Genomic DNA, 72089 nt, shown 5'->3' with positions numbered 1-72089 from the left:
TGTTATTTATGTACCTTGATTGACGTGGTGAGTGTAAGCCAACTATGTTATCTCCCCTTTATTATTATATTACATGGGATGTGTAAAGATTACCTTACTTGCGACATATGCCTTCAATGCGATTATGTCTCTAAGTCGTGCCTCGACACGTGGGAGCTATAGTCGCATCGAGGGTGTTACACTTGTCATCCTCAAACCCTTCCCTGGACCTTTCCATTTTCATCCTAGCCCAAATCAAAATATTCTTTTGCTTGGGAATATTCCTTTTTCAATTAAAGGAATAACCATGTCTGCCCCTAGGTTCTCAAGCAACCTATATTTCCATCACTCCTAAAATTCCCAAATAATTCTCATAAATTTTTTGGGTCATATCTTTGTCAAATATGGAAAAATATTTCATTGGCCATGTTTCCCGTCATGCTCAATTAATTCCTTTCCTATTCTGTCCTGAATGGCAATTTGTAAAGCAAGTGCCATTTATATTTGCCCAATTGACCCCAAACTTTTTGGACACCTTTTCTGTTGGGGAAAGTAGTAATTTCAAAAAAAAAATCCTCCGCACACGCAGGATCATGGTGATGCATAGCAACGAGAGGGGAGACTGTGTCCACATACCCTCGTACACCGAAAGCGGAAGCGTTAGCACAACGCTGTTGATGTAGTCGTACGTCTTCACGATCCGACCGATCAAAGTACCAAACGGATGGCACCTCCGAGTTCAGCACACGTTCAGCTTGATGACGTCCCACGAACTCCGATCCAGCAAAGCTTCGATGGAGAGTTCCATCTGCACGACGGCGTCATGACGGTGATGATGATGCTACCGACGCAGGGCTTCGCCTAACCACTGCTACGATATGACTGAGGTGGATTATGGTGGAGGGGGCACCGCACATGGCTAAAAGATCAATGATCAATTGTTGTATCTCCAAGGGGTGCCCCCTTCCCCGTATATAAAGGAGTGGAGGAGGGGGAGGGCCAGCCCTCTCTATGGCGCGCCCTAGGGGAGTCCTAATCCCACCGGGAGTAGGACTCCCCCTTTCCAAGTAGAACTAGGAGCCCTTCCAAGTAGTAGGAGTAGGAGAGAGGGAAGGGAAAAGAGAAGAGAAGGAAGGAGGAGGCGCCACCCCTCCCCCTAGTCCAATTCGGACTAAGCATTGGGGGGCGCGTAGCCTCTCCTCTCTCTTTCCCCTAAAGCCCAATAAGGCCCATATACTACCCGGCGAATTGTCGTAACTCTCCGGTACTCCGAAAAATACCTGAATCACTCGGAACCTTTACGATGTCCGAATATAGTCATCCAATATATTTATCTTTACGTCTCGACCATTTCGAGACTCCTCGTCATGTCCCCGATCTCATCTGGGACTCCGAACTACCTTCAGTACATCAAAACACATAAACTCATAATACAAATCGTCACCGAATGTTAAGCGTGCGGGCCCTATGGGTTCGAGAACTATGTAGACATGACCAAGACACGTCTCCGGTGAATAACCCATAGCGGAACCTAGATGCTCATATTGGCTCCTACATATTCTACGAAGATCTTTATCGGTCAAACCGCATAACAACATACGTTGTTCCCTTTGTCATCGATATGTTACTTGCCCGAGATTCGATCGTCGGTATCTCAATACCTAGTTAATCTCGTTACCGGAAACTCTCTTTACTCATTCTGTAATACATCATCCCGCAACTAACTCATTAGTTACAATGTTTGCAAGGCTTATAGTGATGTGTATTACCGAGTGGTCCCAGAGATACCTCTCTAACGATCAGAGTGACAAATCCTAACCTTGAAATACGCCAACTCAACAAGTACCTTCAGAGACACCTGTAGAGAACCTTTATAATCACCCAGTTACATTGTGACGTTTGGTATTACACAAAGTGTTCCTCCGGTATTCGGGAGTTGCATAATCTCATAGTCATAGGAACATGTATAAGTCATGAAGAAAGCAATAGCAACATACTAAACGATCAAGTGCTAAGCTAACTGAATGGGTCAAGTAAATCACATCATTCTCCTAATGATGTGATCCCGTTAATCAAATGACAACTCATGTCTATGGTTAGGAAACTTAACCATCTTTGATTAACATGCTAGTCAAGTAGAGGCATACTAGTGACACTATGTTTGTCTATGTATTCACACATGTATTATGTTTCCGGTTAATACAATTCTAGCATCAATAATAAACATTTATCATGAAATAAGGAAATAAATAATAACTTTATTATTGCCTCTATGGCATATTTCCTTAAGTCTCCCACTTGCACTAGAGTCAATAATCTAGTTCACATCGCCATGTGATTAACACCAATAGTTCACATCACCATGTGATTAGCACCCATAGTTCACATCGTCATGTGACCAACACCCAAAGGGTTTACTAGAGTCAATAATCTTGTTCACATCGCTATGTGATTAACACCCAAATAGTACTAAGGTGTTATCATGTTTTGCTTGTGAGAGAAGTTTAGTCTACGGGTCTGCCACATTCAGATCCGTATGTATTTTGTAAATTTCTATGTCAACAATGCTCTGCACGGAGCTACTCTAGCTAATTGCTCCCACTTTCAAAATGTATCCAGATTGAGACTTAGAGTCATCTGGATCAGTGTCAAAATTTGCATCGACATAACCCTTTACGATGAACCTTTTGTCACCTCCATAATCGAGAAACATATCCTTATTCCACTAAGGATAATTTTGACCGATGTCCAGTGATCTACTCCTAGATCACTATTGTACTCCCTTGCTAAACTTAGTGTAGGGTATACAATATATCTGGTACACAGCATGGCATACTTTATAGAAACTATGGCTGAGGCATAGGGAACGACTTTCATTCTCTTTCTATCTTCTGCCGTGGTCGGGCTTTGAGTCTTACTCAATTTCACACCTTGTAACACAGGTAAGAACTCTTTCCTTGACTATTCCATTTTGAACTACTTCAAAATCATGTCAAGGTATGTACTCATTGAAAAAACTTATCAAGCGTCTGGATCTATCTCTATAGATCTTGATGGTTAATATGTAAGTAGCTTCACCGAGGTCTTTATTTGAAAAACTCCTTTCAAATACTCCTTTATGCTTTCTAGAAATTCTACATTATTTCCGATCAACAATATGTCATTCACATATATTTATCAGAAATGTTGTAGTCCTCCCACTCACTTTCTTGTAAATACAGGATTCACCACAAGTCTGTATAAAACTATATGCTTTGATCAACTCATCAAAGCGTATATTCCAACTCTGAGATGCTTGCACCAATCCATAGATGGATCGCTGGAGCTTGAACATTTTGTTAGGACCTTTAGGATCGACAAAACCTTCTGGTTGCATCATATACAACTCTTCTTTAAGAAATCCATTAAAGAATGTACTTTTGACATCCATTTGCCAGATTTCATAAAATGTGGCAATTTTCTAACATGATTCGGACAGACTTAAGCATCGCTACGAGTGAGAAAATCTCATCGTAGTCAACACCTTGAACTTTGTCAAAACCTTTTTCGACAAGTCTAGCATTGTAGATAGTAACACTACTATCAGTGTTCGTCTTCCTCTTGAAGATCCATTTATTTTCTATAGCTTGCCGATCATCGGGCAAGTCAACCAAAGTCCACACTTTGTTCTCATACATGGATCCCATCTCAGATTTCATGGCCTCAAGCCATTTCGCGGAATCTGGGCTCATCATCGCTTCCTCATAGTTCATAGGTTCGTCATGGTCAATTAACATGACCTCCAGAACAGGATTATCGTACCACTCTGGTGCGGATCTCACTCTGATTGACCTACGAGGTTCGGTAGTAACTTGATCTGAAGTTACATGATCATCATCATTAGCTTCCTCACTAATTGGTGTAGGAGTCATAGAAACAGATTTCTGTGATGAACTACTTTCCAATAAGGGAGCGGGTACAGTTACCTCATCAAGTTCTACTTCCCTTCCACTCCCTTCTTTCGAGAGAAACTCCTCTAGAAATGATCCATTCTCAGCAAAAAATATTTTGCCTTCGAATCTGTGATAGAAGGTGTACCCAACAATTACTTTTGGGTATCCTATGAAGACGCACTTCTTCGACTCGGGTTTGAGCTTATCAAGATGAAACTTTTTCACATAAGCATCGCAACCCCAAATTTTAAGAAACGACAACTTAGATTTCTTGCTAAACCACAGCTCATACGGTGTCGTCTCAATGGATTTAGATGGTGCCCTTTTTAAATTGAATGCAGCTGTCTCTAATGCATAACCCCAAAATGATAATGGTAAATCGGTAAGAGACATCATAGATTGCACTATATCAAATAAAGTACGGTTGTGACATTCGGACACACCATTACGCTGTGGTGTTCCAGGTGGCATGAGTTTGTGAAACTATTCCACATTGTTTTAATTGAAGACCAAACTCGTAACTCAAATATTCGCCTCTGCGATCAGATCGTAGAAACTTTATTTTCTTGTTACGATGATTTTCCACTTCACTCTGAAATTCTTTGAACTTTTCAAATGTTTCAGACTTATGTTTCTTCAAGTAGATATACCCATATCTGCTCAAATCATCTGTGAAGGTAAGAAAATAACGATACCCTCCGCGAGCCTCAACACTCATCGGACCTCATACATCAGTATGTATTATATCCAATAAGTCAGCTGCTCGCTCTATTGTTTTGGAGAACGGAGCCTTAGTCATCTTTGCCCATGAAGCATGGTTCGCAAGCATCAACTGATTCATAATCAAGTGATTCCAAAAGCCCATCAGCATGGATTTTCTTCATGCTCTTTACACCAATATGACCTAAACGGCAGTGCCACAAATAAGTTGCACTAACATTATTAACTTTGCATCTTTTGGCTTCAATATTATGAATATGTGTATCCGTATGATCGAGATTTAACAAACCACTTTCATTGGGTGTATAACCATAGAAGGTTTTATTCATGTAAACAGAATAACAATTATTCTCTAACTTCAATGAATAACCATATTGCAATAAACATGATCAAATCATATTCATGCTCAACGCAAACACCAAATAACACTTATTTAGATTCAACACTAATCCCAAAAGTATAGGGAGTGTGCGATGATGATCATATCATTCTTGGTACTACTTCCAACACACATCGTTACTTCACCCTTAACTAGTCTCTATTCATTCTGCAACTCCCGTTTCAAGTTGCTACTCTTAGCAACTGAACTAGTATCAAATACCGAGGGGTTTCTATAAACACTAGTAAAGTACACATCAATAACATGTATATCCAATATACCTTTGTTCACTTTGCCATCCTTCTTATCCGCCAAATACTTGGGGTTGTTCCGCTTCCAGTGACTAGTCCCTTTGCAGTAAAAGCACTTAGTCTCAGGCTTAGGTCTAGACTTGGGCTTCTTCACTTGAGCAGCAACTTGCTTGTCGTTCTTCTTGAAGTTACCCTTCTTCCCTTTGCCCTTTTCTTTAAACTAGTGGTCTTGTTAACCATCAACACTTGATGCTTTTCTTGATTTCTACCTTCGTCGATTTCAGCATCACGAAGAGCTTGGGAATCTTTTCCATTATCCCTTGCATATTATAGTTCATCATGAAGTTCTAGCAACTTGGTGATAGTGACTAGAGAACTCTGTCAATCACTATCTTATCTGGAAGATTAACTCCCACTTGATTCAAGTGATTGTAGTACTCAGACAATCTGAGCACATGCTTACTGGTTGAGCTATTCTCCTCCATCTTGTAGGCAAAGTAATGTCAGAGGTCTCATACCTCTCGACACAGGCATGAGTATGAAATACCAATTTCAACTCTTGGAACATCTTATATGCTCCATGGCGTTCAAAACATTTTTGAAGTCCTGGTTCTAAGCCGTAAAGCATGGTGCACTAAAATATCAAGTATTTATCATACGGAGCTTTTGTCAAAACGTTCAAAATGTCTGCATCTGCTCCTGCAATAGTTCTGTCACCTAACGGTGCATGAAGTACATAATACTTCTATGCAGCAATGAGGATAATCGTCAGATCACGGAGCTAGTCCACATCTTTTCTACTAACATCTTTCAACTTATTTTTCTCTAGGAACATATCAAAAAATAAAATAGGGGAGCTAAACGCGAGCTATTGATCTAAAACATAGATATGCTAATACTACCAGGACTAAGCTCATGATAAATTAAAGTTCAGTTAATCATATTACTTAAGAACTCCCACTTAGATAGACATCCCTCTAATCATCTAAGTGATCACGTGATCCAAATTAACTAAACCATGTCCGATCATCACGCGAGATGGAGTAGTTTTCAATGGTGAACATCACTATGTTGATCATATCTACTATATGATTCACGCTCGACCTTTCGGTCTCAGTGTTCCGAGGCCATATTTGCATATGCTAGGCTCGTCAAGTTTAACCCGAGTATTCTGCGTGTGTAAAACTGTCTTACACCCGTTGTAGATGAACGTTGAGCTTATCACACCCGATCATCATGTGGTGTCTCGGCACGACGAACTTTGGCAATGGTGCATACTCAGGGAGAACACTTTTACCTTGAAATTTAGTAAGGGATCATCTTACAAAGCTACCATTGAACTAAGCAAAATAAGATGTATAAAAAATAAACATCACATGCAATCATAATATGTGATATGATATGGCCATCATCATCTTGTGCTTTTGATCTCCATCTCCAAAGTACTGTCATGATGTCCATTGTTACCGGCATGACACTATGATCTCCATCATGTTGATCTTTTATCAATGTGTCGTCACATGGTCGTCTCACCAGCTATTGTGTTTGCAACTATCGCTATCGCATAGTGATAAAAGTAAAGCAATTACATAGCACTTGCATCTTATGCAAATAAAGAGACAACCATGAGGCTCCCGCCAGTAGCTGATAACTTTAAAAAACCATGATCATCTCATACAAAAATTTATATTTCATCACGTCTTGACCATATCACATCACAACATGCCCTGCAAAAACAAGTTAGACGTCCTCTACTTTGTTGTTGCAAGTTTTACGTGGCTGCTACGGGCTGAGCAAGAACCATTATTACCTACGCATCAAAACCACAACGATAGTTTGTCAAGTTAGTGTTGTTTTAAGCTTCACAAGGACCGGGCGTAGCCACACTCGGTTCAACTAAAGTTGGAGAAACTGACACCTGCCAGCCACCTGTGTGCAAAGCATGTTGGTAGAACCAGTCTCGCGTAAGCGTACACGTAATGTCGGTCCGGGCCGCTTCATCCAACAATACCGCCGAACCAAAGTATGACATGCTGGTAAGCAGTATGACTTCTATCGCCCACAACTCACTTGTGTTCTACTCGTGCATATAACATCTACGCATAAACCTGGCTCGGATGCCATTGTTGGGGAACGTAGTAATTTCAAAAAAAATTCCTATGCACACGCAGGATCATGGTGATGCATAGCAACGAGAGGGGAGAGTGTGTCCACGTACCCTCGTAGACTGAAAGCGGAAGCATTAGCACAATACGGTTGATGTAGTCTTACGTATTCATGATCCGACCGATCCAAGTACAGAACGCATGGCACCTCCGAGTTCAGCACACGTTCAGCTCGATGACGTCCCATGAACTCCGATCCAGCAGAGCTTCGAGGGAGAGTTTCGTCTTCCTGATGGCGTGATGACGGTGATGATGATGCTACCGGCGTAGGGCTTCACCTAAGCACTGCTACGATATGACCGAGGTGGATTATGGTGGAGGAGGGCACCGCACACGGCTAAAAGATCAATGATCAATTATTGTGTCTCCAAGGGGTGCCCCCTTCCCCGTATATAAAGGAGTGGAGGAGGGGGAGGGCCGGCCCTCTCTATGGCGCGCCCTAGGGGAGTCCTACTCCCACCGGGAGTAGGATTCCCCCTTTCCTAGTAGAACTAGGAGCCCTTCCAAGTAGTACGAGTAGGAGAGAAGGAAAGGGAAAATAGAAGAGAAGGAAGGGCGGGGATGCCGCCCCTCCCCCTAGTACAATTCGGACTAAGCATTGGGGGGGGGCGCAGCCTCTCCTCTCTCTTTCCCCTAAAGCCCAATAAGGCCCATATACTCCTCGGCGAATTCATGTAACTCTCCGGTACTCCGAAAAATACCCAAATCACTCGGAACCTTTCCGATGTTCGAATATAGTCGTCCAATATATCGATCTTTACGTATCGACCATTTTTTGAGACTTCTCGTCATGTCCCAAATCTCATCCGAGACTATGAACTACCTTCGGTACATCAAAACACATAAACTCATAATACAAATCGTCACAGAACGTTAAGCGTGCAGACCCTACGAGTTCGAGAACTATGTAGACATGACTGAGACACGTCTCCGGTCAATAACCAATAGCAGAACCTGGATGCTCATAGTGGCTCCTACATATTCTATGATAATCTTTATCGGTCAAACCGCATAACAACATAGGTTGTTCCCTTTGTCATCGGTATGTTACTTGCCTGAGATTCGATCGTCGGTATCTCAATACCTAGTTCAACCTCATTACCAGCAAGTCTCTTTACTCGTTCCGTAATACATCATCCCACAACTAACTCATTAGTTACAATGCTTGCAAGGCTTATAGTGATGTGTATTACCGAGTGGGCCTAGAGATACCTCTCCGACGATTGGAATGACAAATCCTAATCTCGAAATACGCCAACTCAACAAGTACCTTCAGAGACACCTGTAGAGCACCTTTATAATCACCCAGTTACATTGTGACGTTTCGTAGCACACAAAGTGTTCCTCCGGTAAACGGGAGTTGCATAATCTCATATTCATGGGAACATGTATAAGTCATGAAGAAAGCAATAGCAACATACTAAACGATCATGTGCTAAGCTAACAGAATGGGTCAAGTCAATCACATCATTCTCCTAATGATGTGATCCCGTTAATCAAATGACAACTCATGTCTATGGTTAGCAAACTTAACCATCTTTATTAACGAGCTAGTCAAGTAGAGGCATACTAGTGACACTATGTTTGTCTATGTATTCACACATGTATTATGTTTCCGGTTAATACAATTCTAGCATGAATAATAAACATTTATCATGAAATAAGGAAATAAAAAATAACTTTATTATTGCCTCTAGGGCATATTTCCTTCATTTTCATGTCCAAATAATTGCCCTATGACAAAATTCAACTTAATTTGCCTAGTAAATATTCCTGAGCAATTTTTCAAATTTCCTGTCTTAGGGAATTGGTTGTGAAGGAAGTACTAGCTAGGTGAATCCAATTGAGTTTAATTTTTGCATGATCTTTCATTTTATGAAATAAAAGTCCTCCTCAAGCTTTGAGCTCATGCAATGCATCCATGTGAGCTAAGCATCAATTCTTTGGTTCTATCCAAATTTTCAGTTAATGAAGCAAGTATATTTTATCTTGCTCCATTATGTCTGAAAATTTTCCTAGGACTTCTCCTACCTATATAACCTATCCATACAAAATTTGGGCTCATTTCATCTAGCCATTTTCCCTCAGGAATTTTCTTAAGTTCCTGTTCAGAGAAGATAGCTATGAGGGAAGTACCATTTTGGCTTGGGCAAATGGCATGAAATTTTTATGGCACTCTCTTATGCCCAAATCATTCTGCCATGTCCATTTTCAGCCCAATCCATTACTCCTAGTGAGTGCTACTTCTTGTTTTGTATTTCTATCCAGTCTGGTGGTTTCTACAGCAACCACTAGCTAAACTCCTCTTCTTGATCTGAAACCTTGCTATCTTAGTCACCTTAGTGATTGATCAAGGCCAGTCAAATCTCATCCTTGATCACCACGCATGTGAACCACAGCAAGTTCCAAACACCTTGTTGTTCCTTTGTATTCTTGCTATCTGTGATCACACTAGGGATCACTATGCTTGTTTCTCTCCCTCTTGGCTTTTCTCCTTGCTGTGCCGCTTGCGCCAGCTCACGCGGTAACCGCCGCCCTGGCACGCCATGGACGCGAGTTGACCATCGTTTGCTTCGGGCCCCTCCTCCTCTCGTCGTCTTCGCACGTGTGAGCGTGTCTAACAGCTAGCACGTGTCGTCGCCGTCCTCCTAGAAGCATTTTCACCTCCGTCAGCTTCCTCGGTGACCCGTCCCCATCAAGAGACAGAGCGCGCCCATGACCGCATCGTCTTCCACCTCCGTGTCTTCTTCCTCCCCTTGTCCCCGAGCTCTGCTTCGTCTTCGTGACCTCTGTGCCTCGTCCGCGTCCTCCCTCATCGCCTTACCACCCCTCCCGTGACCCTTGGTCGTGTGTGCCCGTCGCCGGAGCACGGACACGTAGACGCGTGCATGCCACCTCACCCCCTCACCGCTCGGCTATATATAGCCACCCAAGCCCCTCCTCTCCTCATCACCAGCCTCCCCACCCTCCTCTCGTCCTGCCTGGCTACTTGCCCAAGCACGAGAGCCCCTCCCTGACCTCCATCGCCACTGGCCTCCTCCTCTTAAATTCGGTCGAAGCCGAGTCCCTCCCTCCATTCTACCACCACCAGAGGAGTCCCCAATACCCACCGAGCCTTTCCCACCCCTCAACTAGTTGCTGGAGTAACTTTGGCCGCCGTCCCCATGATCGGTCGCCGCCTCCCCTATCTTCTGTTGCCACGTGACGCCGCCGTCTCAGCTCTTCCTCGGTGCCCGTGCAAGATCTGCATGGAAGCAGTGACCTGTCCTGAGCCCGCCGGTGCTCTCGTCTCGGTCGGAGATGGCCGGAGTCGCCGGGGCCATCCGGCAGCGCCTCTGCCTCGCCCCTGTTCGTCCAGGCGCGGGAGGATGAAGACGAGGAGAGGAGGACAGAGAGGGCAGTGTGTGTCCCATCTGTCAGCCACACAGGAGCCGGCCCCGCCACTACTGACTAGGATAAGTGGAGACGTATTTCTGTAAACACCCTTTCCCTTCGAGTAAGCGTACTTCTGTGCTTCTTCACTGCACTTTACGCTTTATCTTCTATGAATACATATTCCTAAAAATATGCTTTCTGTGTTTCTAGACGCCGGCCGAAACCCCTAAGTTATGAACGTTCACCCGTTAGCACAGAAAAAGAATACTTTTTATCTATTTTCTGCCTAACGAACAAACGGCCGTAACTTTTTGCTCGTAACTCCGATTGAGGTGAATCCAATGCCCACGTCTTCATCTCTTCAAGCATGTTCCGTTCCCATCATTTTCACTATGTTTTGACATTCTGAAAGTGACCTTGATGCCCTTGCCCTAATCAGCCCGCTCCGAGAGGGAATATTTTCCGGTGATTCTTTTCGCGATCTTTCTGCACCTCTTCCCGGAGCCTTGTTCACCCTCAAGCAAGCCACAACCACCATTTGCATGATAGCCATGCAGTAGCATTGGTTCTCAACTTAAATCTTTAATAACTGTCTGTTTTGCTACTGTTGCTGTTATTTCGGTTATGCTTATGGATCAGTGGTTACCGTCATGCTATGTTTCTTGCATTCTGTTCTTCATGCTAGTATTACTTTAATATTGTCCATGCTTGGTAGTAGTACATGTTGGTGATGGTATTCGGTGCATGACTATTTGTCTGTTCCGAGTATCGTTGTTATTCATGTTCTTTTGCACCCAGTTGGTTAAATTCTTGCATGGTAGTTTTATCATTATGTTCTTGCATGATGTTTAGTGTTGATGCTAGTGGTCCTGTTATGCTTTGAGTAGTGTTATACTTGTGATATTCATGCTCTTCATTATACCATGCTCAGTTGAATATGATTCATTGTTGATATGGTTGGTAGTTATGTTGCACCCCCATGCTTATGTTGATATCATGCTCATGCATTGTAATTGCATCATGTTATTTTATCATGACTAAGCATATTGCATTCAAGTTTAACAAGATTAAATTGAACTTGAAAAACTGTTGGCTGAGTCATGGTGCCACCATATCGAGCTGGCTAGTGCAACCACGCTTACCTTTGTGGGAAGGTCCTAGCTGGGTCTATTGTCATGCCTCTCGTCGGTGCCTCCAACGAGCACTACAAAAAATACACTTCCGTGATGATACGTGTTTGTCACAGTAGGTCGTGTTTTCTGTCATGCATGTACATCCATGAAAAATTTATGACAGAATCAAGATAGTCATACATGTTCTGTCGTAGAAGTGTTCCATGACATTGGCAAAATTATCATCACGGAAGTGTCCACTTCCATGACGATAAATCGCGCATCACAGAAGTGCTTTCGTCAAGGGTGACCGACACGTGGCATCCACTGTAACGGAACGTCGTTAAGCTATCGGGTCGGTTTTTGGATCCGATAACCCGTTAACAGCCCCGACCAATGGGGATTTTCCATGTGTAAAATCATCATTGGCTGGAGGAAACACGTGTCGGCTCACCGTTGGCACAGATGTCATCCGCTCATTGGACCGAAGGCGCCTATGCTACGGCGGCACGTGGCACGGCCCAACAGAGGCCCATTCCTGTGAAAAGGCCAGCCCGTTTGACTTGGTCAAAAGATGGCGGGCCGGCCCACGGAAAGCCTGTTAACGGCCTGTTCGCATATAGCCCATTTACAGCCTCCTAACCCAGGGCCCGTTATGCCCTATCCGAATTAGGCCCAGTAGCGTCATCTGGTCCGTCCAATATGATTCAGCCCGTTTTAACTTTCGGCCCATGTGTGGCCCGTGACTTCTTTCGGCCCATATGATGACCTTTGTAACTCTTGGCCCATTAACGGCCCGTGGTGAAACTGGCCCGTAATGAACAGTGTATCACTTTATACCCATTAACGGCCCGTTATTCCATTGGGCCATTTCCAGCCCAAGTTATCTTCCAGCCTTCTCAGGGCCCATTGATTCTTGGGCTCATTCGCAGCGTTCGATTACATACGATCCGTTACTGTCATTTTCTGCTTGTCGGCCAAATTCAGCCCGTGATTACAGTCGGCCCGTTTGCGGACCGTTAATACGTTGGGCCACTTTCATGTCAAAAAAACCCGTTGGGCTGTTTTCATAGAGTTATCAAATACGGCCTATTAACGGCCCGTTATGGTCCACGAATAGTACGGCCCATGATTGGCGAAATGATGATACGCCCCGTAGAAGGCCCATGGATCCTACGACCCGTATGAGGCCCATGGATAGTACTACCCGTAGAAGGCCCATGGATCGTACGACCCGTAGAAGGCCCATGGACCCTAAGGCCCGTATAGAAGGCCGATGGATCCTACGGCCGGACGAAGGCCCATGGATCATACGGCCTGCAGGAGGCCCATGGTTACAACAGTCCGTGTGTTGCCATGATTATTTTGGCCTACACTACAAAAAAATACACTTCCATGATGATGCGTGTTTGCCACAGTAGGTCGCATTTTCTGTCATGAATGTACATCCATGACAAACTTATGACAAAATCAAGATAGTCATACCTGTGCTGTCGTAGAAGTGTTCCATGACATTGCCAAAATTATCATCACGGAAGTGTCCACTTCCATGACGATAAATCGCGCATCACAGAAGTGCTTTCGTCAAGGGTGACCGACACGTGGCGTCCACCATAACGGAACGCCGTTAAGCTATCGGGTCGGATTTTGGATCTGATAACCCGTTAACAGCCACGACCAATGCCGATTTTCCACGTGTAAAATTCTCATTGGCTGACAGATCCACGCGTCAGCTCCGTGTTGGCACAGGTGTCACTCATCCAACGGTCGAGATGGGCCTATGATATGTTGACACGTGGACCGGCCCAAAAGTGGCCCACAAAGATTAAATGGGCCGGCCCAACCGAAGGCCCATAAGATTTAGCGGACCATAATGGGCCGGCCCAGCTAAAGGCCCATAAAATTTAGCGGACCATAATGGGTCGGCCCAGCTAAAGGCCCACACGGTTTTGCAGACCATAATTGGCCGGCCCAGCTAAAGGCCCACAAGATTTTGTGGACCACAATGGGCCGGCCCAGCTAAAGGCCCACAAGATTATGCCAACCATAATGGGTCGGCCCAGCTAAAGGCCCAACATTCTCTGTTAAATCGGCCCATCAACGGCCTGTCCTAAACTTGTCATCAACGCGGCCCATGGTCACTTCTGGCCCGTTAACAGTCCGCTAAGTAATTGGGCCGAATTAAGGCCCGGTGTATTTCCGGCCTGTTAAAGGTCCGGCTTCATTTGGGCCCATTTACAGGCCATCAAAACATTCGGCCCATAAACGACCATGAAGGATTTGGGTCATATTCGGCCATGTCTGACATTCGGCCTGTTAGAGGCCCACTATAGCTTTGGGCCACTTTCGGCCTGTTGTCATTTTCGGCCTGTTAACGCCGGACGTAAACCATGGGCCATATGTGGCCCAATGTCATATCAGGCCCATTAACGACCCATATAAAAATGACAATAATCTAGCCCGACCGAAGTTCCGGCCTGTTAAAGGCCCATGTATTAGGCCGTCGCATTTATGACCCGTCTGAATTTTGGCCTGTTAAAGTCCAGTGGGTTATTTGGCACAATCAGGGCCCACTCTCACTTTCAGTCTATTAAAGGCCCATGTATTTTATGGGCTCGAGATATTTACACCTGTAAACGGCCTATTTTTACTGAGGGCCCAAATTATGTTTAGGCCTGTTAAAGGCCCACTATGGGCACGGGCCTACCAGAAAAATATGAAAGATTATGCTGATTTAGGCCCAGATATTTTTAGTGGGCTACATTCCAATTTCGGCCCATAATCGTTTTTAGCCCAATTGGAATGGGCCCGACGAATGTTGGCATGTTGGGCTCCTACGAAGGTTTTAGCTGAATACATTACTAAGATAAACCTACACTATACAAAAATAGCGTCGTAATTACTGCAGCCTGAGGCAGCATCATAAATGTTGTATCACAACAAAATAAATTCCAACCATACAACAAAAGGCCTGTTGGCATAAAGTTTACAGTTCTTCCAGATAAAAGCACCATCAGATGTATAGAAGCACAGATCATTTGACCCGAGTGCTAATGTTTCAGGATGTAGAATCTGATGGAGCAGCACGATCTCCACCTTTTTTCCGCCATTGCTCTTGAACAACGAAGTGAATGTCTGATAGTCTGGTTTCAAAACCATTCATATCTTGACGACATTTCTCAACCACTATTCTTGTTTCCGAAACAACGTCCATTAGGGATTGGACTTGTGTCTGGAACACAGATATATCACTTTGTCTAGCAGGAAGATTTTGTTCAATAGGCGATTTGGACGAGGTTACCTTGACAACCAACCCAGAATTATGAAGGAAGGTGCTTTTTGCACAATTAGTGGAGAGATACTGACGCACTGCAGCAAGAGGTGACATTGTGCCTCTAGTAGACTCGTCACCTTCAGGTGGTTGTGGCTGTTCAATCATTTGTTCCATAGCTTCCTGAAAGTTTGAACTTGTAGATTAGTGTACCAGATAAGTTACTAATGAGATAAAAACAAACAAAGTAGGTTAAACGTTTATACATAACTTATTTTGGTGAACTACTGTAATACATTAGCATGTATTGTAGTGCCAACTACATAATAAAATCACTTTTGGAACATATGTCCATGTAGCATGCCTACTGTATTGTCTATTTCCTCATATTCGTTGACATCTAAGGATAAAGAGACATGGTTTAAAGTAGTATGAACATAGTATGACATCATTCATATCATGGGAAAACAGATATAAAACAAATAGGCTATTTTATCATTTTGTGCGCACGTGAACATAACAACTAGATTACAGATCAAGACCAAAAGAATGTCCTTCATCTCTTTTAAACCATGTAAGGTGAAATGATACGTTAAGACAACTTTGAATAAAAGTGAACAGAGTAACTGACATTAGCTGCAAACCAAGTAGTTAAATGAACACATCACAGTACCAATCAGTTCAAGGTAGGAGGAGTAAGGACTTACCACAGCGGCTTGAACTGGTGTGCTCATGCCCTTCATTTTGCTGGTGTGGCAATCCTTGAAGATTTGCACTACATTCGGTTCAGGTTCTTTTTGGTCCGCACGGGATTTCCTCTGTATTTGGAACAAGTCAATATAGATATGATAATATGGCATAAAAAAAGAAGGAAGTAGCAGCTATTTACAAGAGCCTCGCAGTGTGCAATCTAGCTACGAGATCCTGTGGTCTGTTGGAATTTCACTTTAGAATGGTTGGTTTATTTGTTCTTCAAACAGTTAGCCTAGAAGAAGATACACTTGTAAGGCACATACATAAATACAAGTTCAATATCTGGTCTGATCAAATACATATAGCCTACCTGATACTTTGGATCAGACCAGTGTTTAACAAGGGCTGTCCAATCTTCATCTGTAATATATTCCACTGGAGATGTTTGGGCGATTTCATTGTTAGCCTTGCCTTCAAAGTGAGATTTTCTAAGGTGGTACCGATACTATCGCAAAGCAGACTAAAAAACATGAGTGCATGCTCGTCTAGTTGCATCATCTTTAGGATCCAACTTGAGCCTCATCTGTTGAAAAAAGAATGTGAGTCTTATTAGGAGGAAGCTAGAAAGTATGGGACAGAGCAAGACAATATTACTAATTGCGATGAATAACATTACTTATGGATAAATGGTCAAGGAAGGTGTTAAACTGGGTATTGTCTTTCTCATTCCTGTACTAGATCCACGTTGGGAGGATACGTGCATGACACCTAACAGCAACGGCTGTCTCTAATACTAACTTGGCTGACTCTATAGAATCACGTGGCCTTTTTAAACCTGCCTCAAAATGGATCTCCATTCTTCCTCCTTTAGATTTTGTTAATCTGTCAAGCATTATCCCTTATGTTTGTTTCCGCTTGCGCCGTGGTGCTAGTTCAACAACGAATATGGAAAGTGCCAGTGTACATCAAACTGTGAGAGTACATATAAAGGAGCATGAAACTGCAAGTTGACTCGGTCAGGTACCATCTTGGTGTTGATGCTCATGAGGTTCATCTGATCTTGCCAAGTCCTGTTGTGTCAGCAGTGCTTCGGAAGTAGCGTTAGGTGTGAAGGCAGCTTGGGAACAGGCCAGTTCCGGAGCAAACGAATGAGTAACTAGTTGAGATGCTGGCACAGTTGAAGCGGATGCTGCAGCTGGTGGAGCAGGTGATACTGTGTTTGTAGATTTAGCCGGTGGACTTGGACCTTCTACTGCACTATAAGTACCAGCAGAATCTCGACGGTAGAACCTTTTCCGTTTCACCCGACGAGTAACAACACTCCCTACTATATTATTTTCCTTGCTCTTTTTTGACTTTGCCATGTCAAGTTGTACCCACAACACAAAAGAATAAAATCACTCTTCAGAACTCATTGATGCATGATACAGACAAGCAATACTTTGATGTAAGACAACCGTATGAGGATGGAATATGTAAGAAAAACAGGACGGCATGACATATTCACAGCTACGATGTGCAAACTAAGCAGAAGGATTTTCAAGAAAATAGAAGTAATGCAAGCTAGACACCATATGAAAGATGCAACCAATATTACTCTGCCAAGTTAAATGTGTCTTGTCATAAGTGGAAATTTGAAAAATTAGAAGCAGTACAACGTAGAAATCAATGCAAGATGCAACCACTATCAAACTGCCATGTTAAAAGCGTCCAATCATGAGTGACTGATGTGGGATACACAACAGCAGTACTTTGATGTAAGAACATGGTATGATAGATAGATGCAGTGTATTCTAGACACAGAAAGCCATGTCATATGCACATGTATAACGTATAAACTCAGCAGGTGCAATTTAATCAAAATAGAAGAAATACAGGCTAGACAACATATGCAACATGAAACCAATTATCACACTGTCAACTTAGAGCAATCACCTGCGATGGTGGAGTACAGGAGATGAACTCATCATGTAGACTTGGGACTTCAACTTCATTAGCAGTAGCAGTGGCAAATCTAGAGAGTCTCTATTTGCGTCGGTGCGGAGGACCACCAACATCCCCTAACTTACTCTTTTCCTTCCTATTTTCTGATATTGCCTTATGAAGTCAAAACCACAAGAAGATGAATAAAATTAGCTCTACATAACTGGTTGATGCATGATACAGACGAACACTACTTTTATGTAAGGCAAGCGCAGGATAGGAGGATGGAATATATACAAAAAATACATCATTTCATATTCACACGTACGATAGGAGGATGGAATATGTATGAAAAAATAGTAAGCGGAAGGCATTTCAACAAAATTAGAAGAAATGAAAGCTAGGCACCATATGAACATGCAACCAATATCACTCTATCAGGTAAAAAGTGTCTCATCGTAAGTGCCATTTCAAGAAACTAGAAGCAGTACAAGCTAGAAGACAATGCAAGATGCAACCTACATGACAGTCCCAAGTTAAATGTGTCTTATGGGTAAGTGATCGTTGTAGGTATAAGTTGTAAGCTACGCAGATGCAATTCAACATAATCAGAAGCAATACAAACTAGACATCATACGGAAAACGTAACCACGTATAACAGTTCCAAGTAAGAGCAAGCACCTGTGATGGTGGAGTAGGGGAGATGTGCTCATCATGTACACGTATGTTCTAGAAATAGGAACACGTGTCATATTCACAGGCATTATGTGTAAATTAAGCAGATGCGATTCAAGTTAGAAGCAATATAAGCTAGACATCATACGCAACATGCAACCACATATAATACTGTCAAGTTAGAGCAAGAACGTGTGATGGTGGAGTAGGGGATATGTGCTCATCATCTACACAGCTACGTTGACTGTCCAGCCTTGTGTTGTCTTGCGAATCTTGTTGGGAGGATGGCGGAGTAGAATCTGTAGAGACCCCCCATTTGAGTTGCTCCGAAGGACCACCATCATCCACTACCGGACTAATTTCCTTCAGCTGTAATGATTTTGCGTTGTGAAGTCAAACCGATAAGAAAAAGCAATAAAATTCGCTCTTCAGAACTCATTCATGCATGATACTGACGAACACTACTTGGATGAAAGGCAAACACATGATGCGAGGATGGAATATGTATGAAAAACAGGATGGTGTGACATATTCACACCTATGATGTGGTAACTAAGCAGAAGGCATTTCAGCAAATTCGAAGCACTACAAGCTAGACACCATATGAAAGATGCAACCAATATCACTCTGCCAAGTTCAAACTATATGGCGTTTCAACAAATTAGAAGCAGTACATGCTAGAAATCATATGCAAGACACAACCAATATCAAAGTCGCGACTTAAAGGTGCCTTCTCATAAGATATAGTATGTACCAAAAACACGAAGGCGTGTCATATTCACATGTATCATGTGTAAGCTAAGCAGATGCAGTTTACACTAATTAGGAGCAATACGAGCTAGACACCATATGCAACATGCAACCAGATATCACACTGCCAAGTTAGAGCAAGCACCTTGGATGGTGGAGTAGGGGAGCGGAGACTTGGACCTTGTAATGCACTATCAGTACAAGGAGAATCGGTACAGATGCTCTGTTTACGTTGCTGCAGAGGACCACCATCATCGCCTTCCTTACTCTTTTCCTTCCTCTTTCTTGATTTTGCCTTGTCAAGTCAAACCCACAAGAAAAAGGAATAAAATTTGCTCTTCAGAACTCATTGATGCATGATACTGACGAACACTACTTTCATGTAAGACGAACACTACATATCACACTGCCAAGTAAGAGCAAGCACCTACGATGGTGGTGTGGGGGAATTGCAGTGATCAACTAGAGAGCTACATTGACTATCTTCATTTAGCCTTGCTATTTCTTGACAATCATGTGGGGAGGATGACACTGCACTCTTTAAACGAGTATGGCGTCTCACAGAAACCCACCCGGGTGACTGTCTCATCATAAGTGATTGACGAGAGATACAAAAGAGCATTAGTTTGATGTACGAACATGGTTAATAGACATATGTAGTATGTATCAAAAACAGGAAGGCATGTCATTATCAAAGGTATAATGTGTAAAGTAAGCAGATGCAATTTAACCAAATTGGAAGCAATACAAGCTAGACACCATATGCAACATGCAACCACATTTGACAGCGTGAAGTTAAAGCAAGCACCTGGGATGGTTGTGTGTGGCAATTGAGATCATCAACTGCAGAGCTAAGTTTACTATCTCCAACTGCTGACACTGCACGCGTTAGAGCGCTGGAACGCTTAGTGCTTATCTTCGAATTACACTGGAGCGACTTCTGTCTTTTCTTTTCTGCATTCATCAACACTGCGTCAGAGTCTAAAATACCCATGCATAAAAAAACAATAGTGTGAGTATGGGTGAAGTGTGTGCACAATTAGTACAGTGCAAAGGTAGCAGATAGCAGGTCAGTGAGAAATAAATGACGGGAGACATATGATATCTCTACAACATGCATGGCACACTAAATTACTACAGGATTCTATGAAAATAACAGTTGACTGAAAGCAAATAGGTCAGTCCATTTTTTCTGCACCGTCCAATGTACAAAGAACGGGCAGATCGCCTTCATCTACCTCAAGCGACTCAGTGTTGACGATCTTCCTCGAAATGCCAGCGACCACCGGCCCAGTATTCCTCCCCTGCCGGCGCCCTCCCGTCGACCTCACCGCATCGCTGTGCTTGGCACTGCCCCCCGGCCATCCATTCAAGCCCCGTCGACCTCCAGATCAGGCGCAAGCAGCTCCTGCACCGCACACCCCTATGATAGACACCGATGCGCCGCTTCCCCGGGGAACAGGCAGACTAGGTGCTCCGCGCGCCTAAGCGGGTGCTGCTTCTTTTAATTGCGGTTCGACTGACCCTGAATTCAAATCCAGGTGGGCTACTGACCTCTAGCAAAGGTTAAATAGTAAAAGGGAGGAAACCTTGTGCAGTAAGAAGCGCTCAACTTGTTTCTTTCATGGGATGAATACGGTGTGAGCAGAGATGTAAGATTTGCACGAATAAGGGAAGAGGAGTACCTCTTTCTGCTGGCAGTTTTGTGTCCTCCTTCTGTTTTTCTGATGATCTTCTTGTTGTTCGCCGGAAACCAGAAGTTGTGGAGGACGATGCAACCTTGGACGAACCCATGGCCAGGTTGTTGAGTGTGGTGCGGCGGCCGTCTGTCGGCGGCGGGGAAGCAGATCCGAGGCGGCGAACGACGGCGTAGCGGGAACAGCTCAGGTGCGGTGGATGGTTCCGACAATGGAGCCGCAGCGGTGAGGCGCAGGACGGCGTGGTCGGAGTGGTTCTGGTACAGCACTCGTCGGCGTCAGCGTCATGGAGGCAGCTCTGCCTCGGCTTCAGCTGCTAAGTCGTTGAGGGCATTGCGGTTGCGTTGGACGATGACGTTGGGGTACCGGCTCTGGCATGATGGAAGAGGGCGGCGGTGGATTGGCCGCTATGGGGTGGAGGACGGAGGAGGTTGGGGTTTCGCGGCTGGTGGAGAGGGCGTTTTCACGCCCACGGAGTATGAATGGGGAAACAGAGGGAGGCGGAGAACTAAGGGGGAACAATGTTTCGGTTTGAGACGCGCTTGTTTGAAATTTGGGGAAAGTTACAAACTTTCCCCCCATCTAAAATTTTGGACATATTGCGGGTTGGGGGTAGGACAATCATGTTAGGTGTCCCAAATGTGGGCGGGATAGATTTCGGCCGAGCGCATCGGTAGGCGCCCACGGCGTATGAATGCTTCTCTGGCGTCTTGGTTAAGTTACAAACCTACCCCGATTTAGACCTTTGGACATCGGGCCAATAGGCTACACGGTCCAGAGTCAGGACAGTAATTTCCTACCACCATAACATTAGTCTCGCGCGGTTTCGGGTGACCAGAGGCCTATTTGGCGCTTCGTTCAATATTTGGGAGCAGAAGCATTAGGCCTCCTTTGGTTTGTAGGATTTTTGTAGGAATTCTATAGGATAGGTTTTGCAAAGGAAAAATTCCTTTGAAGCCCTTTGGTTCGTAGGAATGGATTCCTATTCCTATGTAGGATAGGAATCAATCCTTCACGTTTTGGAGGAAAAAAACATTAGCCTAGACTCAATGGAAAAAATCCTATCCTATGCACCAAATGACATCTCTTTCTCTATAGGAATTGATATGCATGTCATCTCACTTCCTATGATTTTCCTATTCAAATAAAATTCCTATCCTATGAACCAAAGAAGGCCTTAACGTTTTCAGTTCTCTTGAATTGAACTTTCAGGATTTGTCAAACTTCACAAATCTTTACTCTTGAAAATCCTAAAGCTACGATTATTTTGGAATGGAGGGGGTACATTTGAATATACATTTCACATGAGTATATATTAAAAAATATACAACTTACCTCAGTTCATGCATGGTTCCAGATATAATCTCCTTGGTTGCAAAAAAAAGTTAGATATGCGTATGAATATATATAGCATGTTCAAACTCACAACAAAGATTGATGCCCCTTTTTACATCTGATTTACAAATGCCATTATCTCTGGTTCAAATAGATGAATGCACTTCCTATGAATTCGAATCTTCGAAACCCCCTTTATGTTGAATTTGACATGTATTCTATTTCATAGCTAGCAATTTGGAATGTATCCATGCAAGTAACAAATGTATAAAGTGCTTCACACCAACAACATGGAGTGCACTAATTAATGTTTATATATGAATTGCAAAAGCATCCATTGCCTGTATTTCAAACCGCTCTCACTCTATGGATCGATAATATGAAATAAACACATGCACATGCTAGAATTCAATTGCAGTTGAAGAAAGAGCCTACTCCTGGTACTATATATTAGTGATAGGTGTGTGTACAAAGTACACGTGAATACCAGGCATTGTGCGTGTGTGTATACTATCGATGAACTAGCCCCCAAGCTTGTATAACATACTAAGGGCCTAGGGTTACAAATCATATATAGTCGGCTTATCACCAGTGGGGATAGAGTCCTCCGCGACTCTGGTAGCTTTGTGTTGTACGCCGAGTCCTCCACATGGGTCTTCGTATAACACGTCTCGGTCCAACCTATATGTGGCGCAGGATGGAACCGACCAATGAGTCTTCATGTTGACCCACCACAACTAGAAATAATGTGCCCACCACACCACACAGACAATCGACCACTAAGAAAATAAGCATATACAATAGTACAATGGTATCTAGCTCACGATACATCTCCATATTTTGTTGATGACACTGATGGACTTTGCATTTGATGTGTGCTCCGTATTTTGTTGACGACACTTATGGTCTTTGTATTTGAAGCGAAAGCATGATATGGTCACTGGACTTCAGAATAAGCTCATCACAGTCACCACGTACATTTTGTCGTGCTAACCAACATGTGGTTGGATGGTTAGAGCACAGTGGTTTCTCGAGCCCACCAAGGTTAAAGTCCCGGTGCTCGCATTTATCTTGTGTTAATTTAAGTATTTTCCGGCGACGTACGTTTAGTGGGAGGAGATGTTCCACTCGACTACGAGGCACCTATGGTGACTTCGTAAAATCTCAAGATCATATATGCTGGCTCACTCGCTCGAAGGTGCTCATAGGGGTAGGGTTCGTGTGTGTGCGCTTATAGCGATGAGTGCTTGCGCGTATATATGAGCCCTTGCGTTTGTACCGTGTTAAACAAATACATATCATGATTATACGGTCACTGGCTCACACGTACAACTCCGTATTTTGTTGATGACACAATCAATTGACCAGTCAAACGTTCTGCGGGGGGGGGGGGGGGGGCTAGAGGCATGGCCGGTTAGATTCGAGGGCGCCACTTGCGGCATGCCCGGCTGAACACGCCTCTGTGCCGCATTCAAACGCCTCCATGAAACCCGCCCGTGTGGAAGCCGAGAAACCCACTCTAGACACACATCCGTTCATGACCGGGCCACTCCCCTATCTCCTCCACCATTTTTTCCACTCTTACAATGGCCTACGAAGAGTAGTTATTCCACATCCAAGCCGGCTGGGTAGCCCACCGGATACGAGCTATGCAGCTAGCTGATCCACCTCCCTCCCCTTGCCCAATGGAGCCAGTTGCCGCCCCAAGCCGGTGCGTGATTCAGCAACTCGGCGCTCCAGGCCAGCTTGACGAGGAGCGGCGCACGAGCGTTGTTGCTGCCGTCCACGCTGCTGCCTCGTACTGCGTCTCCCTTTTCTGTGGCCGAGACTCCCATGCCGGCAGCTGTGCCATGCAAGCAGCGACAGAAGCCGGGTGCGCAGAGAGCGATGAGTCGGTGGCCTGCCTCCGCGTCCGCCGCCATCATCGAGGAGAAGTAGAACACGGGAGGCCGCCGCCGCTTGGGTCCCATGAAGGCCACCGCGGACGCTACGCCGGCGTACACAGCAGGTGTCTTGCCGGATCCTTTTTTTTCGAGGACCTTCGTCGACCCCGCATGGGCTCCACGGAAGAGGGGAATGTTAGGATGAACTTGAGCCGGTGCCGGCCATGGCGAAGTAGTGGCCGGTGATGAACTCGAACCGGTGCCGGCCACCATCATCTTCGGCACCAGCCAATGATATCAGTTGGGCAGTGGGGAAGCGAGCCGTCCGTGCTGAAGCATATACCTCCGGGGCTCCCGGTAGTCCGGTGATCGTGCTGCCGGACATGAGGAACACAAATCGATCGGCGGGCGACCATTTAGGCCAGGTATTATATACCTGTGCTGTCCAGAACTAGCACCGCATAGTTCATTTGAATGGAATGAAATCCATCATGTTTGTATGAAAATCCGGTATTTTATATGATTTCCGTCGTTGTTTATATGAAATATATCAGTTTGTCTACGTGTTTGCGTGAATTTCATCCGGTTGGTTGAGTTGCTGTCATAATGTGTGTGGCTACGGTTGGATGGCGTAATTTGCGGGTCACTGGTCGGTCTGTGGGCGGCTCGGGCGGCGTTGTGGGACAAAAAAACACAGCTCGTGCGAGCTCATCTCCAACGTGTGCGTTGGAGGATGCATGACAGCATGAGCACCCGAGCCATTCCTCGTTCATCGGTGGCAAAGGCACCGGTGGACAAAAGGGCCGCCAATATTTTGGCTACCCCGGGCAAGATCCAAACAACCCCTCCCAATAGATTCAAATCCCTCGTTCGCCGTGGAATTTTGCCATGTGTTGTTTTCATGGACTAGCAAGATGCCCGTGCATTGCACGGAACATCAAGATGCATTTTTTTACAAACTCTCGCATGCATGCAACGGATAATTATTGTCCTCATTTGCTAGTACCACGAGGCAAACACCATTAATATTGCATCGATTAGTGTTAGTGGCCTTGTATATCTGCAAATTGTAATTTTGAGAGTGGCCCTTGTATATAAAAATGGAGGGAGAAAGATGAGAGATAAGGTGAGGAGGAGTGGGGCGTGGTGGTGACTGGTGGTTGGACTGGGCGGAGGCATGGGGATGGACGGCGCATTATGTCTAGGTTTGTATCTCTGTCACACACACACCCACGTAGGTGGGGGACGTGCACGAAGAGAAGAGGTGCACGCACGGCACACGTACTCCCGTCTCTTTCCCAACCACACCCGCGTGGGTACACGGTGGAGCTCATTTCTGTACGAAAAAGGCAGCCCACGTGGTAATTTGGCACGTGTACTGGTTGTCCACTTGGTGGAGGGAGGATCGTCTACCATGGGTGAACAAACAAATTACGACTTGACACGTTATGTTAAATTAAAAAAATAGGAAAACCATGTGTGGCCTACCTTAGAGGCAAGGCTCTATACACTGGAGTACTTTTGATGTGTCCCGTCAACTCGCAGAACGAGGAGAAGCTTGCTTAGTATGCCGTCTCCCCCGCCCATGGGCGCGGTGGCTCGCAGTATGAGGTGAAGCTTGCTTACTATGCCTTACGCCCGCTCCCTCGCCCACGCGCGAGGTGGCTCGCAGCACGAGGAGAAAATTTTACTACTCCCTCCGTTTACTCCTCGTTCCTACTACGTACTTTGGTTAGTACTCCCTCCATTTACTTATACAAGGCCACTATAAAAAATACATTTTGCATCTATAAAAGGCCACAAATAGTAATCGAGACAAAAGTTACTACTCCCTCCTTTCCAGTTTATGGCTCAATTTCAAAATCTCCCCAACCAAGGTGTTGGTGTACAAAAAGAGGGGTACACTTTTTGTACCCCTATAACTGTGCACGGGCAGTCTGAGCCACGGGCACCACCACACTGAGCAAGGCAAGGGAGGTGAGCCAAGGTAAAGCCGAAGCCCAGGAGAAGCAGAACGACGCCAAGACCAAGACCACAAAGAGCGAAGGGGATGAAGCGGACCCCCCCGGCAAGATCCTTGCCGGGAGGCGGTTTTAGCAAACCCAGCAAGAACCTTTCCATGGCATCTCGACCCACACCTACGGAGTGAGTCACCCTTGAGTCCCCTGCCCCCATGGGACAAGGATTCAGGAGACATCCCTATGGTGGCATGCAGATCTTTGTGAAGATATTCAAGATCAGATACACCCTTTAGAAGATAATGATCCTTGGTGGGATCCCAACCAAGGAGGACCACAAGGCCCCCGGCAAGAGCCTTGCCGGGGATGACAGCAGGCGCCACGGCAAGACCCTTGCCGGGGCCCCGGCAAGGTCCTTGCCAAGAACACCCGTAGGGCCACCATCAGGCCAACGCTAATCAAACCTCCACCGCTGTTCGCATGCAGCTGCTGACCCAACCAGTTGGGCAGGCACCTGCGTGGCGGCATGCAGATCTTCGTGGAGACCCACCACTGCGCCACCTCAGCTGCCTGCCTGCCTACATGGCACCGCGGGCGCCGCTGGCCAGGGCGCGTGTCGACACGAGAGGGAGCGGTGACAGACGAGACAGGGCTCTCCCCCATCCCCGATAAAGCAAGGACACCTGGGCAAGACGCATTAAATGTGCCTTGTCATGTAATGCAAAGGATAACCTCACATCACTGTACCCTTTCCACCTCCTGTGTGCCACTATGGAAACCCCTTTCCTATAAAAGGAGGCCCGAGGCGACTAGGAGAAGGATTCGGCTTTTTGGAGCTCCTCACGCCCATAGCTAGCTCAAGAACACAGATATACAATCCACCAAAGCAGGAGTAGGGTTTTACGCATCCTCGCGGCCCGAACCTGGATAAACTAATCGTGTGCTATCTGTTTGATCCGCTCTTCTCACGACCCCGCGCCTCGCAACCGTAGTAGGGATTCTTGTGATCCCATAGGTGTCGTTCCCACCGATATCTTTGGCGCGCCAGGTAGGGGGCGCAGTTGTGAGAATCGGCTTTAGCAGTTAGTTCGACACTTCTTCATCGTCATGGTGCCCAAGAAGAAGACGACGGTGGTGGTTGGCCCGTCGGAAGCCAGACATCCCGTCCCGACGTGGGCGAGCAGCAGACCGGTCGCAGAAAGGACCCGGGGCACTGTTCACGAACACCAACACCATCCCAGCAGCCGGAGTTTGGGAGGCGGCGATGTTCGTGCGCCTGGTAACAGGCCACACGCCGCCAAATCCAGAGACGGAGCCAGGCCCTCCGCGGGTGGCGCGGGGCCTTCCAAGATCACTGCCACCCCGCCCGAAGGCGATGCGAGGGCCTCCAAGACTCCCACGCTGGTGCTGACGGCGCGCTCCTCTCAAGCGGCGCGTGACGAACGGCGTAATCACGCAGAAGACCCCGGGCGTCGCCACGGGAAGAGCCCCGAGCGCCACTCCCGGGAGGTAGAAGTCCTGCCCGCTCGCCGAGGCACTAGTAAAGATGGCATGCGACCGCGGGGTCATGATAGAGCTCCTTCTGACATGGTCAGAAGTCGAAGCGCGTCGCGATCCGTGCTGGTTTCGCTGCCACCAACGCCAGCAGAAGCCCTGGCGTGCGTGTAGTTGCTCCTCGATTTTCCTCCCACTACAGGGAAACTCGACGAATGGAGAGCCACTATCCGAAGCCTTGTTGCGATGGCCAACAAAGACGAACCGAGTCCGGTGGAGCCCCCGAGCCGACGCTCCGACGGAGTCCCATGCACCAGTGGCAGGAAAGCCGGCGGGGCCGCGACCACGGTGCACTCACCTCCTCCTCGCCCAGTACCGCGGATGCCAGCCCGTCGCGACATTACGGGCGACGAAATCTCCATAGCATCATCTGACCCGCGGACCCATTGTGACCAGCGCCAAGTCCTTCGGGAACGAGAACATGAAGACGCTCGAACCACTATCGAGCGCCGGCGCGGAGTGCGCCACCAGTCAGACAGGCGAGCAGGGCCTGCTGTGAACCACCCGGCACCGGAGAGCCTTGGAGGCCTACCTTACGAGGTAGGCTGTCCGGATTTTACCCGTGAGCTGCGGCAGTTCTAGCGGCCCACTCACCGCACCTTCAAACCTGACGTGGGCGAAAAGTACAGCGGCAAGACCCACCCGTCCGAGTTCCTCAGCATCTACACCATTGCGATGCAAGCTGCCGGAGCCCGCGACGATAAGGTGCTTGCGAATTACTTTCCATTGGCTCTTAAATCCAACGCCATGTCATGGTTGATGCACTTGCCGGTAGACTCTATTTCCTCCTGGTCGGATTTGTGCCATGAGTTTGTGGGCGCCTTTACTGCAGGCCACCAAGCCCATGGCCAAGCGAGCGACCTGCACGTCATTCCCCAGAAGGGAGGCGAGAGTCTCCGCAAGTGTATACAGAGGTTCAGCCGGATACAGTACAATATCCCTGATGTTCACCCTGCCGCCATCATCAGCGCGTTCCATCAGAACGTGCGTAACCGCAAGATGCGTGAAGAGCTGGCGATGAACAAGGTGAAAGATGTAGCAGAACTCTATGTTCTTGCTGACAGATGTGCCCGGGCTGAAGAGGAAGGAAGTACCCCGGCGAAGACGCCAGCGTGGAAACCGACTCCTCAAATGAAGATACCACCGCCCCGGCGAAGAAGGGCCGGCGCCGCAACAGGAAGCGCAAAGGTAAAGCCGTGCTTGCCGTCGAGGGATCTGATGACACCGGCTCCACCAAGAAAACCAAGGCAGATGACCCCGACAAGGAAATTGCCGGATGTGTCGCCTGCCGGGCCTTGGCGGTTGCCGAGGAGCCAGGAAACTCCGACAAGCGATACTGCAAGATCCATCGCACCAAAGGCCATGCTCTCCAAGACTGCCGACAGGTTGAGCTCCTCGCTGAGAAGCAGAGGGCTGAATATGAGAGGCGGGACAAGGAGAAGGGCCAAGACGGTGCTAAGGGGTCCGGCAAGAAGCGTGACGGCCAGGTGGGCCGTCGCGGCAAGGATAAACAACAGGAGAGGCCTGCCCGGGGCCGTGACAAAAAGCCAGAAGATGATGATCACGAAGAGGACGACGAATCCGGTGACCAAGAGTTTCAGAAAGCTACAGAGGCCATGTGCGTCGCTGGCGGTGCCTCGCTGCATACTTCTCACCGCCAGCTTAAACAGTGGGCGCGAGAGATTACAGCGGCAGAGCTGTCGTTTGATGCCCAAAGGCCGCTGAAGTGGTCCAGCACACCTATCATTTTTGACACTGAGGATCACCCTGATCGCACTACTGCGGTCGGGTGCTTGCCATTGTTGGTTTCACCAACAATACGCAACCTCAAGGTGACAAAGATGCTAGTCGATGACGGGGCCGGTCTGAACTTGATCTCGCCTGCTGTGATCGAGAAACTGCAGATTCCTGATGGAGACCTCGAACAGACAGGCACGTTTCAGGGGGTCAACCCGGGAAGAAGCCAACCTAAGGGAAGTGTCACGCTGCCTGTGACTTTTGGAAGCGATCTAAACTACAGGACGGAGAGGATCGTGTTTGATGTTGCCAAGATCCCCATACCCTACAACGGGATCCTTGGCCGCCCAGCGCTGGCCAAGTTCATGGCGGAGTCACACTACGCCTACAACACCCTGAAGATGCCAGGACCTGTGACGATCATCACCATCCCCTCCAATAAGAAAGATGCGCTGATTACCGCTGACCAACTATACCAGCAAGCAGTTACAACAGCTTCCACCACTAGGGCACTTGCTCCTGCCGCTGGGACCCCGGGAGGGAAGAAGAAGAAGAAGAAGACGGGTGAGACCACAGACACCCACTCCGGCAAGCGCACCTCTTGGGATTGTAGCGCTCCCGTCGAGGACGTGCCAAAGAGCTCCACCGGCAGAAACAAGAAGTCCAAGAGACTGCTCTCCCCGGCAAGGAGGCAAGTTGCAGTTGGATCATGTACTTTGATGGAGCTTTCTCCTTACACGGCGCCGGGCCTGGCGTACTGCTTGTTGCGCCCACCGGAGAGCACCTCAAGTATGTGATCCAGATGCACTTCCCCAGGGAGGTGTCAACAAACAATACGGCAGAGTACAAAGGGCTGCTTGCCGGTCTTAGGATCGCGGCGGACCTCGGAATCAAGAAGCTCATCGTCAGGGGCGACTCGCAGCTCGTCGTCAAGCAAGTCAACAAGGACTACCAAAGCCCGTTGATGAAGGCCTACGTCGATGAAGTGAGAAAGCTACAAGAGCGTTTGGACGGTATCCAGGCTGAATACGTTCCCCGAGCGAAGAACGATATCGCCGATTACCTGTCAAAACGCGCTGCCCTCAAACTACCTGTGGAACCAGGTACCTTTGTGCTCCAGCTAACTCAGCCATCCGTTGATCCATCAACAGAGCAGAACAAGAGGAGGAAATCAGGACCCGGCAAGTACTTTCCCGCCGAGCTCCCCTAAGCCGCCGACAAGGATGTTGCCGGGGACACTGAGCCCGCCACGGGACGACTAGCTCCGGCGGAGCGTCAAGCTCTTGCCGTCGAGACAGCCGCTCCTATAGTGGAGGAAATGCCTTTAGTACTCACCGTCGAGCCCCAGGCTCCAGCGTGGGCACAACATACCGTCTGATTCCTCCAAACAGGGGAACTTCCTGAAGAGCAGGAAGAAGCGGAAAAAGTAGCCCGTTGCTCTACCATGTACCAGTTCGTCGATGACGTCCTGTACAGAAAGAGGCCGAACGGTGTGAAATTGAAGTGTATCCCTCGGGAGGAAGGACTGGAGCTGTTGGCGGAGATACACGGAGGCATATGTGGATCCCACATCTGGTCAAGGGCCCTTGCCGGCAAGGCATTTCGGCAAGGCTTCTTCTAGCCCACCGCCCTCCAGGATGCGACAACACTAGTCACCAGGTGTGAAGCGTGTCAGTTCCATTCAAAGAAGCTTCATCAGCCAGCTCAAGCCCTTCAAACCATTCCCCTCTCCTGCCCTTCTCGGTCTGGGGGCTCGGCATACTGGGCCCTTTCCCCCGTGCTGTCGGGGGCTTTGAGTACTTGTATGTTGCAATCGACAAGTTCACAAAGTGGCCGGAGGTGGAGGCAGTGAGGAAGGTCACAGCTCAGTCAGCTGTCAAGTTCTTCAAGGGACTAGTGTGACGTTTTGGTGTACCCAACAGGGTCATCACCGACCTCGGCAGCAAAGTCTGTTTCGCTTCCGTTGCTCACCCACAAAGCAATGGTCAAGCTGAAAGGGCAAGCGTTGAAGTACTGCGAGGCTTAAGGACCAAGACCTTTGATAGGCTCCACAAGAGTGGAAGGCGCTGGATTGATGAGTTGCCGATGGTTCTTTGGTCGATCAGGACGACGCCAAATCGAGCCACCGGCCAGACACCCTTTGCCCTAGTATACGGGGCATAAGCAGTTCTCCCCACTGAACTCATATACGGGTCACCTCGAGTGCTCTCTTATGATGAGCTTGAGCAAGAGCAACTGCGGCAAGATGACCCAATGCTCCTTGAGGAAGATCGTCTTCGGGCGGCTGTGAGAGCAGCACGCTACCAGCAAGCCTTGTGCCGCTACCATAGCCGCAAGGTTCATACCCGAAGCCTTGAGGAAGGAGACCTTGTCCTTTGGCGCGTTCAATCGGCCAAGAATTCCAACAAGTTGACGCCAAAGTGGGAAGGCCCTTATCGGGTAATACGAGTCACCAGGCCCGGCGCAGTCCGCCTGGAGACCCAAGATGCCGTTCCGGTGAGTACCTCCTGGAACATTGAGCATCTTCGCAAGTTTTACCCATGAGGCGTGGCTTGCCGGGCCCCCCGGCAAGCCACCTTTTGTACAAGCATTGCCGATGATGCATGTAACCCTTTGTACAAAGCCAGGCGCAGACCCTGAGCATAAATAAATGAAGCGCTGGCACCCTAAGTTATAGCATGCATGCTAGGTCGAGTCTCATCCTTGGTTAGGGTTGATAGTGCTTAGCGGCGACTAACCCCTAGCTTAGAGGTCGAGTGTGCGTCTCTTTGCCGTTCTTTCGTCTTCTTTGGTTCGCAGGACTCACAGATATCCTTGCCGGATCACTTGAGGACGAAAAAGAGAAGAGGGACAGACCAGCATCTAGATCCCGGCAAGCCAGTATTGCCGGGGGCTGCAAGAGCAAAGATTCACCCACGGCAAACCAGAGTTGCCGGGGGCTACAGCTTCAGATAAGTTCTTCATCCCTTATCATGCATTCCCTTATGGACTGAGGTATGTGAAACCTCGTTTTTTCCTAAAGCTACCGTGCTCCCCTAACTCTAGGCCCTAGGGCTCGTTCCTGGGGCCAGGTTTGGTCATAGTCGCGGCAGCGAGAGGATGAAACAAGGAGCCTGAACCCACCTCATCCCTGCCTCCGCCAAAGGTGTGAGAAAGGTCGAGCGAAGTGTGGAGACGGCAAGGCCTGTTGCCGGGCAAGGAAATGTTTATCTTAAAGATATCAAGTATTTACTCCTTGTCGTGGGTTCTACCCACAAACAAATGACCTGGCAAGCATCCCTTTTTCATTAAAAACATTCCACTCAGGTATAGTCCATAGGGAATGAAAACCATGAATGATGGGATTACAAGTTTTAAATTCAGCTAAGGCCCGAAGGCTTACAAACTAAAAAGAGACAAGGTGCCCGTAATCCCTTTCTTGTCCCTCTCCTCAGGAGGCCGACAAGGAGGCGAAAAGGGCAAAAGGGGCGCCTAGGCGAGCTACGGGTGGCAGAAGACACCAAGAGAACATCTCGGTGGCCGTCCGAAGGCTGGATGGTGATGGCAGCGCCGGAAGCAGAGCTCGAAGACGAGGCGGCAGGACGTCAGCACACGTCGAAGGCGTCGGTGCCTGCGTACTCCGATTTGATGGCCTCGTCGCCCGCCCTCTTCCTCTTCCACAACCTCCCAACGCCAGCCGCCCAAGGAGACGACCCCGAGAAGTTCAGGGAGCCGGCGACACGGATGATGGGGTCGCCGGTGCCGCACGGAGCGGCGCCCGACACCTAATCGGACCCGTCATCCTGCCGCCTACTACCCTCGTCATCGCTGCCGCTGTCCTCCTCGTCTCTCCCGCCCGAGGAGGAGTCTTCACTATCAGAAGAGCTCTCCACGCAGCACCTTGCACGGGTCCCAAAACACCCGAAGACCTTGACGGAGAGAAGGCCACCCTCCATCAGCATAAAATGGAGAGTGAGCCCCTCCGTCAAGCAGTGTATATGAGCAAAGGTCTTCCATCCCCGACAAAGATACATCATGTGAGGAGCGGGGAAGTCGACACGGACCCGCGTGCCACTGATCCCGCAGCCCCTCATGTGCAGCCGCAACGATTCCGGCGGATCCAGCTCCATCTCCCGCGCAAATGGAGTCGGGATACGAAGGCGATGGCGCGGCGGCCGGCGCAGCCTGACGAAGAACTCACAAGGGTCATCCCCAACATGGCCCTCCATTGGAGGAGCTGCTGGCGGAGGCGAGGCCGGCACGCCGCCCCGTCCTCCTCTTCCCCGAGCACCCCGGCCTCGCACACGGCCTCGCCCGCTCCCCCTTCCCCTCGCGGCTGGCTCTGCCACCGCGGGTGCAGGAGAAGGAGGGACGCGTTGTCGAGCAGCGACCCTCGCCGCCACCATTGAAGGACCAGGATTCCCTCTCTCCATGGCGGTTGGAAGGGGGGAGCAGAAGCTGAAGGAAGGAGGAGATGAAAAGAATGCGGGACTCCATCCCCCCTCCCGTTCTTTATAAAGGAATGGGGTGGGGGCTCGGCCGCCCCGCTCAGCCAATCAAGATGCGGAAGGCGCAGGGAACTGGGACCGACCCGCCGCCCCAGCCCGCGGCGGCCCGGTTTCCCGCCTCCACCATTCGCCACCCCAAGCGCATGAGAGCCACGTGGCAGGCGTGCAGGACCGAGGCAACGGGTGAGGCGACCTCTCCCCACCCCGTGATCGTGGGGAGTGGATGCCTTGAAGACCATGCCTCGGCCCCGTTCAGTAAATGGGCCGCGCCCCCATGCCTCCCTCCATTTATGGGTAAGGCGCGAACCGCCCCCTTTACTATGACGTGACGCATGCATGCAGAGCTCAGCCCACGCATGCCGCCCACGTCACACACGCCTCCCCACGTCGCGCCACGCGCAGGAAGCATGGGAAGCGCAGCGCGCGAAGAGACCTACCGCGGTAAGAACCGCCCCGCCTGCCCCCGCACCATTTTTGGGCCTAGCCCAACGACGCGATTGCGCTTACGTGTGGCCCAGGCCCAGGGGATACTGTCGGTGTACAAAAAGAGGGGTACATTTTTTGTACCCCTATAACTGTGCACGGACAGTCTGAGCCACGAGCACCACCACACTGGGCAAGGCAAGGGAGGTGAGCCAAGGTAAGGCCGAAGCTCAGGAGAAGCAGAACAACGCCAAGACCAAGACCACAAAGAGCGAAGGGGACGAAGCGGACCCCCCTGGCAAGATCCTTGCCGGGAGGCGGTTTTAGCAAACCCGGCAAGACCCTTGCCATTGCAGCTTGCCCCACACCTACGGAGTGAGTCACCCTTGAGTCCCCTGCCCCCATGGGGCAAGGATTCGAGAGACATCCCCGCGGTGGCATGCAGATCTTTGTGAAGACATTCAAGATCAGATACACCCTTTAGAAGATAATGATCCTTGGCAGGATCCCAGCCAAGGAGGACGACAAGGCCCCCGACAAGAGCCTTGCCGGGGATGACAGCAGGAGCCACGACAAGACCTATGCCGGGGCCCTAGCAAGGCCCTTGCCAAGAACACCCGTAGGGCCACCATCAGGCACACGCCAGTCAAACCTCCACTGCTGTTCGCATGCAGCTGCCGACCCAACCAGTTTGGCAGGCACCTGCGTGGCGGCATGCAGATCTTCGTGGAGACCCACCACTGCGCCACCTCAGCTATCTGCTTGCCAACATGGCACCGTGGGCGCCGCTGGCCAGGGCGCGTGTCGACACGAGAGGGAGTGGCGACGGACGAGACACGGCTCTCCCCCGTCCCCGATAAAGCAAGGACACCTGGGCAAGACGCATTAAATGCGCCTTGTCATGTAATGCGAGGGATAACCTCACATCACTGTACCCTTTCCACCTCCTGTGTGCCACTGTGGCAACCCCTTTCCTATAAAAGGAGGCCCGAGGCGACCAGGAGAAGGATTCGGCTTTTTGGAGCTCCTCACGCACCATAGCTAGCTCAAGAACACAGATATACAATCCACCAAAGCAGGAGTAGGGTTTTACGCATCCTCGCGGCCCGAACCTAGATAAACAAACCGTGTGCTATCTGTTTGATCCGCTCTTCTCACGACCCCGCGCCCCGCAACCGTAGTAGGGATTCTTGTGATCCCATAGGTGTCGTTCCCACTGACACAAGGTAGACGGTGAGTGGTCGAATTAATTTTGTATTTTGCACAAGTAATTAGTACGCTCGTTTTTCTCAAGAAGTTAAGTTTACCGAGGCATTAATTAGAACGAATGCATGAATGACCACTAAATTTCCATGAACTTGTACATGCATTGGTTAGTTTCCTCTTGACACTCCTTGCGTCGGGTGATCTAACGCACCTCGAAATCCAACATGTAATGGTACTACTACTAGTATAGTAGAATTGAGACTTATCAAACGGAAAAACGAATGTTTTTTAGATGAGCCCTATAAACCCTAGTGGGTACGTACTCCGTAAAAACAAATTTTTCCAAAACTAAGTCACTCCCTTTCATGAATTCTGTAGTATACTCCTCCGTCGATGCTCCCTTTCATGGATTCTGTACTTCCTGTCGCCGACATGTGGGACATATAGCAACCGGGTCGATGTGTCAAGCACCAAATAACAGTGCAGAACAGCAGGGGGGACGCACCCCACTCGTACCGGCCCAGTAGTAGTAATGAGCAATGAGACGTCAAATCACAATGCCGCACTTTCCCAGACGGACGAAGCAACCATTATTTCACACTTCGGTTCGCCATCATCTCAAACCACGTACTAGTATTGCTTCTGCCTCAAGAGGGACACGCACATCGCCTTGGTACATCATGACACGTGGGACCACATGACAGGCCATGCTCCCCCGCCGATCGCTCGGTAAAATCACCTCATTTTTACTATACTTCCTCCGTATCGGTTTACTACATGGCATGCACGTCGTTCTAGGTTGAGAATTTAACTGGCTATATATGTGATGAACAGTACTCTAGCCTTTTAAAAAATGTATACTTTTGTATAGTAGTACTATCAATGGATTGCGCCATGGAGCAAAAATTGAAATTAAAAAAAGGTGGTACATATAGAGAGCGCTCGTCGCCAAATTATGCATATAGTACTATTAAAAAGGCTAGTCACAATAATGGTGTCCAGCACAACCCACCCCTCAAATAAAACTAAGAGGGTGCTTGGATACGTTTTAGTCCCATGACTAAAAGTAGTGGGACTAAAACATGCTCGCCTCACCCATGCTTGGATCCAAATACTAAAAAGGCTAAAATCAAGTTAATGAGCATTTATTATCCTCCAAACCCTCCAATCCAGAACTCGCCTGTGTTAAAGGAGAGGACTTAAATGAGTAGAGAGAGGACTAATCCACATTTTAGTAGGGGTAACCCTGACTAAAAAAATTTAGTCTCAAGACTAGTTTTAGCCCCTCTTTAGTCAAGGGTGCTTGGAACTTTAGCCTCTTAAAGAGACTATTTTTAGTCAGACTAAAATAAGTCCCTTGGATCCAAGCACCCTCTAAGCATCCTGGAATTCTTTGACAAAACTAAGCACCCTGAAATTCTTTGACAACTAAACTGCTGGCTATATGATGTTCGCCATATATATTGTACGTATATAATGTGAAGAAACGAGTGGTGGTACTATACCAACTAAAAGATGAAATGTAAGAAATACTAGTATGTACGTACTAAAGAGTTAAAGTAACGAGAAGAAACATAACATAGTTCTGTTGGGGGCTCGGCACAACACACCCCTCAAATTAAATTAACCACACCTGAAATTAAACTTTGCAACTATTCCGGTAGACACTGCATTAGAACCACCATGAGCAACGACACTGCCACCTTACTCGGAGTCTCGTCCACGTCCTCGAGTTCGTCCTTTTCCCTCTTCCTCTTGGCCGACACTTCTTTGCTTGAACCGCACACTTGGCCGTTGCTCTTCATCCAACCCTTGTAGATATTGAAGCAAAGGTAGCTATCAATTGCAGTATAGTGGATGTGGTCTATATCTACTACATTCCTCTACCATGCATGATGATGAAATGTGTAATGAGGTTTCTCTAGTTTACCGTACGAAGGATGAACCATGGCTCCTGCCAGGGTCAGCATTGAAGGCTGACGAGAGGACACCAGCCGATTCTTCTGGAGGTCGAAGGTGTTACCTACAACGAGGCCTATCCGACGCAGGACTTCTTTGTCGTTACCAAAGTCTACAGTAACGAATTTCACTGTTTTGTCCTTAAGGAAGTTCTTAAAATCCTGGCACTCAACGTCGACATGGCATATGTGGTAGACCAAGCAAACGTTATGTACGCAAACCTGGATCATGCCGGGATTCTTCCTCTCTTCGTCCTTTAGATCCTTCACTCGTCCCAGGACTGTGGTGTACTCAACATCTAGCCCAGCGACCCACTCATCATTTGAGGTTTCGAACATGCGGCTGAAGCGAGAAAGGCATCCTTTCACTGTTGTGGAAGAAGGGGTGTAGATGACGTCGAACTCATTGCCGGTGATGGTTCTAACCTTGTACTCACCGCCAATCGTGGAGATTTGGGATGCCATGGATTTGGGAGGAGGGTTAGGATTAGTGGAACTGCCATAATGTGAATGGACGGGACGACTAGGAATGAACCGCTGTAGTATTGAAGGGCGTGCGGGGACGAGTAGGAGCAAACTGCCAGCGTGCGAACGGCAGGGTAGTGGATTTCCATTCTCCCATGATACGGGCTTCCGAGAGCCCTTGGATCTGAGATCGAACGGTTGCATGGCGTGATTCTATACCTATGGGTGAACATCCTATCCTGGAGGGTTATTCTGCAAATTTTCAGCAACTTAGCATGCGACCGTTTGATCTTAGATCGAAGGGCTGCCAGCAGCCCGTATCATGGTCGCACCTACCAGGACCATCGCGTCGCTCGCGCGGTCGCGCCCTTGGAGATTTAACACGGTGTGTTAGGCTATCTGATGTTGGCATGTCATACATAGTCATCACTTAGTCACTCATACTACAACAAGGTTGGCTATAAATGTATTTTTTTACTCCTCTCTATCTCTTTCTTCGTACTCAAGGAAGAAACGGTGCTAAGCGCGTGTATTTATTGCATTTGCCAAGGAGTGACCTCTTCCAATGAAATGGTGTTGCTAAGTTTGCTTCATTTAATTAGCTATAGACTCAAAATTGTCTTTTCACCTAGGTACACGTGCTTAGCACCGTTTCTTCCTTGGGTCACCAAACTAGTCTCTCTCTTCTTGATTAACTTGCCACATTAGACTTTATGCCTATGTGGCAAGCTTAAGCACCTGTAGGAGCAAGTAAAAGTAAGTATAATAGTGCGCTTTACATGGCATTTTTGCATATGTGGAGGAAAGAGAGGCAAGGAAAAAGTGGAGAAGTGGGCTCTCATGCAAGAGCCAGCCTCTACTACATGGTGGAGCATTCGGAGAGGCACCTGTATGGAGGTGGTCAGAAATCTGGGAGACTCACGCCAGTCGTAGCGCCGCAGTTAAAATGATAATGGCAAGTCAAATCACGGGGCCCCACCTGTCCAGCAGTAACTCGCTGTCAAATCACACAGCCCTACGTTTGCAGCAGCCTACTCCCTCATCTTCTCGCATCTCTATCGAACCGACTAGGCGGAACTGCCCCACCGCCTACCGCGCAGGAAAAGCCCCGCCCTCGACTTTTAAATACAACTATATCCGCTTAAGAATCCAATGATATACTTTTTGTGACATAGTAACTCATATTTAGTTAGTCAAATGGATGACCTAGAACTACGTGCAGGCCCTATAAACCGAGATGCCTAAAAATAAAAAACCGAGACGGAGAGGGTAGTTCAACACGTATCTTTTTAGATCAATATAGTCAGGATTCACCAAGGAGCAAAACCAAGTGGTAGGATGCTCCTGTCGTGTTGGCGTAGCAACTCAAGCAGGGTCAGTCTGCACACGAAATGGCGACACACTTAGCAGGACCCCTTTGGCCGACATGTGGCTCATCCACCGTCTTGTTCCATGTGCGATGCTCCAAATTACAGTTCGGAGCAGCGGTTGGAATTGGAGGCACCCCGGTCGTAGCGCCGCAATAGTAGAAAATGAGCGACGAGCGGTCAAATCACAAAGCCCCACCTTTCCAGCATTAAGCTGGACGGACGAAGCAACCATCATTTCACTCTATGGCGCAAGAGCATAAAGAAAAGAGAAAACAATGATGCGTGTGGCAGCTACATAGGGCACCCTAGGGTAGGGGTCTCCACTACAGATCCTTTTTTTAAAGCGCCTCCACTACAAATCGGCTTCTCCCTCGTCCTCTTGAAGAAAACTGATGATGACTGCGGCGGTAGGGTTTGTAGGAGTACTACGGCGTGCGGGGCCACGTCGTAGTAAACGGGTTCAAGTGAGGCCTTAAATATGTGTGGGCTGCTTGGTTTTACGGGAACGAGGCAGCATTTTGGGTTCGGGGACCAGTGGAGATATAGTATGTACAAAAAATTGTGGATGTAGGTTTGACCGAAAGGCAATGATGCATGGGCCCTGCATTTTGATATACTCGGGGCCGCGTGAAATTTGCTACTCTACTCAAAACTAGTAAGGTACACATGTATTGAACGCATGAGATTTCGAAACCAAATTATGAATAAATACACACTATAGGATGTAAAGCTTTGAGTCATATATGCATGATGTAGATGTTCGTTTAGTTCTTATAGTTCATCTCATTCAAAATCAATAAGTTTTGTATGGGGTTGTGCATTGTACTCCCTCCGTTCCAAAATAGATGACTCAGCTTTGCACTAACTTTGTACAAAGTTAGTGCAAAGCTGGGTCATCTATTTTGGAACAGAGGGAGTAAATCATAAAGTAAAAAACAAATAATGGCAATTCATTTAGAAAAAAATAATCAATTACGATACAGAAGATTCTAGAACAAAGGAGAAGTGCTTGTGTTTTGAGGTTTGTGCATTATGCTTAAGTTCAACCATGGAGTCTTCTAAATTGTACATGTGGCAGATCTGTTGGAATGTTGATGATATCCAACGGCCAGTAGTTCTCGGATTTGCCTATCTCTGCATTGTCGGGTTAGCTTCATCCAGCGACCATCTTTCAAAGTTATTGGCACAATATATAGTTCTTGTGCCATAGTTGCATGTTTTGGAAAAAAACTACTAGTGGGTTGTACTATCTATTTAGGAATAGAAGATGTATACATGGAAGTTGTAGGGAAAGAGATGACATGGAGCATCTCAATTCCTATGAGTAGGGATTGGAAAAGAGATGTCATTTGGTTCACATCATAGGAACTTTTCTATTGAATATAGAGATGACATGTTTCTCAATTCCTATGAGGAGGGATTAGAAAAGAGATGTAATTTGGTTCATATCATAGGAACTTTTCTATTGAATATACGCTAATGTTTATTTTCCTTTGAAATTAAGGGAGTATAGGAATCCATTCATATGAACCAAGTGGCTCTAAAGCTATAGAAATGATATCATGTTTATTTCCTTTGAAATGTGGAGTATATGAATCTATTCCTATGAACCAATTGGCTCTAAAGGAAAAAATCCTATAAAAATCATATCATATAGAGTTCCTATGATATTCCTCGACACTAAAGGATGCTTGAAATTGCTGCGGGTGATACGATGGTCTTTCTTTGTAGACTCCTCACCCAACTTTATAGTTACCTCTCGAAGATGAATGAAATGATATATACATGGCATTCTATATGTGCAATTTGGTACACGAAAACTCGGTAAAAGTTTGCGAGGTTCGAATTTTCAATAAAGCTATATGCACTGCATTTCGGAACGGAGGGAGCATACGGCAGTTGCTAACACTGACGTGGAAGATTTGTGTGTAGGAGGAGTGGCTGTTCTGTTAAATGACATGGCAAAACTGACACTGTCGGATGCCGATCTAACGGTCCTTACGGCGTTCGTCAGGAAAAGGCATGTGGCGAATGTTTGTCGGATAATTATTTACGGACACATGCATTGCAATGATACGTGCCCCCCTCTCTCTCTCACGCACACGCACCCTCACGAGTCACGACTCTCCCAAGTCCTCTCGCAGACTCGCATGTCACACCCACCGTCTATCTGCAGGTAGACGTCACGCACATATGTGCTCTTCACACCCTACCCTCAGAACTTCTAAAAAACAAAAGACGGCGCACACATTTTATTTTAGCTCACACGTCACACACTTGTACTATTAGTCTTGCGGAGAACGTTCTTTGGGCATAGTATATTGTACTCTCACGAAGAGAAGCGGTGCACACACGCACTAGTTCTCTCACACCCACTCACGGGTACACGTAGGAGCGCATTTTTTTGAAGCTGGTACAACAAAATCACTCCACTATATATAAAAGCAGGAGCCTTAGCGCTTGCTTTACTAGGGTTCCTCTCGTTCACTCTCTCATGCTCTCCAGATCTAAGAAACACATAGCTGGACACACTCTCTCTCAGCTCATGACTGGTCACAAATCCGGCTGGACAACCTCGACTGGGGCAGGGGTGTAGGTGCATCATTCACGCTGTCGTTGGCGGCGAGGGAGGAGACCAACGGCTGCCCGGGCGTCTCGATCGGTGGCCGTGCCATTCTCTCCGAGAGAGCGCCGGCTTGGGAGGGCCTCCGACCCCTTCTTCCTCCCTGCGGTATTGTGGCCAAGATGCGGCCTCCCGACGCCGTCTTTGCGACATGCCGACGACCCTCAGTTATATATTCCTTCGAAACCTGCCTTGCTCTACTGCCCCATCTCCCTTCATGTGGATCCTTTTCTACTTCCGTCCGATGTTCCAAAGCCACCTAGACTTCTACTAAGGCACGTGCTTTGCACGTATGTTCTGTATGATAGATACTCATATACCTTATTTTTAGAGAGAGAAATGGGTACTCGTATCTTGAGTAGATATCATAGTGTGTTTGTTTGCATGATCTAAGGACTATTCTGAAATAAGAATCAAATCACTTGCAAAAATCAAACTGAGTTCCAAGAAAGAATTTTATTACAAGATAAAAGTTGTAGTTTTATTATATGCTATTTCCTGGGTTCCACTGATGTATTGTTCCAGAGTTGTTTGACGGTTTACATGCATGTTTATGGACTATTTTGTGCAACTAAATAAGTCATTTAGGTCTAACAGACTCTCATGTCCTGTATTAGCTTGAGGTATAGCTTATTTATGACTGAAATAAAATATTACACTTTTTCTGTGAATAATAAAAATATTACATTTCTCGATGAAGCAGAATAAAACTTTTGCTAGCATCAGCCATGCAATGTTATGTTATGTGAACAGTGTAAACTTTGCAGTATAGCGGCATCTAAAAACTCCATTTTTACATTAATCTAAAAAAATAAGTTAGTAGTAGAGTGTTTATTTCCAAGGTGACAACGTGGAACCAAAATGTGCTAGCTATTTGCCAACTTGTCGTACTTGCATGTGAAGAGGTGGCAGCAGTTTCTAGACATTTCTCAACTTCAGTAGGTGCAATCCAGATTCAACGGGGACTTCTTTATTTGTTTACATAGAGAGCAGAGTCGGCCATGTGCACAAGGAGCGGGAGCGAATCTGGCAGCTCTTAGCCATCAGATCATGTCATCCTTTGTTTGATGGACGACAGTGATATGCATGAGAGGGGAAATGAATGGTGGATTCTGAGCCAATGCTTGTTTGGGCGGGAGAACCGAAGATGGAGTGGTAAATCCAATTTCAAAACTGCCGCATTATAGTAGTAGTAGATTAGAAGTAAAGCTATTTCATACAGTCGACTCAAAGCGTTGGTTCAAACATGCAAGAAAGTGGGAAAGCTGTAGCATGAATCTAGGACTTGGTTCTAAGAGGAAACGGGGGAATGTAGTAATATCTGTCACTGTTTAAATAACTGTATATCTTATTTGCGCAAATAGGGATGTCTGTCTCCATATCGTTTCGGGATGTCTGTCTCTGTATCGTTTCTATCCACGCAATCAAAAGCACACACCTCAGTTTTAGTACAACTGCACAAAACGAGATGGCTATCCCTCGCTGCCGTCGTCTAACCTCCCGTCTTCAAGGTATCCCTACATTGGTAGTAACTAAGGTAGAATGACCAACGCAATCTAAAAGAAGCTGATTCGTACGTTTTACTTCCTGATTGCAGTGCAGGGACGAGCGAAAACAACTGCATCCTAGTCCGGAATGCACTTTCTACTAGTTCATCCATGGACCAAGGACTAGCTCGCACGGCTGCACGACGGTTTTTTGGACAGGTGCGCGGACAAGAGGCATTGTGGTCTGCTTATTTCTGCAAATAGCGGTGCTTAAATTTAGTGGAATGCACAAGCATTTCAGCTGGTCAGTACGCTGCATGGTTCAGTTCAGCATTCCAGCTGATACCACAATTATAATTGGTTATTCTGGAATGAGAGAACCTAACCCTGAATGGTGGCAACAAGAAAAAACCAGAGTGAACTCCAGGAAATTTAAGCCTGCCGGGAGGCCCTTTGCTCAGAGAGAAGCCTTGCTTGTTTTTTCCTGATTTGTAAACCTTCTCACGACTTTGTCTTTTGCTGTGAACTAGTATATGTTTGTTATGTTTTATGAATCATTGATATGTATAAAATTGCTTAACTTATGCTTTTCAAGTTTTGATGAAGACGAGTTTAATGTGAGTGTTCCACATGAGCGCTGGACTATCGTGTGAACGTTTGGAATTTATTACATTGTGGTCTCAATTAACTGCATGAACCACTGTAACAAGATACATAGTTGCTTATATGTCAGAGAGCAGATTGTTGATTGTTAGCTGGTCGATAGCCTAGTGTTGAAGCGAGCTAAGCCAATGTGTTGTGTTTTGCACAACTGCTTACAAGTGGGGTAGCACCAACAGTATTTACAAGTACTTATGTATACGTCGGCGCATGGTTCTCGAACGAGTGCTCTATTTCATCAAAACACACACTGCTGGTATGATAAACCGTGACAACTTATGTCTTACCATGCTATATTCATGAAAAAACTAGTGAGGACACATTTGTTTCGGCAACAATTACGATGGTTCTCACATGATTCACGGGCACACAAAAGTAGCAGCAGTTCCCATAGACGGATTCAAACAGAGTACTAGCCCCATAGGGGTCGATAACAGGCAAGGTTCGGATAATTAGACACAATCCAAACTACTATTAAACACTAGCTGGGGCAACTATTTCATGCCTTGATCTAATTTGGGCTGGACACAAGACGGACCTTGCCATGAACATCATCGAGGACGTCTCGCAGCAGCTCAATCCTATGAACCTTCATGAAGACAACCTTGTGGCCTTGCCACTGATAAACTTGTTTGTGGAGGCATGCCACATCATCTTCCTGCGTAAGCTTGACAAGAACAGTATTCCTCACAAACGAAGGAGTAGCTTTGAACTTCTTGTGCTTCAGTACACCCTGGATAACACGCCTGACAACAGTGAGGCTGGAATAGAACACTTCATTGGTATAACCGCAAATGGCTTCCAGGATCCAACAGTGTAACGCCCTCGATGCGGCTATATCTCCTACGTGTCGAAGCACTACTTAGAGGCATAACCGCATTGAAAGCAATGTCGCAAGTAAGGTAATCTTCACAACAACCCATGTAAATAGATAAAAGGGGAAAATGTACATAGTTGCCTTACACTTGACATGTCACACAAATACATGAATAACATTACAATCATCCAATACACTCATGGTCTGACTACGGTTCCAAAATAAATATCAAACCCCACATGCGACAAAGTCCCCGATCGCCCCAACTGGGCACCACTACTGATCATCTAGGAAAGACATGTAGTAACGGCGAGAGTCTTCATCGAACTCCTGCTTGAGCTCAAGCGCATCGTCTGGAACGGTATCATCGGTCCCTGCATCTGGTTTGGAAGTAAACTGTGAGTCACGGGGACTCAGCAATCTCGCACCCACGCGATCAAGACTATTTAAGCTTATAGGTAAGGCAAGGTATGATGTGGAGCTGCAGCAAGCGACTAGCATATATGGTGGCTAACATATGCAAAAGAGAGCGGGAAGAGAAGGCAAAAGAACAGTCGAACAACTATGATCAAGAAGTGATCCTAGAACAACCTATGTCAAGCATTACTCCAACACCGTGTTCACTTCCCGGACTCCGTCGAGAAGAGACCATCATGGTTACACACGCGATTGATTCATTTTAATTAAGTTAAGTTTCAAGTTATCTACAACCGGACATTAACAAATTCCCATCTGCCCATAACCACGGGCACGGCTTTCGAAAGTTCAAATCCCTGCAGGGGAGTCCCAACTTAGCCCATCACAAGCTCTCACGGTCAACAAAGGATATTCCTTCTCCCGAGACATTCCGATCAGACTCGGCATCCCGGTTACAAGACATCCTCGACAATGGTAAAACAAGTCCAGCAACACCACCTGAATGTGTCAGCAAATCCCGATAGGAGATGCACATATCTCGTTCTCAGGGCACACTCAGATGAGACATCCTACGAGTAAAACCAACCCTCAAGTTGCCCTGAGGTGGCCCCGCAGTCTACCAGTCGGACCAACACTCAGAGGAGCACTGGCCAGGGGGGTTTAAATAAAGATTACCCTTGGGCTCCGGAAACCCAAGGGAAAAAAGGCTAGGTGGAAAATGGTAAAACCAAGGTTGGGCATTGCTGGAGGAGTTTTATTCAAGGCGAACTGTCAAGGGGTTCCCATTATAACCCAACCGCGTAAGGAACACAAAATCTGGGAACATAACACTGATATGACGGAAACTAGGGCGGCAAGAGTGGAACAAAACACTAGGCAAAAGGCCAAGCCTTCCACCCTTTACCAAGTATATAGGTGCATTAAGATAACAAGATAATAAGGTGATATCCCAACAATAAACAATGTTCCAACAAGGAACGATCTCCAATCTTCACCTGCAACTAGCAACGCTATAAGAGGGGTTGAGCAAAGCGGTAACATAGCCAATCAACGGTTTGCTAGGACATGGAGGGTTAGAGGTTTGACATGGCAATTTGGGAGGCATGATAAGCAAGTGATAGGTATCGTAGCATAGGCATAGCAAAAGAGCGAGCATCTAGCAAGCAAAGATAGAAGTGATTTCGAGGGTATGATCATCTTGCCTGCAAAGTTGTCAAAGTTGACTTGATCCTCATAAGCGAACTCAACGGGCTCCTCGTTCACGAACTCATATCCCGGCTCTACCCAAACAAGAACAACAAGCAAACGGAACACAATCAACCACATGCAATGCTCAAACAACATGATGCAAACATGGTATGATATGTGGGATGCGGTATGCGATGCATATGCAAGATTTGACAAGGAATGATTGAACCTAGACTCAACTTGGAAATCCAAGAGTGCCACTGGAAAGGTGAGGTGATTTCAGTTGAAATCGATATAAAGATCACCGGAATCGGATGCACGGTTTGGAAATGGCAAGCAAAACAAATATGGCACGGGTCTGCGATAATCAGCAAGTAGTCATCTAAATGCATCAAGATAAATATGCTACAGAACTCACACATGACAATAAAATCCATGGCAGGAATCCACTCATGATTCTTGACAAAAGATGAACACTAAGCTACGGCTAATTCATCCAATAATAGGTTCAAACAAGCATGGCAAAAGTGCAAATGATAACAGGTTTCAGACTTTGTGAAATTAACACAAGTCTGGAATTTATCATCAGGAAGCACACTTTAGATCATGAGAACTACATGATACAGGAACTTAAAATGGAAAAGCAAGGCATGGCATGGAGATACTCAAAGCACTAAACAAAAGTCCCTTAGTGACCTTGAGCCAAAAGGGATCAGAAAATACAATTGCAAGCATGTGAACATGGCAAAAACATAAACAGATTCAGACTTGTGAACTGGAGCATGCAAATCAGTTAACGAGTAGGCATGTTTACGAGCTCGATGCACTCATCACGAATACATGGCATAGGAGCTAGAAATGGCAAGAACAACAACATAGCATGCACGAATCTATAGCAACATCCTCGGCAAAATCGCTAAACACGTCAACAATCTGCCAGGATTATTTTATGGCAAAAGTAGAGCTCAATTGACTCAAGCTAGGATGCTCCATAAATGCAAACAAAGACATGGATGGATATAGCACCACAATGTTAACAAAAGATCCTTACTGATCATCCTCAAAAGAGGCACGGATCCCTAGGAAACAACATGAACATATGGCATAACAAAAAAAACAAGGACTTAGTGAAATTCTAAGTCCCTGAAATCAGCATTACCGATTATGCTACTTTGCAAGCTTGTGCTAGTCACCACAAATATCACAAAAAATATGTGGAAAGAACCTCTATAAATATGGCATGGCATATAACAAAACTCATGTAGAGCTCAGGATCATATCATGCACACATTAATCATGGCAAAAATGACAAATAGCTATTAGCTGAAACAGATCTGACAAATTCCTCACATAGCCCTCTTCCAACAGCATTTTTGGCATCAAGATGAGCTCAAATGAAAATGATACAATGAGATGAAATTATGTACTCGTCGAGACGAACATTTTGATATGCTACACGCACGAATCGGATCTACGATGGGAGAGTTACGACATGCCAAAGATTGCAAAAAAAATAGTGTTGAAAGGGCAAGATAAGGTCAACCCTCAATTTTCAGATCAGATCGGGCGCGTTTCCCGAGACAGCGGCGGATCTCGCCGGGATCCCTGTAGACGGCGGCGGCGGGCGAGGAAGAAGTGGCCGGAGCGGGGAGGTGGCCGGACGTCCACCGGCGACGAGGTGGAACGGCGGAGGCGGGGCTCGGCCGCGGCGGATGACGGCGAGGCGAGGCGGCCGGCGGCCAGGCGCGATGGGGCGGCGAGGTCGCCGGAGCTCGGAGTCTCGGAGAGGTCGCCGGCGCGGGCTCGCGGGGGCCTGAGACGAAGCAGGTGGCGGCGCAAGGCGAAGGTGGGCGGCGCGGGGCGCGACGCGGCGGCCGGGCACGATGGGCCGCGGGGGCCGGGCGTGGGCTCGGCGGGCCGCGCAGTCAGCGGGGGCTGCGGCGACATGTGTCAGGCGGCGGTTGGCAGCAGGGATTTGTCCGGCGCGGCTTCGGACATGTCCGGCGGCGCGCGAGGTGGAAAGCTAGGGTTAGGGGTGGAATGACCCGAAAATTTCGGGGGAGATGCTATTTTATAGGTAGGAGGAGCTAGGAGTCTCCAAATTGAGCACGGTTTGCAGCCATGCGATCATGATCGAACGCTCTAGATGATGGAAAGGTTTTTGGTGGGTTTTGGGCCAAATTGTAAGGGTGTTGGGTTGCAACAAAAACGAGGCCTTCTCGGTCCCTCGGTTAACCGTTCGAGTATCAAACGAAGTCCAAATGACACGAAACTTGACAGACGGTCTACCGGTAGTAAACCAAGGCCGCTTGGCAAGTCTCGGTCCAATCCGGAAATGTTTAACGCCAACACACGAAAAGAGGTAGAAAGGGGCACCGGGTGACATAGGAGCTCCGAAATGCAAAATGGACAACGGGGAAAATGCTCAGATGCATGAGACGAACACGTATGCAAATGCAATGCACATGATGACATGATATGAGATGCATGACCACAACAACAACACACGGAGACAAAAACCCGACAATGACGAAATGAAATAACTTAGTGCCGGAAACGACAACAGTTGGAGTACAGATAAGTTAAATTACATCCGGGGTGTTACAACACTCCACCACTACGAAAGGATCTCGTCCCGAGATCTAGGACTGGAAAAACGCCGGGTACTCAAAACGGAGGTGATCCTCGCGTTCCCAGGTGGCTTCACGGTCGAAATGATGTGACCACTTGACTTTGAGGAATTTGATTGACTTGTTGCGAGTCTTTCGCTCAGTTTCTTCAAGAATAACAACTGGGTGCTCACGATAAGAAAGGTCTTCTTGGAGATCAATGTCTTCAAAGTTGACGGTGCGGTCAGGGGTCTTGAAGCACTTGTGGAGCTGAGAGACATGGAACACATCGTGCACATTTGCAAAGTTGGAAGGAAGCTCGAGTTGATAGGCGAGATCGCCTCTCTTGCTGACGATCTTGAAAGGACCCACGTATCTAGGAGCAAGCTACCCTTTGATACCGAAGCGACGAGTACCTTTCATTGGAGAGACGCGGAGGTAAACATGGTCTCCGATTTCGAAAGCCAAATCACGATGCTTACTATCATAGTAGCTCTTCTGGCGCGATTGCGCTGCTTTGAGGTTATCACGAATGACTTTGCACATCTCTTCTGCCTCTGTGATCAAGTCATTTCCGAGAAGTTTACGTTCACCAGTCTCTGACCAGTTAAGGGGAGTACAACACTTCCTGCCATAGAGAATTTCAAATGGGGCCTTGCCCGAACTCGCTTGGAAGCTGTTGTTGTAGGAGAACTCAGCATATGGAAGACAATCTTCCCACTTCATACCGAAAGAGATAACGCAAGCCCTGAGCATATCTTCAAGAATCTGATTGGCACGCTCGACTTGGCCGCTAGTTTGAGGATGAAAAGCTGTGCTGAAACGGATGTTGGTGCCCATGGCCTTCTGAAAAGAATCCCAAAACTTGGAGGTAAAGATGCTGCCATGATCTGAAGAGATCAACTGCGAAATGTCGTGCAAAGAGACAATCTGAGAGGTATAAAGCTCTGCCAATTGAGCTGCTGTGATAGACTCTTTGATTGGAAGGAAATGAGCCACTTTAGTGAGTTTGTCGATGACAAGGAATATGGCATCATTGCCACGCTTGGACTTTGGAAATCCCGTCACGAAGTCCATCTCAATGTGGTCAAACTTCCATTCTGGAATGGCAAGAGGTTGGAGGAGACCAGCTGGTCGTTGGTGTTCTGCCTTCACTCTTCTGCAGACATCACATTCATTCACGAACTGAGCAATCTCACACTTCATTCGAGTCCACCAATACAGCTGCTTGAGATCCTGGTACATCTTTGTACTTCCAGGGTGGATAGAGAGGAGAGAATTGTGAGCCTCGTTCATAATGACTTTATGAAGGTCACCTTTAGGCACAACAATAAGATCCTCGAAGAATAGAGTATCCTTGTCATCAAGGCGATAACACTTGTACTTGGATTGACTCTTGGCAATCCCAATCTTCACCTTCTTCACCATAGCATCAAGAAGTTGAGCCTCGCGAATCTGATCTTCCAAAGTAGGATAGACATGAAGGTTGGCGAGGAAACCTTGAGGAACAACTTGCAGATTGAGTTTGCAGAAAGCTTCACAAAGCTCGGGTTGGTAAGGCTTGAGAATCAAACTGTTGCAGTAAGCCTTCCTGCTCAATGCGTCAGCAATTACATTGGCCTTACCTGGAGTATATTCGATACTTGGATTATACTCTTGAATCATTTAGACCCAACGAGTCTGCCTGAGGTTGAGATTAGGCTGAGTGAAGATGTACTTGAGACTCTTGTGGTCACTGAAGGTGTCCACTTTTCTTCCCAATATGAGATGTCTCCAAGTCAAAAGAGCATGAACAACTGCCGCCAACTCGAGGTCATGAGTGGGGTAGTTCTTCTCGTTGGGCTTCAACTGGCGAGAAGTATAAGCCACAACTTACTTCTGTTGCATCAACACTGCACCAAGACCTTGAAGAGAGGCATCACAGAAGACCTCGAACGGTTTGGATTCATCAGGAGGAGTCAGAACTGGAGCAGTGGCTAATTTCTCTTTCAAGGTGTTGAAAGCGATGTCACATTCCGGAGACCAAACGTACTTCACGTGCTTCTGGAGAAGGTTGGAAAGAGGCTTCGCAATCTTTGAGAAGTTATAAACGAACCTTCGACAATAGCTTGCGAGACCAAGGAAGCTGCGGAGTTGCTTCATGTTCTGAGGTGGTTCCCAATTCACAATTGCAGACTCCTTCTCAGGATTCACCGCTATGCCCTTGGCAGAGATGATATGCCCAAGGTAGAGAACCTCATCGAGCCAAAACTCGCACTTTGAGAACTTGGCGTAGAACTGATGTTCTCTGAGCTTATCCAGCACCAAACGCAAGTGCTTGGCATGATCTTCCTTGTTCTTTGAAAAGACCAAAATGTCATCGAGGTAGACCAAGACGAAGTCATTTGTGTAGGGGTTGAAGATGAAGTTCATCATGCGAGAGAAAGTCGGAGGAGCGTTGACGAGGCCAAAAGACATGACAGTGTATTCATATGAACCATAGCTTGTTCTGAAAGCTGTCTTGGGGATATCTTGCTCACGAATTTGAATCTGGTGATAGCCCATACGGAGATCAAGCTTGGAGAATACTTGAGCACCTTTGAGTTGTTCAAACAGCTCGTTGATGTTGGGAAGTGGGTACTTGTTCTTTATAGTCTTCTTGTTCAATGGAGGGTAGTCAACACAAAGTCGGTCCGTTCCATCCTTCTTCTTCACAAAAAGAACTCCACAACCCCACGGAGAAGAACTAGGTCGGATGAGACCCATTCGCTCTTGTTCATCGAGTTGCTTCTTCAGCTCCTTCAACTCTTTAGGTCCCAGCTTGTAAGTACGTTTGCAAACAGGTTCCGTGCCAGGCTCAAGATCGATGACGAATTCAACTAGCTAGTGCGGAGGCATTCCTGGAAGCTCTTCTGGAAAGACGTCTTGATATTCGCAAACGACTGGAATTTGAGATATGGCATCCAGTTCATCCTTCTCATTGAGAGAAAACAGACGGATGATATCATCACGAGCGGCAAAGACAATTACATCCTCAGACGAATGAGTCAATTGAATCTTCCTGGTAGCACAATCAAGATGAGCCTTGTGCTTAGAAAGCCAATTCATTCCAAGAATAAGATCAATATCCGAGGTACCAAGGACCACTGGAGAGGACAGAAACTTGTAGTCGCCCAACGTGATAGAAACATCGGGAGCAACCAAACTAGAAGTCAAAAGCTTGCCGGGAGAAACAACTTGCATGACTTTGGGCATAACCTCTGTATCAACATTGTGCTTCGATGCAAATGGGAATGACAAGAAAGAATGCGATGCACCAGTGTCAAAAAGTACTTTTACAGGAACATCGTTAACAGGAAGGTTACCCATAATGACATCTGACGAGTCCTCTGCCTGAGCTGCATTCATCAAGTTGACCTTGGCGTGCTTGGGGTTATGCTTGACCACAGTTGTACTTGCTGATCTCACGGGAGGAGGAGGAGGGATACGCCTCTAATTGAAGCATATGTTGGCATAGTGACCCTTCTGTTGGCACTTGTTGCACGTGACCTTCGAGAGCGGACGGTGATACGGAGCACTTAACCTTGGAGCTTGAGACGAAGTCTTGTTCTGAAAGCCAGGGTTGGGCGGGTGGGAAAATCCACTGCCACCTTTGCTCTTCTACTGATAAGGCTGACGGAACGGAGTAGGAGGAAGCCAATACATTTGCTGCTTAGCCACTTGAGTTGAGGAAGAAGGAGTTGCATCTCTGACTCGCTTCTTGGAAGCATCGCACTTCAGTTGAGCAGTCTCTTGCTTCATTGCCATGTTGTAAAACTCATCGTACCTCTTGGGCTCAAAGAGGACGAGAGCGAGCTGGATTTCTTCTCTGAGACCACCCTTGAACTAGTAAATCATGCTCTTCTCGTCAGGGACGTCTTTCTTAGCAAAACGGGTGAGCTTCTGAAACATTTTGTTGTACTGGTAAATAGACATAGAGCCTTGCTTCAGGTTGCGAAATTCCTCACACTTGCTTTCAACCACACTCTGAGGAATATGATGAGCTTTGAAGTCTTGACGGAATTCATCCCAGGTAATCACACGGCCTCCTCGGGAATCTTTGTACTACTGAAACCATTCTGCAGCTTGGTCTTTGAGTTGGAAGGAGGCGAACTTGACAAAGTCCTCAGGCCTGACGTTACTGTACTCGAAATGCTTGCATATGTCCACAAGCCAATCATCTGTGTCTGTTGCCTCAACACAATTGCTGAAGGTCTTTGGTTGAGTGTAGCAAGCTGATTCTGATTGTTTCCCTGGCCCTGGTTCCCTTGGTTGCGCTCTTGAAGAAGTTGCATGATCAGCTGCGTGTTTGCATTGGTAGCGGCCATCACAGCTTGCCATGCCTCCGGAGGTGGAGGTGGTGGTGGCGGATCAGGATTCGGAGTCGTGCGCGTTGGAGGAGCCATCCTGAAGAGGTTGACATCCGCTAGCAACTTGACAGACAAATATTGAAGCTGAATCAAACGGGTTGAAATTGCAACATAAAGTCTTCACATCCGAACCAAATGAATGAATGCATTCCAATCGAAATGGTCACATATCCATAAATTGAGAAGCCACTTAGAATTGAGGTAGAAGAAAAACAACAAGGTACGGAACATGAACAAATACTTGGTGAGGATTATCCAATCCCAAACCAAATATCCGCAGAAGAAGAACTAGAGCTACAAGAATTCCCACCTATGAAACTCCCGAACCTTTCCGGTTATGCAATCAGGTGTTGAGGATACAGGGGAAGCATAATATCTCACCCAAATCTAGCAAATCCTACATCCAGCTGTATCCATCCTTCAACACATAACCGAGAAAAAACTTCGGAAATCATCTACCTCAACCTTCGAAAAGCATCCATTATACAAGTTATGGAAATACTCCCGAACTCCCGCCCCAGTACTGGGTGGCGTCGAGGTTATCTCACCAACAACTGCATAAAAGAGATTTTCGATGTCGGCGAAACTCAGGTATTCCAGAATCTCAACGATAAAATTGTGACGACAACACCTCGGAGCTCAACTCCCCGGGACACGCCCACAACCCCTAAATGACAAGAGGCACCAAGAACAATGTTCTCGTCACAAGATTCCAAGATATTTGCGTGATCCTAAATTTTTTTTAGTGAAATTTGAGAAGAGAAGAGTCAAAACTCTACATCAGGATGCCTTACCAGAGCGATGAAGGCACTGGGGAGTAAAAAGAATTCCTAACTCTCCGATATATAATTCCTAAATGACTCAAAACATTTTTCTAGACTCAACAACGCCAACGATTCGATCAAGCAGGGGGCTCCTAAGGTCGGGGAAGGCTCTGATTATGAACTTGTAACGCCCTCGATGCGGCTATATCTCCTACGTGTCGAAGCACGACTTAGAGGCATAACCGCATTGAAAGCAATGTCGCAAGTAAGGTAATCTTCACAACAACCCATGTAAATAGATAAAAGGGAAAAAGGTACATAGTTGGATTACACTCGCCACGTCACACAAATACATGAATAACATTACAATCATCCAATACACTCATGGTCCGACTACGGTACCAAAATAAAGATTATCCCCCACATCCGACAAAGTCCCTGATCGCCCCAACTGGGCACCACTACTGATCATCTGGGAAAGACACGTAGTAACGGCGAGAGTCTTCATCGAACTCCCACTTGAGCTCAAGCGCATCGTCGGGAACGGTATCATCGGTCCCTGCATATGGTTTGGAAGTAAACTGTGAGTCATGGGGACTCAACAATCTCGCACCCTCGTGATCAAGACTATTTAAGCTTATAGGTAAGGCAAGGTATGATGTGGAGCTGCAGCAAGCGACTAGCATATATGGTGGCTAACATACGCAAAAGAGAGCGAGAAGAGAAGGCAAAAGCACGGTCGAACAACTATGATCAAGAAGTGATCCTAGAACAACCTATGTCAAGCATTACTCCAACACCGTGTTCACTTCCCAGACTCCATCGAGAAGAGACCATCACGGTTACACACGCGGTTGATTCATTTTAATTAAGTTAAGTTTCAAGTTATCTACAATCGGACATTAACAAATTCCCATCTGCCCATAACCGCGGGCACGGCGTTCGAAAGTTCAAATCCCTACAGGGGAGTCCCAACTTAGCCCATCACAAGCTCTCATGATGAAAGAAGGATATTCCTTCTCCCAAGACATTCCGATCAGACTCGGCATCCCGGTTACAATACATCCTTGACAATGGTAAAACAAGTCCAGCAACACCGCCCGAATGTGCCGACACATCCCGATAGGAGCTGCACATATCTCGTTCTTAGGGCACACTCAGATGAGACATCCTACGAGTAAAACCAACCCTCAAGTTGCCCCGAGGTGGCCCCGCAGTCTACTCGGTCGGACCAACACTCAGTGGAGCACTGGCCCAGGGGGGTTTAAATAAAGATGACCCTTGGGCTCTGGAAACCAAAGGGAAAAAAGGCTAGGTGGCAAATGGTAAAACCAAGGTTGGGCATTGCTGGAGGAGTTTTATTCAAGGCGAACTGTCAAGGAGTTCCAATTATAACCCAACCGCGTAAGGAACGCAAAATCCGGGAACATAACACCGATATGACGGAAACTAGGGCGACAATAGTGGAACAAAACACTAGGAAAAAGTCCGAGCCTTCCACCCTTTACCAAGTATATAGGTGCATTAAGATAACAAGATAATAAGGTGATATCCCAACAATAAACAATGTTCCAACAAGGAACGATCTCCAATCTTCACCTCCAACTAGCAACGCTATAAGAGGGGCTGAGCAAAGCGGTAACATAGCCAATCAACGGTTTGCTAGGACATGGAGGGTTAGAGGTTTGACATGGCAATTTGGGAGGCATGATAAGCAAGTGGTAGGTATCGTAGCATAGGCATAGCAAAAGAGCGAGCATCTAGCAAGCAAACATAGAAGTGATTTCGAGGGTATGATCATCTTGCCTGCAAAGTTGTCAGAGTTGACTTGATCCTCATAAGCGAACTCAACGGGCTCCTCATTCATGAACTTGTCTCCTGGATCTACCCAAACAAGAACAACAAGCAAACGGAACAGAATCAACCATGTGCAATGCTCAAACAACATGATGCAAACATGGTATGATATGCGGGATGCGGTATGCGATGCATATGCAAGATTTGACAAGGAATGATTGAACCTGGCCCCAACTTGGAAATACAAAGTGCCACTGGAAAGGTGAGGTGATTTCGGTTGAAATCGACATAAAGATCACCGGAATCGGATGCACGGTATGGAAATGGCAAGCAAAACAAATATGGCACGGGTCTGCAATAATCAGCAAGTAGTCATCTAAATGCATCAAGACAAATATGCTACAGCACTCAAACATGACAACAAAATACATGGCAGGGATCCACTCATGTTGCTTGACAAAAGATGAACACTAAGCTACGGCTAATTCATCCAATAATAGGTTCAAACAAGCATGGCAAAAGTGCAAATGATAACAGGTTTCAGACTTTGTGAAATTAACACAAGTCTGGAATTTATCATCGGGAAGCACACTTTAGAGCATGAAAACTACATGCTACAGGAACTTAACATGGCAAAGCAAGGCATGGCATGGAGGTACTCAAAGCACTTAACAAAAGTCCCGTAGTGAACTTGAGCCAAAAGGGATCAGAAAATACAATTGCAAGCATGTGAACATGGCAAAAACATAAACGGGCGGTTAGGGGTGGAATGACCCGAAAATTTCGGGGGAGATGCTATTTTATAGGTAGGAGGAGCTAGGAGTCTCCAAATTGAGCACGGTTTGCGGCCACGCGATCATGATCGAACATTCTAGATGATGGAAAGGTTTTTGGTGGGTTTTGGGCCAAATTGGAAGGGTGTTGGGCTGCAACACAAACGAGGCCTTCTCGGTCCCTCGGTTAAACGTTGGAGTATCAAACGAAGTCCAAATGACACGAAACTTGACAGGCGGTCTACCGGTAGTAAACCAAGGCCGCTTGGCAAGTCTCGGTTCAATCTGGAAATGTTTAATGCCCACACACAAAAAGAGGTTGAAAGGGGCACCGAGTGACATAGGAGCTCCGGAATGCAAAACAGACAACGGGGAAAATGCTCGGATGCATGAGACGAACATGTATGCAAATGCAATGCACATGATGACATGATATGAGATGCATGACCACGATAACAACACACGGAGACAAAAACCCGACAGTGACGAAATGAAATAACTTAGTGCTGGAAACAGCAAGAGTTGGAGTACAGATAAGGTAAATTACATCTGGGGTGTTACAAATAGCCTAAGAACTCTATTTTCCCAGTGCGTATATTCAGGTCGTCTTCCTCATAGCGAGTGACATGTACAACCACACAATCCTTGTCTGCATCAGGGCTCTAATTGAAACAGAAACAAATTCTGAATTACTTTTCAGTGTAAGAAACACAAGTTATTTAAACCACTACAGATACCATGGCATCGAAGCTAATAAAATTTTGCATTATTAATCCCCACATACTTCCTTTTCTAAAAAAATCACCACATACTTAGATGAAAAACCACAATCGAGATCGGCAAAGAAGGAAATCACCTTGGGCAGCTCAGCGGGGGGGGGGGGGGGGGGGACACATCCTCGAAGGGGGAAAACTGCTCCTGCAGTGCCACGGGGGCTATAACCTCAAACGGGGCGTTGACCATCTTAGTATCTGGGGTCGCCTCGGTGGTTGCCTCCATCTTCTTGGAGCTCTCTATCTCGTGGGGATCAGCCTCCCGCGTCTGCTCCAATATCGGCTGATCTTTGCCTGGTTCTCCTTGGTCCATCATGAAACTGACGAATACTAGGAGTCCACCGAAAGGAAAACACAATCGCAATGACAATGAAACAAAAAAGAGAGTGAGGATCGGTTACTGCTTTGCAAAAGTTCTTTTTTTTTCCTCTGAACGGAAATATACCAACATCACGGATCCGCTTACCTTCCCTTCGTTCGGAGAGAAGAACAGTGGCAGATGCAAGTGTTGCATTTCTTGAAGACGGTGAGGGAGAAGGGGATTCAGCAAAGAGTGAAATGATGGTTGCTTCGTCCATCAAACTTAGACTGCGGGGAGGTGGGGTTTTGTGATACGACGGCTCGTTACTGCCGCGCTACGACCGGGGTGACTCTCCGCCTGCATACTGCCTTCTAATTTGGTGGATGACATTTGGGAACGCGCGCTACATGGCCCGCATGTCGGAGAACAAAAGTATAACGGCATTCAGTAGAGGGAGACGTTTCAATGACCTAGGAGGAGCCAGAAGCGGTAGAGTGTCTCCACTGTACTAGTAGTAATTGTTTTTCTGGGTAGCTGTAGTGTGTCTCCACTATACTAGTAGTAATTGTTTCTCGGGTCCCAAGACAAAACAGCCCATCCACACTTGTAAATAGTAAAATCAATTCAAAAACCTGGGTGCTCTTCTTCCTCCTCGCTCCCGCCCACCTCACGTCAGCTTGCTCCACTCGTACCCCAAAATTCCTCACCTTACTCCTACAGAAAACCCCAGCTCCCCTTCTTCCTCACTCCTACAGAAAACCCCCAGCTCCCCTTCTTATTCGCTCACACTACAAATAGGCTCGTCATTCGTTACTCTGCCCAAATCCGTGAGTGCGACGCGATGCCCTCGAGGAAACTGGAGTCGGCTGACCCCCAGCACCAAGAAGATGAGGCTCCCGCCAGCGGCGACGCCTGTTGTAAATCCCGCACCCGGCAGCGCGGGGAGAAGCGGCGACCCCGCCCCCACCAGATCCCAGGAACCCGTAGAATCTCGGGTGGACCGCATCAGCGATCTCCCGGACGCCATCCTTGGGGAGATCATCTCGCTTCTCCCCACCAAGGATTGCTTCCACACCCAAGTCCTCTCAATTCGGTGGCGCCCTCTATGGCGCACCGTTCCCCTTAATCTCGACTGTCGTCAGCTATCTCTCTTCAATGATTTTGAAATCCCCAGAGCCACCATCTCCTCCCACCAGGGCTCCGTTCAAAGCCTCTGCATCCCGTCATGCTACCTGAGCAAGCATATCATGCCCTGCATGGTGGACGCCTGGCTGGAATCCCCCGAATTCACAAAACTACAGCTGCTTGAGTTCTACTATTCCCCTGGAAATCACATACCACATACCGAATGCCATGAACTTGTGCCCTCAGCACCGATGTCCATCTCGGGGTTTTCCTCCTCTCTCCACACCGCCACCTTTGCGCAGTGCTACCTACCAGACAATCTGGTACTAAACCTTCGACTCCCATTTCTTAAGAAACTTTCACTTGTGCGGGTTTGTATATCGGAGGCCTCATTGCACAGCATCATCCACTCCAGTTGCCCTGCGCTGGAGTGCTTGGTGCTTGTTTTCACAGTTAGAATCGGTTGTCTCCAAATAAAGTCGCCTAACCTTGTAAGAATTGGAATTTCTTTTGACGAAAGGCAGCTCATCATCCAAGATGCCCCTTCACTTCAAAGGTTGATCCTTGATTCTAGTTATTCACCGTTGCAAATAACCGTCCTCTTTGCGCCTAAACTGGAGACCTTGGGTGTAATACATGATCTCTGTGCTCATTTTAATATGGTGTTTGGATCCACAGTTCTTCAGTTACTTTATATTATCATATACACTTGTAACCATAAGCTGCATTTTAAATTACTGCGCATAATTTATATATCATCTTGGAGTACACATTTTGTACTAATATTATGTTCTATGCTTAATGAAGAGTTTCTCCATGGATGGCCTATCAACGGTGCTGGATTCTGTCAAGATCTTATATATCCAAATGAATAGTTTTGATCTGAACAAGATTATTGGCTTGGTGTAATGCTTTCCATGTCTGGAGAAGTTGTATATAAAGGTGATAATTTCACGCACATTGGAAGCCCACATATAGTGTACTAGAATTAACCGTTCAGTTGTTGCTCTTTCGACACTCTTCTTTTAGACCTTAACTGTTTTCAATCTTCATGTCTATTTAGGCAACAAGACGGGGTAAGTAAGTTATAACCAATTTGTGGATTCATAAGCATCGGGATTTTCTCACTTCTCATGAGATTCGATTGAAGACAATAACGCTAGAACGATATGTAGCCAACCGTGCAAACACAAGATTTGTCACATTCTTCCTGCTGAATGCGAGGTTACTATTGTCCATCAGGCTTAAGTTTATCAGCAGCATGGTTTTGATGGATGGGTATGTCGAAGAGCAAAAAAAGGAGTTTCAGGTGGGCAAAAGAGCTTCTGAACGTGCCGGGCTTCTATTTAGAACATATTGTGGTCATAATCCAATAAATTTTACGGCCCAGGATGTTCATTCTATGGATCTGACCGATCCATTTGACTGTGAATGCCGAAAACAGTGCTGGAGTTAGATGTTGTTTCCCTTTTCAATCTGGTTTTTTTGTAAACCTGATGAACAATTAATCCTCGTGCTTTTGTACAGTTTGTAAGCTGGAGTTAGATGTTCCTGCCCTTTTCAACTCGGCTGTGACTGTCATATTTTCTTTGAAACAAGGCAAATGGCTTGCCATTCGTTTAATTTAGAGTGAAATATTGCAACAAATCCAAACCAAGGGAAATAACATCACTCTCGCCGGCTGCTTGAGCTCACTATGCATTACAGAATCCCAGTGATTAGCCCCCACCAGCACCCACAAACTTATTTCGAACTAGCACATCAAATGGGCTGTAAATTTTCATAGGAAAGGCTGCATGACCGTGACAGATTTGGATTCTGACATTTGGGACCCGCAAGGAAATAGCCTATCCAAGGTGGTGTCGACTTACTAGCCAGTTAACAAACGATTCTGCCTACCAGCCGTTGGATTGACATCCAACATCTGTCGTGTATCTTCTATCTCTTGTCTTCTTCTTCCTCCAATCGCCCAAACCAAACCACCCCATCGGCTACGCCTACTCCCGCCTCCCATGGCTGGCTACGCCTTCGCCGCCCTACCTTATGTACCCTCCAATGTTGGCCAGTCCCTTCCTCTATTCCCCCACACGTCCTGTTATTCTCTGGCGACGTCAGCCCCAACATGCACCCGTGCCCGAACCAGTCAACCCTCGTACTCCCCTCCGCCTGCGACTGGACCGGCGCATCTTCAACGGCTCCTGTTCGTTCCGTCTGAGGCCTCGCCGTCATCCTCCGCCTTGCGGCCTTGGTTCACTCGCCGTGGGCAATGCGCCGCCCTCTTGCGTTGTCAACGTCGTCAACAACCGAGAGGAACAAGGAGATGACTGTACATGGAGTGGATGACAGTAGGGACCCACCAGCGTCATGGCAGTACGCAAGCAAGTGCCTCTATAGTACAAGCCCAAAAATATGGTTCCTCCTAATGGTTGGACATCTGGGGCTCACGCCATTGTCAACGTAGTCAATAAACGAGAGAATTACACTACGAGCGGCTGACACCAGGGACCCAGCAAGTCGTGCAGTTTATTTTTGAGGAACAAGGAGTTGTTATTTATACTAGTTTTAGCGCCGGATCAGGGTAACAACGGGGCTGTGGCCCATCTAGCCAGGGTTTTATTTATGTTTACCACATCATGAGCCCAGTTGTGTTTTTTCTTGCTGAAAATGGCTAGCCCAGTTCTATTTTTTTAAAGAAATACCCAAACAAGGCCTACTTGCTTTATCGGCCCTGCTGGGCTGCAAATCTTTCAAGACGAGGAGAGTTTCATTCGGTTTGCCCAGAAATGCGCTATACATTTTTAAAACACATCAAACCGGGAATTAGTTTCAATTTTTTTCCTTACAAGATCTTAAATTCCATTGATTTTTATGCATGGACAATTATTTGGATTTTATATTTATATAAATTATTTTTCAAAATAGTTTGAATGTGAATCGATATTTCTGGATTAAAAACAGTTGATCGCACCGAAATATGCAAAATTTCGTATACTTTTTAATCGTGGCCACAATATGGGGTGTGATGCTAACAAAAAGAAGATGGTCTCCAAGAAAATTCTTAAGAATTAGCAAATGGATTGTACATTATTAGAAATAATGGCAGATGGGTTGTATGCTGTTTTCCACAGATTTGAGGCTGACTTGTGCGCCTACTATAGGTTGACGCATATGCTTTCATAAAAAAAAGGTTGATGCACACGCAACGCCCTGTCAACTTAGTCAACAGACGAGAGCAGTGACTGTTGGATGTCCATCCAACGGCTGTCGTGCTTCTTCAATCTCTGCTCTTCATGCTCAAGCCGCTCAAACAAGCGCCAGCGGGACTGCCTGCTCCCTCCTCCCGCGGCCGGCTATGCTGCCGCGTAGGCCTCACGGCCCCACTGTACTCCCATCGCTGGCCTAGCCACCCCTCTACTCATCCACACATGCTGTTATTCTTCGGCGATGGCAGACGAACCAGTAAACCCTCGTACTCCTCCGCGTGGGAAACAACTGCCGAGTATTCCCTGGCTCCGTGTCGCTCCCTTCCTAGGCCTCGCCGTTGTCCACCGCCCTGGTGCTCTCGGCGCGGCCTGGTCAACGTGGTCAATGAACAACATCCATCGGAAGTGGACTGTACGTGGAGAGGCTGACAGCTGGGTCCACGACCGCACGCAAGGAAATGCCTCCTTATTACGCGCAAAATAATGATTCGTCCACCTGACAGCTAGGACCCACAGGAAGGGCCTCTGTATTTCGCGAAAAAAACGTTCCTCCCGCTGACAGGTCGGACCTACTAGCTATATCTTCGCACGCAAGGAAGTGCCTCCTTATTACGCCCAAAAAAATGAATACCCCCTACTAGCTGGGACCCGCCATATTGTTGGGCTGACTTGTGGGCCTACTAAGTTGACAGGGACGGAGAGCTTTGTCAACTTAGTCAATACTCCAGTGCAATATGATGTCCATCCAACGGCCATAGTGCTTCTTCAACCTCTGGTCTTCTTGCTCCAGCCGCCCAAAGCAGCGCCGGTCGTGCCGCCTACTCCTGCCTCCCGTCGCCGGCTGAGGCCTCACCGCCCCCATACTACTCCCACCATTGTCCAGGCCATCCCTCCACTCACCCACACCCCCTGTTATTCTGCGGCGACGGCAGCCTCACACCGCAGCCGAACCAGTGAACACTCGTACTCCTCTCCGCGTGGGCATCCACTACCGTGTCTTGCACAGCTCCGCATCATCCCCTTCCTAGGCCTCACCGTCGTCAACCGCCATGGTGCTCTCGGCGCGGCATGGTCAATGTGGTCAACGACCGACTTCCATCGGAAGAGTACTGTACGTGGAGAGGCTGACAGCTGGGTCCACGGCAGCCGCAAGGAAGTGCCTCCTTATTATGCAGAAAATAATTATTCCTCATCCTGACAGCGGGGTCCCACCGGACAGGCCACCAGTATTTTGCAAAAAAAATTGTTTCCCCCTGACTGCTTGGACCCACCGGACGAGCCACTGTATTTCGTGAAAAAAACATTCCCCCCGCTGTCAGCTCGGACCCACCAGAAGTGCCTCCTTATTACGCACAAAAAAAATGAATACTCCCCCGGCAAGGTGGGACCCACCTTGCTGGGAGGCTGACTTGTGGGCGTACTAAGTTGACGGGGACAAAGGGCGTTGTCAACTTAGTCAATATGAATGATTCTAGCTCCAGTGACCGTACGATGTCCATCCAACGGCCGTAGTGCTTCTTCAACCTCTAGTCTTCTTGCTCCAGCCGCCCAAAGTAGCGCCGGTCGTGCCGCATGCTCCTGCCTCCCGTGGCCGGCTGTGCTGCCGCAGAGGCCTCACCGCCCCCTACTATTCCCACCACTGGCCAGGCCCTGCGGCGATGGCAGCCTCACACCACAGCCGAACCAGTGAACCCTCGTAGTCCTCTCCGCATGGGCTTCCACTTCCGCGTCCTCCCCTTCCTAGGCCTCGCCGTCGTCCACCGTCATGGTGCTCTCCACGCGGCGTGGTCAACGTGTTCAAGGAACGACTTCCATCCGAAGAGTACTGCACGTGGAGAGGCTGATAGCTGGGTCCACGGCCATAGCCCAGTTTTTTTGTGATTTGCCAAGTAAGTCGCTTTGTCAGGCCTGTTTGGATGCAAATATTTCAAGACGAGGAGAACTTTCATTCGGCTGGCTGAGAAAATGGCCCATCACTAATGAGAAATGGGTTGTACATTTTTAAAACACATCAAACCGGTAGTTAGTTTCAAATATCTTTTTTTTTGTTTCAAGATTTTAAATTACATTAATTTTTATGCGTGGAGAATTTGTTAGATTTTATATCGATATACATTTATTTTTAAAATCAGTTTGAATGTGAGTCGAAATTTCGGGATTAAAAACAGTTCGGACCGCACCGAAATATACAAAATTTCGTAAATTTTTTAACCGTGGCGACAATATGGGCTGTAATGCTAACAAAAAGAATATGGGCTCCAAAAAAACATTAAGAATTAGCAAATGGGCTGTAAATTATTAGAAATAATGGCAGATGGGCTGTATGCTGTTTTCCACAGATTTGAGGCTTTCCTAAAAAAGGTTGACGCACAAGCACTGACTGTTGGATGTCCATCCAACGGCCGTCATGCTTCTTCAATCTTTGCTCTTCCTGCTCCAGCCGCTCAAACAAGCGCCGGCGGGACTGCCTGCTCCCTCCTCCTTGTGGCCGGGTGTGCTGCCGCGCAGGCCTCACCGCCCGACCGTACTCCCATTGCTGGCCTGGCCATCCCTCTACTCACCCACACATGCTGTTATTCTCCGGCGATGGCAGACAAACTAGTAAACCCTCGTACAGTCGTACTCCCCTCCGCGTGGGAAACAACTGCCGAGTCTTCCCTGCCTCCGTGTCGTCCCCTTCCTAGGCCTCGCCGTCGTCCATCGCCCTGGTGCTCTCGGCGCGGCCTGGTCAACGTGGTCAACGACCGACATGCATATGAAGTGGACTTTACGTGGAGAGGCCGCACGCAAGGAAATGCCTCCTCATTACGCGCAAAATAATGATTCCTCCACCTGACATCAGGGACCCACCGAAAGGGCCTCTGTATTTTGCAAAAAAAACGTTACCGCCGCTGACAGCTCGGACCCACCAGTTATATCTTTGCACGCAAGGAAGTGCCTCCTTATTACGCACAAAAAAATGAATACTCCTCCTGTTAGCTGGGACCCAGTATAGTGGCAGGCTGTCTTGTGGGCCTAGTAAGTTGACAGGGATGGAGGGCTTTGTCAACTTAGTCAATATGCGCGATTCTAGCTCCAGTGACCGTACGATGTCCATCCAACGGCCGTAGTGCTTCTTCAACCTCTGGTCTTCTTGCTCCAGCCGCCCAAACCAGCGCCGGTCGTGCCTCGTGCTCCCGCCTCCCGTGGGCGGCTGCGATGCGGCGGAGGCCTCACCGCCCCCTACTACTCCCACCGCTAGCCAGGCCATCGCTCTACTCACCCACACCCCCTGTTACTCTGCGGTGACGGCAGCCTCACACCGCAGCGAACCAGTGAACCCTCGTACTCCTCTACGTGTGGGCATCACTGCCGCGTCTTCCCCGGCTCTGTGTCATCCCCTTCCTAGGCCTCGCCGTCGTCCACCGCCCTGGTGCTCCCGGTGCCGCATGGTCAACATGGTCACGGAACGGCTTCCATTGGACGTGGACTGTACGTGGAGAGGCTAACAGCTGGGTCCACGGCCGCAGCAAGGAAGTGCCTCCTTATTACGTGCAAAATAATTATTCCTCCACCTGACAGCGGGACCCACCGGACGGGCCACCGTATTTCACGAAAAAACATTTCCCCCTGACTGCTGGGACCCACCAGCTACATCTTCGCACGCAAGGAAGTGCGTCTGAGCAAAAAAAACGATTCGCCCCCTGACTGCTGGGATCCACCAGCTATATCTTCACAGGCAAGGAAGTTCATGACAGTCGGGACCCACCTGGTCGAAGCGTACGTAGTGTTGTCATTCTGGTCGCGAAAGTGTACGTACATACTAGTCGATGTAGAGGCGCGCACGTGTCGTAGTAGAGGCGCGCATGTAGCATTTACACGTACGTACAGCGGCCAGGGTGCAAGAAAGAAAATATGGCCACATATGTGTACATACGGGTGGGGTCTCGAACGCCTACTCGCGCATACGTACGGCCAGGGCTCGTGTACATGGGTGGGTCGGAATGGAGAAACAGCATCGTCCTCGTGTTCATGGGGAGGCAACGGAATGCGGCGTGTTCATGGGGAGGCAATGGAATGCATCGTGTTCATGGGGAGACAACAGAATGCGTCGTGTTCATCGGGAGGGCTTGGACGGAATAGGCGATGGAAACGAGGCTTGGCATACCGCAAAACGGAGGCAACGGCCTTGTGTTCGTCCGCCACGTTCGAAACGGGACTTTGTTCATCGGGAGGGGTCTGGCGTACCGCAAAACGGAGGAAACGGACCTCCTATGGTCGAAACGGGGGTCCTATTGACCGGGAGGGGTGTGGCGTACCGCAAAACGGATGAAACGGACTTGTGTTGGAGCGCTACAGTCGAAACGGGGGTCATGTTCATCGGGAGGGGTGTGGCGTACCGCAAAACGGGACTCCACAGGATACTGTTCATCTCCACCGTCGACCCCCTCCAGCCTCCACGAGCTACTGTTCATCCACCGTCGACCTCGTCCAGCCTCCACCTGCGACTGTTCATCCACGGGCTCCTGTTCATCTAGCCTCCACTGCGCGCTACTCCACCGGCTATTGATCAACCAGCCCTCTCCACGGGCTCCTGTTCAACCACCCCTCCACGGGCTACTGTTCATCCTTCCCTCCACCGTCTACTGTTCATCCTGCCCTCCACGGGGTGGTCCTGTTCATCCAGCCCTCCACGGGGTCCTGTTCATCCAGCCCCAACTGGCTCGATCGATTGGGGTCATGTTCATCCAGAGGCAACACCACGGGGTCTTGTTCATCCACCCCCACCGGGAACTGTTCATCCAACCCCCCCCCCCCCCAACGCTCATTGTTCATCCAGAGGCAGCATCGATCGGCTTTAGTTAGCAGCAGTAGCGAAAGAATCGCTCGATCGGGTTTAGTTAACAGCCATCGACTGATTGCTCGGGTTCAGTAACGCGTAGCCTACAGTGCAATCGCCCGGGTTCAGTTAGAGCCCAACACCTCGCTCGGGTTCAGTTAGAGCCAATGCCTCTCACACATGCGCGTACGTGTACGAGAGAAACGCGCATCGCTCGGCCCCCGACACTACTAGGGAAAACCTTATACACAGAACATTAGCAGTAGCGCGGGATAAAAATGAACACCGGTGCTAATTAGCAGCAAAGCGGTATTTAAAACCGTGCTACAGATACAGTTATAGCAGTAGTGCGCCCGAGTACAAAAGCGCTACTACTAAAATTCCCATGGCTTAGCCGATAGGCTACACATAGTAGTAGCGATCTACGTGGAACCGCGCTACCGCTACTTGTTTTGTAGAAGCGCGTTTACGAACAAAGGCGCTACTGCTAATGAAAACAAATTAAATGAAAAGCAAATAAAAAAGAGAAGGAATAGCAGTAGCGCTTGTTAGGAAACACGCTATAGCTACCGTAGCAGCAGCGCACTTCCTGGAACACGCTACTGCTACTTTTAACTTAACCGCGCGGTTCGTGCTTCCCCCACGGCCAGTTCCCCCAAATCCCTACTCCTCCGCTGTCGCCACCCTGCATCGTCGTCGGCCGCCGCGCGCGACCCGTCACTCTCTGCACACCTTCGACGTCGCCCCCGCCCCCGACCGTGACCTCGACGCCACCCCCGACCACGACCTCGACACCCCCCTACATCGCCGCCCTCCGCCGTGCGCCCGCCGCCCCGACCCCGTCCCCAACCTCGACGTCGCGTGCCCCTCTCCCTAACTCTGCCGGCGCCAGAGGTGAGCACGCCCTCCTCCTCCTCCTCCCCTACCTCTGCCTATCTAGGGTTCTTAGGGTTAAATTTCAGAGTTCATCTAATTAGTTAGGGTTCATCAAATTAGATGCTAATTATGGCAGTAGTTGTTAAGTAGAATTAGTTTTAGAGTTCATCGAATTAGTTAGGATTAAATTTTAGAGTTCATTAAATTAGTTAGGGTTAAATTTTAGTAAGTGTTTAATAGAATTAGTAAGAAAATTAATATAACTAGTTTAACTAGTTTATTTTTAGTAAAAACTAGTTTATTTTTAGTAAGTAAATTAATAAACTAGTTGAACTACTTTAGTTGTAGTTGAACTAGTTTAGTAAGTAAATTAACAAACTAGTTGAATTAATAGAACTAATGTATTTGTAGTAAGATAATTAATATAGCTAGTTGAACTACTTTATTTTTAGAAAGAACTAGTTTTTTTCTATTTATAGTAAGTTTATATTTGGTAAGAACTAGTTGAACATGTCATATTTGCTCAAATAGGATATGTGGTTGCCCAAGTGGCCGTTCATGTTCAGTTTACACCTCCGAGTGGCCTATGTTTTGCCGGAGTGTTGATTAATTTCCATTCCGGCAAATTTCAGGCGCTCGATATGTCCTTTTTTAGCAAAGGTCATGCCGGATTTTTCCGTGAGTTCTGGCATGACTTGTGCTACAATATGTAGGAAATATCGAGTGGCCTGGATTTTCTCGAAAAATAATGATCTAATTTAGGTTTTTTAGTACATATATTTAATTGTACAAGTTTAATCTTTGAATTATGAACGTAGGAAATGTCGTACTCGGACGATGACAGTCTCCCGAGGGAGTGCAGCTGGTGCCACGACGATCGAGGTATGTGCGACATGTTCGTTGAGCTGGACGAAGATCGGCGCTTCAGCATTAAGCTCGAGGAGACCTTCGATGTTGAAATGGTACACAACAACGACAAGTGTTTTTTTCATAATTAAGCATTACTTCAACTATTTCAACGTCTAATTTTCATCTTTTACAATTCGACTAGCTTATCCCATGCCATGCAAGACGCTATGTCTTGGAGAGGATGGCTTTTGAAGACCATGAAAATTTTCAAACAAAGAAAATACACCTAAGAACCCATCATGATATCGATTTTGAAGTAAATTTGTACAATTCTCAAAGTGTAACCCATTTTGGTTGCCAAAATTGGGAAGCACTTTACAAAATGTATGGTTTTTATGAGGGTATGATTGTCACCATGAATCTTGGTGATCCTGACATCGAGCAAGACAATATGGACATTTGGGTCCTTGTTGATACGCTTCCAATTCTACCGCAATGTAAGTTTCTCAAACATAGTTATTAACTAATTTATATTGTTTATTTCAAAATAGTTGACAGCTTATTTCCATTGACAGCTTATTTTGAATCTTCAAAGAATGTGCAGAAGATGGTAGACAAAACCCACTACACTGATGGCTCCGAATTAACTTATAAGGAGAAAAGTCATCTGATTGCTTATTATACTTATCTTGAGAATTACAATACCTATTATTGAACTCCTCCAAATTATGGTGAATACATGCCACTAGTGCACGTGTTGAACCACGATAACTTCTATGGAGATACCCTGGTAAGATTTTTTACTGTTACGACATCCGTGCATCTTTTGCATACTTCTAAAACTAGTACATCATTGCTAACTACGAAGTTATTACTATGTTTTTCAACAGAAAATCCCGATGGATTGTGTGCCTCATCTGATGTATCAGAATGGTTGCCTTGCAGTTCTGAACATACAGCCAGGTTAATCTAAGGAGCTCACCTGTGCATATCAGATTTCTAAAACCGGTGACGACATGCTAATCAAAGAATGGAAAAAAGGTTTGGACATTCGCAAGGAGGTTCTTGGAAGTAACATTAAGCGAAAGGCAAGAATTGGAGACAGGATAATCTCCATTCTCCATAATGGAGAGTCAGGGGCTATCTTGTTTTTTGCTATTTTACCTTAGATAATATAGTAGGTCCTAAGAGAATGTAGTAGGTCCTATGAGGTACAATATGTTTATTATGTGATACAATGTGTTAGAGTTGATGATGAGGAGTACTTGTGATTACGACTAGTGACCAATTTGCTATGTGATGTCTCATTGATGAAAACGATGATCTTGAGGAGGTGTTATATGACAATGATGTATTATGATGATAAGTTGTTAATGATATGATGATGATGATATTTGGCCATCCACTTGAAACTAATCCGCGATTCTTTCACCCCGTGATGTAATAACTCATTATGATGTAAAAACAATTTATAAGTTCCTGTTGTATGGAAACTTGTGTAAAGGTGTACGAATACAACATGAAATAAAAAAGAAATAAAATACGAAATAATAGTAGCAGCGCGGGCAGGGAGAAGCGCTACTACTAACTACCAGTAGCGCTCCTCCGGGAAGTCGCTACTAGTAAGTCGATTTAGCAGTAGCATGGTCGGAGGCACGCTACTGCTATACGTTAGCTGTAGCGCCTTATCAGTAGCGCATCGCCCAGTGCTACTGATAGGCCTAAAACGCGCGCTGTTGCTAGGCTTTTCTCTAGTAGTGCGACCTCCCACCGTAATCGGGAACTCCCCGAAATTTTCCTCGCCCTCGCTTCTACTACGGTTTTTTCCGTCATGGATGGCCCAAAGAATGTCATGCAGCTGTGTCTCTGGCCCGCCCAGGACGAAAAGCCCATTTTCTGTCATGATTGTTTTGTCATAGAAGTAGGATCCCACCACATCTATGACGATACCGGGTTTTGTCACAATTATCGTCATAGAAGTGTCATATGTATGACAGAAAAAAATTCGTTCGGCCCAAAATGTCACGGATGTGTCTTTTTTTTGTAGTGCTAGTTACCAAAAATAGGCTATTGTGGCCACTAGAAAAAAACAGAAAAAGAACTGCAGTGACTACAAGCAAACAACTAAACAAGACAATAAGGAAATAAATAAGCAAGCAATTAACGCTAGCCTATTACCGCTATTACACTTATTACATCCACTGGGCATCAAAGTTCGCCACCAGTGCAAATATAGGGAACAAAGCAGCACATTACATACACTAGCCATCAAAATTGGCCACCAGTGCAAATAAACACGGCAGAAAAACAAGAGCATAACTGAAACAACTTTAGAAGAGCTCAAGAAACGTTATCTTGGGTATCCACCATGCTGGCAATAAGCTTAGCAAGCTGATTAGCTTTGTCCTGTTTGGCACTAAAATCATCCAACGCTTTCTGTTGCACCAGAAAGTATGCATCTGAATGCTCCAGGGACTTCCGCGGTCCTTCCACTTCTTGTCGCAGCACAGCTGATCGATGTCTTTCAGCTTGTAGTTGAGACTCAAGATACCGAACTGATTCAGATAGTGAGTTTGAATAGCTTGTGCAAGAGGTAGTGGCCAGTAACTCGAACACTAAACCAAGACAGGACTTTGGGGTTGTCTTGCTATCTTCAAGATAGTCTTCCTTAGCTGTTTTATCAGCTTTATTGGAGACCAACAAGGATGTGTCACTATCCTGAACCTTATCTGCATTACTTCCTTTACCATTGCTTAATAAGGCACTCTTCCCGAATATTCTGTCAGCATTCTAAAAGAAGAAACAAGCAGACACATAACAAGTTTAGCATGTACTAGTATATGAAACTCATTTCGGTGAACCAATTCATTAGTAAGGTGGACAAGATTAAACTACCAAGTCTTCTATTGCCAAGTACTAGTACATAATAAAAGCATCAAATAAACATATATCTATGTCCTATGGTCACTGCATTGTCTTGCCAAATCAAAATAGAGACACGGTTCAAATCATATCAGTTCAAGACAAATCATCAGTGAAAGAATACAGAGCGTGGGAAACTACATGGCACAACAAGATTTCAGATGGGTACCACGGGTCTACATGTACAACAACACTATTGGCTCTGTTGTGATGCTAGTAATGTGCATGATATGAAAGTCAATTGTATACACAATTGAAATTGAAATCAACAGAGCTATTGATAAGAGCAAACCTGTTAAAGAAACATGCGCGAACATACCTGTTGTGCCATTGGAGTTTCGATTGGATCCTTCAATTTAAAAATAAGTTTGTATGAGTAAATACAGTGATACAAGAGCAA

Source organism: Triticum urartu, chromosome 5A (assembly GCF_056163025.1).
Source record: "Triticum urartu cultivar PI428250 chromosome 5A, HENAU_Tu73, whole genome shotgun sequence".
Taxonomy (NCBI): Eukaryota; Viridiplantae; Streptophyta; class Magnoliopsida; order Poales; family Poaceae; genus Triticum; species Triticum urartu.
This window is presented reverse-complemented; position numbering follows the sequence as displayed.